This window comes from Chenopodium quinoa, unplaced genomic scaffold, assembly GCF_001683475.1.
Source record: "Chenopodium quinoa cultivar QQ74 unplaced genomic scaffold, ASM168347v1, whole genome shotgun sequence".
Classification (NCBI taxonomy): domain Eukaryota; kingdom Viridiplantae; phylum Streptophyta; class Magnoliopsida; order Caryophyllales; family Amaranthaceae; genus Chenopodium; species Chenopodium quinoa.
In genome coordinates this window covers 919,381-991,469 of record NW_018743623.1, presented here as the reverse complement: position 1 = coordinate 991,469, position 72,089 = coordinate 919,381, and the positions used below count along the sequence as shown (strand labels likewise).

At 34.8% G+C, this 72,089-nt stretch overlaps 5 protein-coding genes and 1 pseudogene across 7 annotated transcripts in view; 5 read left to right on the top strand and 1 right to left on the bottom strand.

The window, feature by feature from the left end:
• Positions 1–17,378: 17,378 nt before the first annotated feature.
• On the top strand, positions 17,379–24,037 carry LOC110683199 (protein CHUP1, chloroplastic-like). 2 transcript variants are annotated; one of them, XM_021859546.1, is made up of 10 exons: positions 17,379–17,603; positions 18,384–18,671; positions 18,871–18,935; positions 19,054–19,794; positions 20,302–21,660; positions 21,769–21,900; positions 22,378–22,559; positions 22,727–22,838; positions 22,997–23,140; positions 23,276–24,037. In XM_021859546.1, exons 2-10 carry the CDS (start codon positions 18,563–18,565, stop codon positions 23,372–23,374), a joined length of 2,943 nt encoding a protein of 980 aa, XP_021715238.1. In that variant the 5' UTR covers positions 17,379–17,603; positions 18,384–18,562; the 3' UTR covers positions 23,375–24,037. The 2 variants fall into 2 exon arrangements, with proteins under 2 accessions (XP_021715238.1, XP_021715237.1); XM_021859545.1 differs by having other exon boundaries at positions 17,379–17,609.
• A 1,608-nt stretch (positions 24,038–25,645) lies between these two features.
• LOC110683197 (syntaxin-132-like) lies at positions 25,646–33,289 on the top strand. Of its 2 annotated transcripts, none has more exons than XM_021859543.1 (14): positions 25,646–25,972; positions 26,211–26,307; positions 27,860–27,967; positions 28,170–28,226; positions 28,355–28,403; positions 29,427–29,515; positions 29,588–29,661; positions 30,375–30,417; positions 30,489–30,549; positions 30,649–30,674; positions 30,801–30,878; positions 31,371–31,451; positions 32,483–32,548; positions 32,698–33,289. In XM_021859543.1, exons 2-14 carry the CDS (start codon positions 26,290–26,292, stop codon positions 32,869–32,871), a joined length of 924 nt encoding a protein of 307 aa, XP_021715235.1. In that variant the 5' UTR covers positions 25,646–25,972; positions 26,211–26,289; the 3' UTR covers positions 32,872–33,289. The 2 variants fall into 2 exon arrangements, with proteins under 2 accessions (XP_021715235.1, XP_021715236.1); XM_021859544.1 differs by lacking the exon at positions 25,646–25,972 and adding an exon at positions 25,986–26,078.
• Positions 33,290–33,517: 228 nt separating this feature from the next.
• On the bottom strand, positions 33,518–40,459 carry LOC110683196 (annotated as a pseudogene).
• A 14,911-nt stretch (positions 40,460–55,370) lies between these two features.
• Positions 55,371–60,406, top strand: LOC110683195 (pentatricopeptide repeat-containing protein At2g20710, mitochondrial-like). The gene is made up of 2 exons (XM_021859542.1): positions 55,371–55,652; positions 58,896–60,406. Exons 1-2 carry the CDS (start codon positions 55,401–55,403, stop codon positions 60,111–60,113), a joined length of 1,470 nt encoding a protein of 489 aa, XP_021715234.1. The 5' UTR covers positions 55,371–55,400; the 3' UTR covers positions 60,114–60,406.
• Positions 60,407–62,683: 2,277 nt separating this feature from the next.
• On the top strand, positions 62,684–68,253 carry LOC110683193 (EEF1A lysine methyltransferase 1-like). Its single transcript, XM_021859541.1, has 4 exons — positions 62,684–63,181; positions 64,832–64,990; positions 66,004–66,085; positions 67,821–68,253. Exons 1-4 carry the CDS (start codon positions 62,816–62,818, stop codon positions 67,970–67,972), a joined length of 759 nt encoding a protein of 252 aa, XP_021715233.1. The 5' UTR covers positions 62,684–62,815; the 3' UTR covers positions 67,973–68,253.
• A 2,869-nt stretch (positions 68,254–71,122) lies between these two features.
• The window catches only part of LOC110683192 (cylicin-2-like), a 3,288-nt gene continuing 2,321 nt past the window's right edge, over positions 71,123–72,089 (top strand). The window contains exon 1 of the mRNA XM_021859540.1: positions 71,123–71,271. Coding sequence (XP_021715232.1) covers positions 71,248–71,271 — 24 coding nt within the window. The 5' untranslated portion in view covers positions 71,123–71,247. The remainder of the gene's footprint in view (positions 71,272–72,089) is intronic.

The window sequence follows — 72,089 nt, the reverse complement described above, 5'->3', positions numbered from 1 at the left end:
GCAGAAAGTTATGCAAAGCGACGAGCACTAAGTTAAGCGAAGAGCTTTGATTACTCCCGCTGAAAGTTATGCAAAGCGACAAGCACTAAGTTGAGCGAGGAGCTTTGATTACTCCCGCTGAAAGTTATGCAAAGCAACGAGCACTGAGCGAGGAGCTTTGATTACTCCCGCTGAAAGTTATATAAAGTGACGAGCACTACAAGGAGCTTGGTTTACTCTTGCTGAAAGTTATGCAAAGCGACAAGCACTAAGTTGAGCGAGGAGCTTTGATTACTCCCACTGAAAGTTATGCAAAGCAACGAGCACTGAGCGAGGAGCTTTGATTACTTCTGCTGAAAGTTATGTAAAGTGACGAGCACTGCGAGGAGCTTTGATTACTCCCACTGAAAGTTATGTAAAGCGATGAGCACTGAGTTGAGCGAGGAGCTTTGATTACTCCCGCTGGAAGTTATGCAAAGCGACGAGCACTAAGCGAAGAGCTTTGATTAATCCCACTAAAAATATGCAAAGCGACGAGCAAAGCTGAGCGAGGAGCTTTGTATACTCTAGCTGATTTTTTTTTTCTAGGTTGAGCTCGATTAAGGAAGTTTCACTGCTTCCTGCTGAATGCTGAAAATTATAGGCTAAGCTTGAGCAAGGAAGTTTTCATGGCTTCCTTCTGAGTGCTGAAGATTATGAGCTGAGCTTGTGTGAAGAATTTTTAGTATTCCCCCTGCATGCTGAAAATTACGAGTTTGAGCTCGAATGAGGAATTTTTATTATTCCTTGCTGCATGTTGAAAAAAATGAGTCTGGTCTCGAGTCGTTATTGCTCACTATCTGGGCTGACCGTTTCTTGAGATGCGAGAGGTGAGGATGTTTCTAATTATACAGTTTAGAAGTATCCCCATCTTGGCTAGCTCTGAAGAAGCGCTGGGATGCCAATGGCAGGGGTGCTCCCATAATGAGGCTAGGTATAGCCCCCACATTGACAGGCTACAGGTGTGATGATGTTTGACTATTTTTTCTACCACCTCACCCTCTACCTTAGGTGTGATATGGTGAGAAGATGCCTCAGGTGTCCTTGGGACATTAGCTCCCTGCCAAGGTAGAAGGGGGTGGCAGCGCATAATGGTTGCCCCCATTTGCCCTTCCATCGTCTCAAGGACGTTAGCTCGGGGCTGCCTTTCCACCGTCTCTGAGACATGGTTTGAGGCTTGTAGATTCTGCCCTTCCATCGTCTCAAGGACATTGGCTCGGGGCTGCCTTTCCACCGTCTCAAGGACGTGGCTAAAGGCTTACTGATTCTGCCCTTCCATTGTCTCAAGGACATTGGCTCGGGGCTGCCTTTCTACTGTCTCAAGGACGTGGCTTGAGTCTTGTTGATTCTGCCCTTCCATTGTCTCAAGGACATTGGCTCGGGGTTGCCTTTCCACTGTCTCAAGGACATGGCTCGAGGCTTGTTGATTATGCCCTTCCATTATCTCAAGGACATTGGCTCGAGGCTGCATTTCCCCTGTCTCAAGGACGTGGCTTGAGGCTTGTTGATTTTACCCTTCCATTGTCTCAAGGACATTCGCTCGGGGTTGGCTGATTTCTGCAGGCTGATCTGATGTCAGCATGTTGAGGCCATTTTCTCTTATTTAGCTTTTCGTGTTTAAATTGTCAGAAATATGCAGTTTTGCGAATATATATAGAAACAATAAATAAAGCAATAGCTTGGAAATGCGCTGTTTAGCTACCCTATTGTGTTGAACTGAATTTTTAATAGCTGGTCAACATATGATCCCTTACTCGGAATTGTCGGGGATGTCCTTTGCTAACCAACCTCGTACTCTTTAATTTGTATGATTTGGTGTTCTAATTTTGTGAATTTTATGATGTTTGTGTCATATGTTATATGCTTGATTAACATATGAGCTATTTTGGGTAGCCTGGTTTTGAGAAATAGGAGATATTAGGATGATTATCCACCTTCTGGGGAAAATTTAAGAGCAAGTGAGCGATTCGCTTATCCTGAATTGACTATTAAATTGTTGGGTTGTGGGGTTGTTTCTTGTGCTTCATCCTATTGGGTTTTGCGGATTCGGACACAGTACGGAAACAAAACTTGCAAAGGATCGCATGCATAATTAATACAACTAAACAACCTAACATGCAACTATTAAAAGCGCTCCTTACCCTTGAAGCGTGCTTCTCACGAACCCCGAGCATGAACACGGAAAGCTTTAGACCCGCAAGTGCAAATCCTCCTTCTTTGCACACCTACGCGCCCAAACAGGTCCCTACCTCGTAGCTTAGACAAGGCTAGACCAAAAGAAACTAGAGTATTACGAACTTAAAGGCTTTCTCACGCTCTTGGGAGATACCTTATTGAGTTCAAATCAAGTGAATAATCCCAACTTCTAAGGTTGGTATTTATAGGCAAAGGCTACCAAAAACCTCAATCATCTTTCCATGTGGGAGAAATGATAAGTGAGAACAATAAGTAATTAATTTAATTCTAAATTAAATTAAATTAAACAAATCAATTAGCAAACAACAAGTGGCAAGAGGAGAAGGAGGGTAGGTGAGGACCACAAGAGGGGGACCACACTTCCCTTGCTCCTCAAGGAAAACCCTCTACCCAACCGGCCCCAATGAACACGCACCAACTGGCGGGCTGCCTCGCTGGCGCCTGGTGCCTTGGATGGGCCTGCCAGCCGGCCTACGTAGCAGCAGGCCCGCATTAGCAAGCCTCGCATCAATGCAGGCTGCTAGTGTGCTGCCTATGCTATTTCGCACAAGGCCCAGCGAACCTTGCTAGCTGCAAGCCTTGCTTACGAGGTTGGCTAGCACTTGCTTGCTGATGCTAGCCTTGCTTGCATGCCAGAACGCATGCTTGCAGCAAGGCTAGGCACCCTAGCAACGCATAATGTGAGCTGGTGCTTGGCGTGCGAGCGGCTGGGCGCACCTGCCCGCAAGCATGCTCGGCCAGCAAGGATATCTCGCATATGCCTGCTGGACTTGCGGCTGGTGGCCATGGCTAGCCTAGCCCTCGCATGACTAGGCCAATGCGAGGCTACGGCTTAGCGTTGACTTGTTGTTTGACTAATTTCTTATCTCGTCGATTGCATAAATTGTTTCGACGTTCGACGCTCGGCTTCGACACTTTAAGCTCGGAATCCGATGTCTAAGTTCGTAAAATTTCTATCGACTTATTTAATCCTTCAAATTAATTCGCCGTTGTTCGGGTACACGATTGGGTGTGACCCAAAGGGTTCAGTCAAGAGCAAGCTGTAATATTAATTATACATTAATATTACTGATCTAAAACAGCCTCTAGCTAGGCATTCCGATCACTTGACCTCACTGAAAAATTAGCTTTCCTAATTAATTTCGAACCCTCTCAGAACAATACACTTGTTCGAAGGACACCATTCCTTTCAATCTCCCACTTAACCTTCTGAACAAGTGTGATGCAAGTGTATAGCCTTCTTCCTATGTCATTTAATGCCTCTTCGTGAACTATAAGGTAAGATTCATCGTCATCCTTATTATGTCCAGAAGTGTTCCTCGATTTCCAAGTTCAACTATTAATAAACAGATGATTTCTAAAATCCATCTGAGCACGGCCATGCATTTTCACAGTCTCGCTCTTCAAGAGGCCTTGTAAACAACAAAGACATGTTCCCTACTGTTAATAGGGGGACATTCCCAGTCTTGTATTGTTAGCTTCCCTTACTAAGAGGCCCTAGCCGCCTCAGTGTTGCCTTTATAATCCCCTTGTATGGCAAACGTTTGACAACATCAAAACGAACTAGTACTCAAACAAGAGAACTTACAATACTCATGGTTTAAGGAAAAAGGTTCTGATACCCATAATGAGATATATACTTATGACGATTGTTAAATCTCTTAAAGTATTCTCATAGGTTGATCCGGTATAGTTTCAAATTAATACCTGTGCAAATAATTTACGACAATCTTGTCCTTGTAGCACAAGAAACGGTGCTATAAATCATACTACACACTAATCTCGCGCGGTCATTAGTCGTCCAACTTTCAAATGACCTTGATTAGGAATATTTACGATATGACATTCAATGTTCACTTAATAGGTGTTTCTTTATCCAAGTCATTGTCTTGATACTCGATTTTGAATATTCTCCAATCGAACGGACTTATTATTTAATTCTAAACCATAATTAAATAGAAATGGATAATAATTTGCGAAAAATTAAAATTACTCCATGTATGAATGGTTAACTTAGTGTTTTACATTAAGATTTCCAAAACTTAATTAAAACACACACACAGGGAAATTAAAGCCAATCTCCGACATGCCTAATTCCCATTGTCTCAATGTGCTTGATGTGTTTCACTTGAGGCAAAGGTTTAATGAGTGGATCTGCTATATTGTCGTCTGTTCCAATCTTGAAAATTCTGATTTCACCTTTGGTCTTCCATTCCCATATCATGTGAAATCGCCTCATGACATGTTTGACTTTCTGATGTTCCCTTAGCTCTCTAGCCTAAGAAATAGCCCCGTTGTTATCACAATAGAGGTCTATTAGTCCCTTGATTGAGGGCACAACACCAAGTTCACCAACGAACTTACGAATCAAAATTGTCTCCTTAGCTACTTCTAAAGCTACCATTTGGGTATTCGGCTTTAGTTGTAGAATCTGCAATCATGCTTTGCTTAGCGCTCTTCCAACTGAACTCTCCTCCATTTAGACAGAACACATATCCTGATTGCGAATTGAAGTCATCTATGTCAGTCTGGACGCTTGCATCGGTATAACCTTCAACAACCAAGTCCTTACTTCCACCATAGACTAGAAATTTATCCTTGTTCCTTTTTAGGTACTTTAGGATATCTTGGTCGTAGTCCAACGCGCCTATCCTGGGTTGGATTGGTATCGTCTCGTAGCACTTAAGGCATACGATACATCCAGCCTTGTACATATCATGGCGTACATGATCGATCCAATAAGCGAAGCATATGGAATTTGATTCATTCTCTCTCTCTCTCTCTCTCGTTAGGTGTCTTCGGAAACTATTTCTTGCTGAGAGTTATGCCATGATATATGGGTAGGTGGCCTTTCTTGGCTTCCATCATATTGGATCGAGCCAGTACCTTATCAATATAAGTACTTTGGCTCAATCCAATCATCCTCTTAGATCTATCCCTATAGATCTTGATGCCCAAAATGTACTGTGCCTCTCCCAGTTTTGCCAAGTTCATTTTGTTGCTCATCTACTCAAACTTCATCAAGTTCGATTTTCCTCCCACTTGTCATTTTAGAAAGGTGCTCCTTCTCCAAAAAGACACCATCTCGAGCAACAAACACTTTGTTCTCAAATTGGTTGTAGAAGTAATATGCCTTTGTAACTTTTAGATACCCCACAAAGAAATATTTGTTAGATTTTGGTGCAAGCTTGTCAGACATAAGTCTTTTGACATATGCTTCGCAACCCCAAATCTTAATAAATGACAACCGTGGAGGTTTCTTCGTCCATAAGTCATATGGAGTCTTTTCGAAAGCTTTTGACGGAGCGTGGTTCAGTGTTAATGCCGCGGTTTGAAGTGCGTGTCCCCAAAAAAAGATAGAAAGATCGGTAAGACCTATCATGGATATAACCATGTCTAACAGAGTTTGATTTCTCCTCTCGGATACTCCGTTACATTGTGGAGTTCTGGGAGGTGTTAATTCTGAGAGAATATCATGTTCTTTTAAATGGTCGTCAAATTTGTAGCTCAAATACTCGCCACCTCGATCCAATCGAAGGGCTTTAATTTTCTTGTCAAGTTGATTTTCCACTTCACTCTGAAATTCTTTGAACTTTTCAAAGGATTCATATTTGTGTAACATTAGGTAGACATAGCCATATCTACTATGGTCGTCCATGAATGTGATAAATAGTGATAATTGTTCCTTGAGATTGTGCTCATTGGTCCACATACATCCGTGTGTATTAGCCCCAATAAGTCACTACCCCTTTCTCCTAACTTGGAGAATGGTTGTTTTATCATCTTACCAAGTAGACACCCTTCGTAGTTTTCAAACGACTCTAAGTCGAATGAATCAAGAATCCCTTCATGTAGAAGTTTCTTTATGCGTTTGATGTTTATATGGCCTAGACGACAATGCCACAAATAGGCTTGATTCGACCTATTGTCTTAACCCTTTTGGCGGTATTGTTAACATTATAAACATGTTTGTCTAATGAAAGCACATAAAGACCATTTTATGAATATGTTGTACCATATAAAACATTATCAAGATAAAAGGAACAACTATTGTCCCTTATCCGAAATTTAAAACCTTTGGCGTCCAACGCCGAAATTGAAATAATGTTTTTAGTAATGTTTGGAACGTGATAACATTCATCTAGTTCTAAAACAAGCCCCGAGGGCAAAGAAAAACTGAGTGTTCCTACGGATACGGCCGCAATCCTTGCTCCATTGCCTACCCGCAGTTCCACTTCTCCCTTCACTAGCGTTCTACTTTTCCTTAGACCCTAAGCATTGGAACAAAGGTGTGAGCCACATTCGGTATTTAATACCCATGAAGCTTTGCTAGTAAAGTTAAGGTTTATAACATATATACCTGATCCAGAAGCAACTTTGTCGTTCTTCTTATCCTCCTTGAACTTGAGGCAATCCCGCTTCCAATGTCCCTTCTTCTTGCAGTAGAAGCATTCAGAGTCGGATTGAGAAGATACTACCTTCTTTTTCTTGTCGCCCTTGGTAGCTTTTGGCTTAAGTGAAAAGATCTTCTTACCCTTCCCATTATATAGCCCTTCTTCTTGCCCGATCGCGTAAATGGCTTGCCCTTCTTAACCATAAGCATGTCATGCTTCCCCTCATCTTTGAGCGTTTGCTCGGCTTGTTTCAACATCCCGTGAAGCTCCGTGAGGGTTTACTCCATGTTGTGGATGTCATAGTTCATTTTGAACTGATCATAACCTTTGTGCAGCAAGTGGAAAATGATGTCAATTGCCATCTCGTTCAAGTATCCCGCATCAAGCCTCTCCATGTTCTCGAACAATCCAATCATATTGAGCACATGAGGGCTAACTGGCTCTCCTTTCTTGAGCTTGCTCTCAAGGATTTGCCTATGGGTCTCGAACCTCTTAGTTCGGGCCTGCTCTTGAAACATATTCTGAAGTTCAGATATGATCTCAAAAGTCGTCTCCTTCTCAAAGAAAGTCTTTTAGAGATCTAGAGACATTGTGGCCAACATGATGCATTTGACATCCCGATTGGCAGCGTGCCATCGGTTTAGGGCAGCCTGTGTGACCTCCTCATTAGGAGCGTTGGGCATTTCCTCGTTAAGGACGTATTCCTTTAGCTATTTCATGAGAACTATTCACAAGTACCTTTGCAATTCAAGGAAGTTTGTCCCACTCAATTTCTCCTTATCGAGAATCGAGCGGAGTGAAAACTGGTTGTTGGTGTTAGTTGCAGACATTTTGTTACAAATGAAAGAATTTACAATGAAAAACCATTCATAAAACCAATAAGAAAGAAATTTAAGGCATACATGCAAATTTTAATCTTATTTAGCGTTTTATCCACACATTTAAAATTTGTCCTTTTTAGGCGAGAATAAAATGATTCCAAGACCCCAAAAATCAATAAGTGATTAAGCATGCTTTGGCTTGTCTTAACAGTTACTCCCTTTGTTTTAAATACTTGCTCCATTTCTATTTTTTGCACTATTCATTTGTCCTACTTTGACAATGTTTGTGATTTATACATAAGAAAAAATAGTCTTGTGGGTACTTGTTGGAATCGTCCAAATGAATAGATTATTAATTTTTAATTGTTAGAATTTATACTTATTGATAAATAAAGATTTTATTGATCAAAGATTAGCATCGACATACGTGCTCAAGAGAAATGGAGGAAGTATTTAAAAACGGAGGGAGTAATATTTTAAGGTAAGAAATCTAATTGATTGCTAATAGCTCTAAGCTATTATTTGTTAGATATATCTTTGCATCTAATGCTTTCTTGACGTTTATCTTCGTTGCCACGACATCTAAAGACTCCTTACCGATATCGTTGAGTTTGACCAAAACTAACGCGTATACCTAGTATACCTTACTTCCCTAGGAAAGTAGTAATGATTTGCTTTGGCATAGCCCATTACTATTCTCATTAGTTCGATAAGTGTCATTTTGGAATGGTAAATTTTAACTCAATATTATAGGGACTTAGGGTTTCTATGTTGGTTGATTTAATTGAACTAAATTAATCATTCAATATTCGAAATCCTAAACATGCATCCAATATCGCAATTATATATATATATATATATATATATATATATATATATATATATAAGATAATTAAAGACGCATGGCAAACTAGCATGACCCCTTGAAGCTCGAATCATCCAATCTTCAAGGTCACCATCGTATCTTTTGGCTTCGTCTTCTTAGAAACGCTGTCTTTAGACTTCACCATCAAGCATGCAACTTACAAATAATTAAGACTAATCTAAATAATCTAATTACAAAAATACTTAACGGCACGCAGTCCATATTTATATTTACAAAAATACGTAACGGAACGCAGTCCGTATTTACTATCCTAGTCGGGCCATACTAGTTGCCTTTTTGTAAAAACCTTCATAAGAACATTTATAATATTCCATTCACCCATTCACTTCTAAAGTGAATGGCCCATGCATTTTTATAAATAATACAAGCAACAATACAAAACATTGTATCAAACGAGCGCAAACTAGTTACTAACTTAAGTGGTTAATCCGATTAACAGGCCTAATTTAAACTAGTCAAGTGTTTATCCAATTATGTGTACTAATGCAATAACGAAAAGCACAATTAAGACTTAATCAAGCTCAAAACCGATTAATGAAACTCCAACTAAATTCCACATCCAACTTAATTAAATTAATCCTTAAATATTAATTAAGCCGATCAAGTCAAAGTTTGTCAAAATTTTGCAAATACGTGAAAAACCGAGGCCTAGCCTCGTTTTAAACAAAATCGCAAAATTAAAACGAGGTAAAACAATGGCTAGAATAAAAAAGGGCCCTTAGCTCCATGTTAAGGCCACGGGCTGACGTTGCCTAGAGCCCCAGCTGCTCGCATGCACGCACGTGCTGGGTGCTGCCTAGCAGCCCCGGCCTTATGTGCCAAGCTCCTACTGGGCACTGCCTGACAGTCAGCACGCACATGGCGTGCACGAGTTGCTGCTGCTGACTTGCCGCGCCATGTTGCCATCCTCACACCAAGCAGCCACACATACCCGCACACACATGCACACACCTGACTCGGCAGCAACATGCGGGCTGCGCAAGCAGTCTTACTGGCCAAGCCTTGGTGCTCGAAGCATGAAGCTTCGATTTTGCATTTTGTGCTTCGGAATTTTACTCCAATTTTGTGTGACTCTAAGTTAATTCCAAATTGAATTTTAGAACTAACATTTAAGCAACTTTGAAATTAAAACAAGTCTAACTTAATTAATTCAATTTTAGTGCATAAACTAAAATTAATTCAAGAACTATTCATTGAATAATTATGGCTCAACTTGATGCAATAAAAAAATAAGGACTTGTCTCATAATTAATTTGACCAAAATAAAATTAAAAATGAGATTTGACAACATTAGTTGAATAAATAATCAATCATCTTATGAAATAATTTATCCAACAGTTACTCATGCATATTTAAACGTTAACATTCTTTCAATATGAAGAATAATATTTCAAGCACAAGTATGAACATTCATGATTTTAATCAACTTCCAAAATGACTAAAACTCAAAATTTGTTCACATTGGATTTTAGCAAGTCAAGATTCAACCATTTAAACCATTAAAGATTGAATCTTTAACTATTTTAAGGGTTCAAAAATCAATTTCAACATAAACGTACACATTACAAGCAATCTAATTGCAAGAATGAATAATTCTAAAGTGAACAAATTAATTTTTAGTTGTAAAAATTAAATGCAAGAGGCTCTTATACCGCTGTTGGGTTTTGCGATGTTCGACACCGCGCGGAAACAAAACCCGCAAAGGATCGCATGCATAATTAATACAACTAAACAACCTAACATGCAATTATTAAAAGCAATAAACACATAAAAAGGGAGATAAAGAAAGTAAGGAAAAGACTTCCTTACCCTTGAAGTGTGCTTCTCACGAACCTCGAGCACGAACACAGAAAGCTCTAGACCCGCAAGTGCAAATCCTCCTTCTTTGCACACCCAAGCTCCCAAACGGGTCTTTTCCTTGTAGCTTAGACGAGGCTAAACCAAAAGAAACTAGAGTATTACGAACTTAAAGGCTTTCTCACGCTTTTGGGAGATACCTTATTGAGTTCAACTCAAGTGAATAATCCCAACTCCCAAGGTTGGTATATATAGGCAAAGGCTCCCAAAAACCTCAATTATCTTTCCATGTGAGAGAAATGATAAGTGAGAAAAAAAAAGTAATTAATTTAATTCTAAATTAAACTAAATTACACTAATCAATTAGAAAACAACAAGTGGCAAGAGGAGAGGGAGGATAGGAGAGGACCACAAGAGGAGGACCACACCTCCCTTGCTCCCCAAGGCAAACCATCCCACCAACCCGCCCCAATGAACACGCGCCAGCTAGCAAGCTGCCTTGGCAACCAAGGCTACCTCAATGGCGCCTGGTGCCTTGGCTAGGCCTGCTAGCCGGCCTACGTAGCATCAGGCCCGCATCAGCAAGCCTCGCATCAATGCGGGCTACTAGTATGCTGCCGCTGCTATCCCGTGCAAGGCCCGGAGAGCCTTGCTGGCTGCTGGCCTTGCTTACGGGTTTGGCTGGCACTTGCTGGCTGATGTTAGCCTTGCTTGCAGGCCAGCACGTATGCTTACGACAAGGATAGGCACCCCAGCAGCGCATGATGCGTGCTGATGCTTGGCGTGCGAGCGGCTGAGCGCACCAGCCCGCAAGCATGCTTGGCCAGCAGGCCTAGCTCGCATATGCTTATTGGGCTTGCAGCACAGCCATGCCTTGCGGCTGGTGGCCTTGGCTAGCCTAGCCCTCGCATGCTAGGCCAATGCAAGGCTAGTGTTTAGTGTTGACTTGTTGTTTGACTAATTTCTTGTCTCGTCGATTACATAAAGTTTCTCGATGTTCGACACTCGGCTTCGACACTCTAAGCTCGGAATCCAATGTCTGAGTTCGTAAAATCTCTACTGACTTATTTAATCCTTCAGATTAATTCATTGCCTTTGTTCAGTTACACGATTGGGTGTAACCCGAAGGGTCAGTCAAGAGCAAGCTGTAATATTAATTATACATTAATATTACTGATCGGAAGCAGCCTCCAGCTAGGCATTCCGATCACTAGACCTCACTGAATAATTAGCTTTTCTAATTAATTTCGAACCCTCTGTTGGAATAATACACTTGTTCGAAGGACGCCGTTTCTTTCACATCATTTGTCTTTGACATGATCTAGTCGTATCACCAAATCAAAAGTAATTCCTAAGTCCTCTAACTAAAGTAGATAGGGAAGTAGGGTCGAATCCACTAGGAAACAATGTCTTTCTATTCCTAAATAATTAATATAATCTAAATTATTAAGTAACCAAATTATTTTTATGAGAATTTAAACTAAGAAGAATAAAATAACTAACGCGAATAAAAATATGGGGAATAACAATAATAAATCAAAAAGGGTATAGGTTCACCAATAAATAATATTCCGAGGTAAAGCACAATAATCAATTATCAATGCATCAATTAATCAGATCATAAAGGGCTTTCGCTACGTATTACAATCACATAATTAATCTAGCGGTATTAAATCGCATCTCTCGAATCTTGACTTAACCATTTATAAATTTAGCTGCCTATTGAAACTAAGCCTAAACATTAATTCTCATCTGTCGAATCTCGCATCAGTATTGCATAACTCATACAATTAAACCAGGCCTAATCTAATTGCATAGCATTAAATCAATCAATAGGAAATTAATCAACGCATTGACAATCAACAATAATAAATCACCCCTTCATATTATTTACGAATCCCCACGAACCCTAGAAATAAACTACTCACACATAATGAAATCTAAACTAAGCAAAGCAATTAAACAAGACATATTTAATCAAAGCAATTAAATTACTAGAAATAAAAGGGAAAGAAATCGTTACTAAAATAAACGGAAATAATGAATTGCATAAGCCAAAGAGTGTTGAGAGAACAAAATACTAATGTAAGCTTAAAACTAAAATCTGGAATTTTAACTAATGAATGACGTAAGTATCTCGCTTAACAAAAGCGTATTTAAATTAAAGCTAGAAAATCCTAAACTAAAACGAGATTAATCATCGCAAATCTTCTTCAATAACACGCGCCCGGCAGGGCGCCTGACCGCCCGGCCGGGCGTGCCTTCGGGAACATAGCTCCCCCTCTCTCGCCCGGCAGGGCGCGCCTCCGGGAGAGATGTGTTCTTGTTTCTTCTTCCTCGCCCAGCCGGGCGCGCCTCAGGGCGAGGGCACTCCCGGTCGGGTGAGCTCCCGGGCAAGTTGGACTTCTTCGATTGGGCTAATTCATGGTCCAATTCGAACTTTTCCTCCTTGGGTCTTTATAACTCGGTCCATTGCCTCGGTTTCTTTTTCTTCGTCGAGCCCTTAATCACCGGTTTGATTACTCTAACGCGGTCTTGGGCTACAGAGTATGGTCATATGAATGCGATCCTAATCCAATGCTCGTAATGGCTCAAATAAGTATGGGAAATGCTCCAAATCTACAATTTCCTGTAAAATAATACCAAAACTACGAAAACACTAGAAAACCCATATTAGTAATAAAAATAGCTCCGTAGAGCCTTAATACTCCTAAATATGACCAAGGGACGGGGGTAAATCACTATATAAAATGGACATATCAGTCTTGTTTCGGGGTTTTTTTATGTGTCCTGCAGGAGAGTTACAGCACTGAGACTGACCTCCGGCTGCTTGTACCTGCAAAACAACGGAGACTCCCAAAGGTGGGAGTTCCGCCTCCGACGATCAAGTTAGAACGTGTATGAGGAGTATATTGCGGAATGTAAATACTTCTATCTGATTTAGAGAGAATTCTGCAATGAATATTGCTCGGTTTTTGTGTGGATTGAATGTGTATTCAATACTTCCTTTATAAATGAGGATGACTCCTCTATTTATAGGGAAGGGGATCAGTTCCCCTTCTAGGATTTTGGTGACACGTGTCAGTAGAGGATGACTCCTCTATTTTGTGTGGATTGCGATTGCTCTATAACTGTCAAAGGTTCTCTTTGAGTTTTGATCTGATGAAAAGCTGCTATTAGTGGGTAGATACTGGGGAAAACACTAACCAGCTTTATCATTTTCCATGCTTACCTTTCGTTGCCATTGGTCATTACAATCTGAAGCTTTATTAAATTAATTTATAATCTGTTTTCTCGGAGAATGAAGATAATGATTATGTGCTTGCTTGTAAATCAGTTGGGGACGGTGGGTAAAAAACGCTTCGACAATTACAAGCTGAAGAAGATGAGGAGGAAAAGTTTCAGGCAGACTTGAAGAAAGCTGTACACAGTTCTTTTCATTTACCATTTGATAACTTACTTTAATGCTATTTTAAAATTGATTTGTTGACTTTTTTTTTGCTGGTTTTGTTTTATTTGCTCACAGGAATAATGAATTAAAGTGCGATGAATGCAGCAATGGAGGCGGCATTGATGAGAAGAAGAAGAGTTGTAGTTGAGAAGGATGGCAATCCAGCCGAAAGCTATGATGATTTTTTGGCTGCCTTACCGGAAAATGGCTATTGATATGGGGTCTTTGGTTATGATTTTGTGACATTTGACCATTACTAATCTAATGTGATTGTGTTCTATGATGTATCAAAAAACTTATGAGAAATAATTAGGGTTGTTTTAACCATTGTTGTTTTAATCTTTGGATAATCTAATGTGATTGTGTTCTATGTATCCCTCAGTTATTAATTATCCCTCAATTTACGTGTTCGAAAATCATTTTGATTACATGTCAAATAAGTTTCACTAAAGATTTTGGGAATCATATTGCCTGTCAAGAGTTTACTTTTTAGTCAAAATTGGCATAAAATTAACAAAAAACATTAATTTGCGTGTTAAGAAATACCTCATACCTTGAATTGTTCTATCCATTAAGAGTTAGAGGGAAGGTAAGGGTGATAAATATAAGTTCAAAATTGGCCGTATAAAACTAGGAAATTTTTTTAAAAATGAGAGAAATTGTAATTAAAAAAAGATAACACTTTAAGACCATATTTAAAGTTAAGTTGAGGAATATCGAACATTTGAGTGTTTAGAGAGATAGAGAGAGGGAGATGGTCATTCAATAATTGCCAAATTTATGTGCAAACTCAATATTGATATGATACATTGCATAGAAAGTCTAATTGATTAATAACACATTTAGAACAATAAATTCAACCTTAAGTCCTCAAAAAATAAATTCAATCTTAAGGTATAAGTGTGCTACATTCATAAGCAAATACTTCTTTTTGGTTTGAATATATAGCCATACTAGAGAGAGACCTATAAGTATGAAGCCATTAAAAAGAGGGAGATAGAAACCAAGAAAGAGAAAGAGTTTTGAGAAGTAAAGGAAGGAGGAAAAATACGTTTTAGAGTAAGGACATAACAACACTTATTTAGAAATTGTCTAAAATGCTGAAAATAAAAGACGACTGAAAGAAAAATAAAGTTGAACGGAAGCGGAAACAGAGTAAGCAAGAAAGGGGGAGAAGATTTCGACAATTAGATTTCAACAAACTCCTTTCATTAAAAAAAATGTTGTGATTAAACCTACATGAATCTGTGACAATTATGAGGAAGTCAACTCATTAGCAGCACCTTTTAGAATGAAAATTTCAACATTATGGTAGAATCGTGCTAGTTTAATATACAAGTGCTGTTTTTTTTTTATGTTTATACAACCATAGTAACGTAATAGATAACTTTAGAGAAAGAGAGGGTAGAAGAGAAGCATGGGGACATGGAGTGGATGAGAGAGAAAGAGAATGAGAAAGAGAGAGAGGGAGAAGGAGATAGAGAGAGTGAAAGAGAAGGAGTTAGAGAGAAAGAAAGAAAGAAAGAAAGCAAAAGGGGATGGGTGAAAGAAAGATGCGTCGAGGGAGGGAGGGAGAGAGAAGTAGAGAGAGAAAGAGGGGGAATGGGTGAAAGGGAGATGCGTCGAGAGTTGGAGAGTTCAGGAGAAAGAAAAGGGCCAAGAGAGAGAGAGGGGGCAGGCTAAGAGAGGATAGGGGCCGGGAAAGAGAAAGAGCATGAGAGAAAAAAACAGAAAGAGCATGAGATAGGAGCCAAGAGAAGAGAGAGAGAATGAAGAGTTAGAAGAGCATTGAAATAGAGAGAGAGAGAGAAGAAGAAGAAGAAGGGCCAGGAAGGAAAAAAAATAAAGACAGGGGTAAGAAAAGAGAAAAATATAGTGATAAAGAGAGAAAGTGATAGAGTGATAATGAACGAGAGGGGCCGAGAAAGAGATAGCTAAACCGATAAAGAGAGAAAGGGGGAGGTTGAAAGAATGAGGGGGATAAAGAGAAGTCAGGTGAGATAGAAAGGCTAGGGAAAGAGTAGGGCAGGGGAGAGGGAGCAAGTGCAATCTAATAATTTTCATAGTCTTTTAGAGGATGGAACAAGGACAAGAAAGATTAGGAAAGAAAGGGAGTGAGAGAAAGAGGTTAGGCCAATAAAGGACTATATGAGTGAGAGAGGAGCAAGTCGACCAATAACTTTCAAATCTATAGAAAACGAACAATTAAGACAAGGTAGGGGGAAAAGAAAAGGAAAAAGAGAGAAGAACGATTTAGGGCAATAAAGAAATGAAAAGGTGGGGCTTGTTCCTCTATCACTTGCTTCTTACCGCCTTTTCCAAATTATCCTTTTTTTTTCCACTCATTTCCATTTTACTCTATAGTTCAAAACTAATAAGATACTTTGTAGAAGATGAGTGTGTAGTTGTACTCTACTTAATACTTTTAGAGATACATTTTAATTACTAATGAGGTTAAAATTCAACTTACTCTACTTCTTAGAACCCTAGATTCTCTTTCGTAAAACAATACAATAACAAATTGTTTATGTTAATTAAAAACAACCTTGAAGATAATGATTAAGTGAATATAACTCATAGTTATCATAAACTTATAAATTAAATTGTAATAAACATGTATCAAAAGCGTTTTTATTGCTTAATTCATATACAATTGCAACGATTAATCCCCTAAACAGGGCAAAACAAAACTGTTTGAAAATCCGAAGATCCGATTCGCATCCGATCCAAAAATTATGGATTCTCGATCCAAAAAAATCGGATATCAGATATTCAAGATAATCACACACAATTAACATTAACAATACAACAACCTATTTTTACAAAACATTAAATTAAGCTCCCCTAATCATCATGTTAATAACACCGTAAATTACAAAACACAATCACAGCCACGAATCTTACATATCTTACCGTTGGGGGAAAAGTAGAAGTGAAAGTTATTTGGAGGTCTTTTTTTTTTTTAAATTAAAAAAAAAAAGATGGAAGTTATTTGAAGGATATTGCAAAAAAAAAAAAAAAGGAAAAAAGGAATTGCATGAGAATTGAGGATTGAGATTTTGGAGAAACTTCATTGATGACTCTTAAATTATATACTTCCTCTGCTCCACAAATATTGCAACAAGGATGAAATTACGCATCCCGAAACACATTTTATATGCTAAATATCTATAATTATATAAGAGTAAAAATTATAAAAAGTTGATATTGTGAAAGTATTTTACGAGACAAATCTAACAAGACCCCACATGACTATATTTTACTTTACGTATAAATCATAATATGTGATCAACACAAGCGTGATAAATAGTGTAAAAGTTCAATTGTTGCAATATTACTAGAACAGAGAAGGACTTCGTAAATGATATTTTCATATTAGTTTGAGTTAATGAGTTATAAGCCTTCCATACTAGTTAGTAGTTATATAACTTATATATGAGAGCTACATACTATTGTTAGGACTATACTCTTTTATGCTTTTCAACTTTTATTTTAGTTCACCTCAAAGAAAGACAAATTAATATGATCCTTTACCTTTAGATAACAATCCAATTAAAAAAAAATAAAAAAAAAAAATAAGTCAATTGTTGAGTTCAACTTGTGGTTCATAAATATTTTAGTCAATATCAAAACTTTAATTATTGGCTCCACACATTAAAACTCTACTCATATAATTCTTCTTGTTGAGTAGATGACCAAAATTACTAGAAAGAAAAGGAAAAATATAAGATATGGTTTGCTAATTGCCACAAATTAATGGTGTGTATGAACCTCACAAAGATGTCTTATCTCATCTTGTTACACTTCAATAAGACAAACTTTACTTTTTTTTCATGCTTTTTTATTTTTTATGTTCTTAGTTCATATTTCATACACTTGGTTCACGACTTTCAAGACTTTCAGACACATTTCAAACTTGAAAACCGCAACCCTTTTGTGCGACGGCGCCGCCGTGACAACCGCCGTCACTCTAGGCACTTGCAACCTCTCCTTTTTTCCACTAGTTCTTATTCATTCTTGGGTTCTTCCTCTGTTTAAAGGTTAAGGTATATATATATTTTTTTTTTTTAATTTTTTTTTTCTTATTTCAATAAATATAATATGATGTTAAGCATTACTTTAGTTGTTTGTGTCAATATTTTTGATGGGTTTTTGAATTTTGAAATACCCTTTTGTTTTTTATCTTCTGTTTGTATTTTGTTTGTTTTTAATTTTGTTTATATGCAAGTGGGTATATGTAGATATAGGTGAAATGTTGGTTGTATGTTATTGTGTTAATTCTAAATGTTATATTTGCTGAAATGATATGAATTAATTTTAGTAGGCAATTTTTTTTTTGTGGAAGGTGGTATTAGAGCAAATGAGCAATGTCATATACTTTTATACAACTTTAACTGTATGTGTATTGTATTAGTTTTGTATTTTGGAATGAGGATATTAAGGAGCTAATGTAACTGAGGGGGGTAAAATGTTCAATTGTATGTTCAACTACATTTGATTGTCTGGTGATGAGCTGAATTGTTATTTGTGACGGATTTAAGGAGGTTTAATAAAATTGCTATAAAATTAGCTTAGAAGATGAAGTTTGCCACATAATTTTGTTTGTAAAGATTTGTGTAGGGAAGTAGAGTCGTCTTCATCTATTTGATGCTATAAAATCTGCTTCATATATTTCTTATGTATACAGTTGGTATGTCATTAATCAATTTGAACAGTATTGGTACTCGTACGTTTCCATATTCCTAAATCTGCTACTGTCTGAATCTGCAATTACAACAAAGTTAATTCTGATAGCATATTGTTGCATTTTTTTGTTGCAGATTTGGCATTTGAGGCCCATTGTTTGCTTTACATATGGGTTAGCTTTTGGTTATGGGATTAAGGGAAGATGTATGATGGGTTTTACTGTGACTGGCTCTTTGCTTTACCAGTTCATTGGAAGACTATTAGTTTCCTTCCAATTATATCTACATGATTCCTGCAAAAAAATTATATCTACATGATAGTCAGGTTAGGCCTGTTGGTTGGTGCTTCCATCGCAGCCTACACTGTTAGGCAGGTTAATGTCAGAGGTCCAAAGTCATCAAAGTCCTCAGTTAAACATAAAGGTATATGTTGATATAAGAATTTATTTGCTCAAGTTAATTTTGTATGTCTTTGTCAATCTTTGTCTTATGAGACGAAGCTAACTTTAAATTAAATTTCATTAGCTAATGATACAAACTGTATCCAACTTGAGGTGACTTTTACTGAAGTTTCTATCAGATCTGACTCGTGTCATTATTCATTTGCAAATTTTTAATACAGTAAATGATCAAGAGGCGCAAGAAAAGGAAAATCTTGACTACACAAATATCAGCAGCAATGAGAAGGTAATTTTGCAATCTCGATTAGATTCTTTACTATCAAGGTTGCTCTGGTGTATCAGTGTATGTATTAATGATGAATCATTGCTAGATGAATTACTGAGTTCTCAAATTTATTGTGCAGGAGCAAGAAGAGGAAAAAGAAGAGGTTAAACTAATAAGCGGGGAGATAAACCCTCCCATTGTTGATACATTTGACATTGGAGAGGATGAATTCGAAGAGCTTTTATCAGGGCAGATGGACTTTCCTGTACCAGATGCTGAGAAAGGTGCAAAGGCTGATCGTCAGCGAGTTTATGAAGAAGAGATGGCAAACAATGTAAGTGAACTAGAACGGTTGCGCACTCTTGTTCAGGAACTAGAGGAGAGAGAAGTACGACTAGAAGGGGAACTGCTGGAATATTATGGTTTAAAAGAGCAAGAGTCTGATATAATGGAGCTCCAACGGCAACTCAAGATCAAGACCGTCGAGATTGATATGCTGAAGGTTAACATTAACTCGCTGCAAGCAGAAAGGAAAAAACTTCAAGAAGAAGTTGAGCTAGGAGCTTCTGCTAGGAAGGATCTGGACTTAGCAAGGAAGAAAATTAAGGAGCTACAGAGGCAAATTCAGCTAGAAGCAAATCAGACGAAGGGCCAACTTTTGCTGCTTAAACAGCAAGTCAGTGGATTGCAGTCTAAGGAAGAAGAGGCCTACAAAAGGGATTCTGAAGTTGAAAAGAAATCTAAGGCTGTTAAACAATTGGAGGCCGATGTAGCAGAGCTTAAGAGAAAAACCATTGAGCTTCAGCATGAAAAGAGGGACTTGTTGATTAAATTAGATGCTGCCGTAGCCAAAGCAGCTGTACTTTCTGACATGACAGAGGTCAGGGGTTTGAAATCTTTTAAAATTTGCTCAGCACCCTAAAAAGAATGCTATTAATTTTCATTTAAACATATCATTATCTACTGTATCATTGTAGCTGATAATTTTACTTAGGTTACATTGAGACTTTTGGGATGATAGTTTTACTTAGGTTACATTGAGACTTTTTGTATACATAAAATTAGGCTCTGCCTTTTTATCGCTCTTTGATTGGCAAGAGAGCACTTGGTATCTTCCAGTAAAAATAAGTGTATTGTGCATGAGACTAACTGGGGTTTGTGACTTTGTGGTGGTGGAAGAACTATAGGGCAGAGAGTTATTGTTTCTTATTTTGTTTCGTGCTCATTTGTTGTGAATATGAACTGGATTTGGTCACTGGATATAGGTAACTTCAGTATACATAATGTTCTACAGTTAAGTTTACGTAAATGAAAAATGCAGTTCCCTGTGTTATTGCTATCAATAATCAAATTTTCTTGTACTTACACTGGTTCTGTGCTTCTGCAGACTGAAATGGTTGCAAAGGTTAGAGAGGAGGTCAATGACTTAAAGCATGCAAATGAAGATTTGCAAAAGCAGGTTGAAGGACTTCAGATGAACCGGTTCAGTGAAGTTGAAGAGTTGGTCTACCTACGTTGGGTGAATGCGTGCTTGAGACATGAACTTCGAAACTACCAGACACCAGCTGGAAAAATGTCTGCTCGTGAGCTTAGCAAGAACTTAAGCCCTAAATCTCAAGAGAAGGCCAAACAGCTCTTGTTAGAATATGCTGGCTCAGAACGTGGCCAAGGGGACACTGATCTTGAAAGCAACTTCTCTCAACCATCTTCTCCTGGAAGTGAAGATTTTGATAATGCTTCAATCGACAGTTCCACTAGTAAATACAGTAGTCTAAGTAGGAGACCAAGCATTATACAAAAGCTAAAGAGATGGGGTAAAAGCAAAGATGATTCAAGTGCACTTTCATCACCAGCTAGATCTTTCTCAGGAGGCTCACCTAGGAGCAGGGCTAGCATGAGTCAGAAGCATAGGGGGCCACTGGAATCCTTAATGCTAAGAAATGCAAGTGACAGTGTTGCAATAACCTCATTTGGGAAGGCAGAACAGGACATGGATGGATCTGAAACTCCAGATTTCCCCCGCATTAAAACCCGGGTTCCTTCCAATGATTCATTGAATTCTGTTGCAGCTTCATTTCAGTTGATGTCAAAATCAGTCGACGGAGGCATTGATGAAAAGTATCCTGTATACAAAGACAGGCATAAACTGGCATTGGAGAGAGAAAAACAGCTCAAGGAAAAAGCAGAGCTAGCAAGAGCTGAAAAGTTTGGTGACAAGTCAGGTTTGAAGCCTGAGTTTAAGGTGATGAACAAATCTGCAGCTTTGCCTCCAAAACTTACTCAGATAAAGGAAAAGGTACAGGTTCCTAGCAATACAGGTGATCAATCTGGTGATAGTAAAATGGCTGATTCTTCAGTGGTGAGCAAAATGAAACTTGCAGAGATTGAGAAAAGGCCTCCGAGGGTACCACGCCCCCCACCAAAATCATCTGGAAGCAATGCTTCAGGTGGAAATGTTAATGTTTCCAGTGGAGTACCATCAGGAGGCCCACCACCACCCCCACCGCCACCCCGTGCTCCTGGTGCTCCTCCGCCTCCCCCTCCACCTCCAGGAGGCTTAGCAAGAGGGACTGGAAATGATGACAAGGTTCACCGTGCTCCTGAAGTTGTTGAATTTTATCAGAGCCTGATGAAACGGGAGGCAAAGAGAGATACAACAAGTCTGATATCAACTACTTCTACTACAGCTGATGCAAGGAGCAATATGATTGGTGAAATTGCGAACAAATCCACCTTCCTCTTAGCAGTACGTCTTATTGTTTTTCTAATAGTTGGTCAATTCTTTGTTTTGTGTTTGGATGTAGTCATCATTGTTTCTTGACTGATAAAATTGTGTTTCATTTTGATGAACCAGGTGAAAGCTGATGTTGAAACTCAAGGTGATTTTGTTCAGTCATTAGCATCTGAAGTCCGAGCTGCTTCTTTTGTTGACATTGAAGATCTGGTTGCATTTGTGAATTGGCTAGATGAAGAACTTTCCTTCTTGGTATGTCCATGGTTAATTTCTTTTATTTTATACGCATGAACTTCTAGTTTCACTGTTTTACTACTAGCACAAGTTCTGTATGACTATGTATGTTCTAAATAAATAATGCATAGTATATTGCTGCTCCCACAGTGGCTGATTGGTCTTCCCTAGAAATGTACTGTGATTCAGAAAATAAGGCCAATGTTTATGTGATATCGAGGAAAAAAAAAAACTAATCTACAATACCTACTTTAAAGAGAGAGGAAAACCAACTCATCTATGGATAATGAGTTTCATGTAATCTCTTAGCATAATTCCTATCCAACCTAACTTGACTTAGTCCCTGTGTTCTGAAGTCATATAAGCTGTTCTGCACTTGACTATACAAGACGAAAGCATATTGCAATTTGTTTAATCACAACCAGTTAACCTTTTTAAATTTCTAAAATGCCTATAAATGTTTGTAATTCTTATTTTTACTTATGCTGGGTTTAGGTTGATGAGAGGGCGGTTCTCAAGCACTTTGATTGGCCTGAGGGTAAAGCAGATGCTTTAAGAGAGGCTGCATTTGAATACCAAGATCTGGCAAAGTTGGAGAAGCGTGTTTCATCGTATGAAGATGACCCCACCATTCCATGTGACAAAGCTCTCAAAAAAATGTACTCGTTACTTGAAAAGTAAGTATCAGCACTATAACCTTTTTCTGGTGAAATTGCAAATAAAGCAGAGCATAATGTTGCCGAGTTAATCTAAATATGTTCTGTAAATCCTATACAGTGATATGAATTTTGCACTTAGCTTTAGTAGCTTCCTTGGACCTCATTCATGAAATTTCTTCATCCAGGGTTGAACAAAGCGTGTATGCATTGTTGCGCACACGTGACATGGCTATTTCAAGATATAAGGAGTTCGGGATTCCTGTGAATTGGTTGATGGACTCAGGAATTGTTGGCAAGGTAACAATATCATGACTCGAAACAGAACTTTCACATCTGTTACTGTTAATATTATATTAAGAAAATTATTTGGTTGGTTTTCATATTTTTCAAGTTAATTTTGAAAAAATCTACATGATTGCGGATTTCTATTATTAAATATCGGTACCTGCATTCAGATCAAGCTATCATCAGTACAATTAGCAAAGAAGTACATGAAGCGTGTGGCAACAGAACTTGATACACTCAGCGGTCCGGAAAAGGAACCAAACAGAGAATTCATACTCTTACAAGGCATTCGGTTTGCTTTCCGTGTTCACCAGGTATGTTCCTGTTCTGCATTAACCTACTGATGTGTGATCCGATTATCATCGAGATAGTTCTAGCTGAAGGTCCCATTACAATAATACTCAAGAAATGGCTTTCAACCAATCTTACTTTGATTTTGCTTGCTGTAGTTTGCTGGAGGTTTTGATGCTGAAAGCATGAAAGCATTTGAAGATTTAAGAAATCGCGCTAACACACAAGCAAACGAAGATAGTAAGCTGGAAATCTGAGTGGTGCACTAATGTTACTCCTTGAACAGAATATTTATATACAGTTATCTTGTACATCTTACCATTATTTATAAACTTCAGGAATATATTAGCAATTTTATACAAGTTAAGTTTTTTGAGGTCAAAAGGAATAAATGTACTTGTGCAAGCAAGAGGTTCATAAGTTCATTCCTAATAATCTTGATCCTTGTCTTGCTCCTACTCCTGCTTCTGCTACCAATATGCTCTGGCGTGAATGAATTGAGACGAGGTGAACTGTCACTGGCTCTCAGCTGCTTTCAAAACCTAATGGAAACTTTATAGTGTGGATGTCAACCGTTGTACCAAAACAGTCCTCCTTTTAAATTCTCTTTTAGATTCTATTGGGATAGCTTTGACGAAACTCAGCTGCCATCTCAAACATGAAGCCAGCCTGATTGCACTGTGCTACCTGAATATCCTGGACTTATTTCAGGTTCGAGAAGCTTGAAGTCCTTGAACCAACTTACCTTTCTCTTCTCTTGTCTTTTGCTGGGAGGAAGTGCAGCTAAGTTTTAAACTCTAGTCACCAACAATGAAAACTATGAAATGAAAGATGTAAGAACATGATGTATTGAGGTTGAACATTGTTAGGCTTATTCTCGACTTGATTATCTTAGCTACTTGACTTCATGGCTTGCTTGATGAACATGACTAGAGCTCCACTCAAAAAAAGTTTTAGTGTTCTTATTTACGTGATTAACCAACTTTTTTGTAAAAAAATATATTTCTAGCAATTTAAGGATTTATTTTATGAGGCCGCCCTAGTTAATCTCCACTTGAAAAGATGCAAAGACATCGGGAATGACACTCTTTGTGTCAAGCTTAAAGTAGTGGAGATGGAGTTGTGCTCGAATATGCTTATAATTAATTGTTCAGATTATGAAAAATGTGTTAATTATGTGTATTATGAAAGTGTGTTAATTGTGTGTTTTATGGATTTTAATAATTGTTGTAGATGTCGTATGACTTATTATTAATTATATTTCTCTTCCTCTTAAAAAAAATAATAAAATAAAATAATCAATAGTTACAATTACTATAATAATTATGATTATAGTTAATAAATCAATAGTTACGATTAGGATTTTTCTACGTTATACTTCCCCCTTTAGTTCTTCCATTTTCACATTGTGCCCACACTTTTAGAACTGTCTAACATGTACCCATGTAGTTATATTTCATTATTACTAGGGTGGTTAACATGTGCGATGCGCGCGCCATAGGTAGCAACATTCAGGAAACTTTTTAGGTTTGGCCCTACATCACAAATTTAGTTACTAGTAGCATAAATGAGGGAGAATATGTAAACAAATATTGTTATGGATATAAATGTCCACACACTATTCTTGAGAGTTTTAAAAAAGTGCTAATTAACATTAATCACGACAATTAAGTAAATAAACGTTTTAGAGGGTATAATTGTCCAAACACTATTGATAAGAGCTATCTCATACTTTTTAAAAGGTATGGAAACGCATCAAAGGATTGTGCCATTAATGACAGTAGTTGTCGAACTATATAAGCATTAAATATTTCTTAAATGAAATAAGGGCTTAAGGCTATATATATAAGCATTAATTAAACTTTCTAAAATGAAATTAAGTTGAGAATTCATGCGCAAATCGGTGTAATTAATGTTAATCTATGTTCAATATTTTCTTTTTTAGTTTCTTATACATAACCCTAAGAGTTATGTTTATCATTTTCCTGGTGAATTTTTAGACATTCCTTTTTAATCGGTTTAGAACAAACAGATTTACAATTCAGGTGACCCCAGTATATATTTTTTTTTTTTTTTTAGGAAAGGTGACTCTAGTACATAGTAATGACTATTTAGTATGATATTTTTCAATAAAAATTCTCAAAACAAACAAATGGTTAGACCATTGAATTGAACAACCAACATATGAACATACTCATTTCTTTCCTTTTTAAACTTTTTTTTCTTTACCACAAATCGACAAAGGCAGATTAGCAAGTAATTTATTTTTTTTTTTAATTATTTTTTTTTAAAACAAGCAACTGAGATTATATTAAGTGAGGTCTAAATCCGCCAAAATTTGTAGACTTTGAGGGATAGGACCCAAACAAATAAATTCGTTACAACCTCTTAAATCCCATCTAGCAATAACAAATAAATTCGTTACAACCTCTTAAATCCCATCTAGCAATGAGATGTGCAAGAATATTTCCGGCTCTTTTAATACGAGAGATAGAAAAGGAATTAAAAGAACTAGACAAAGACATTATATCCTCAATTAGCAAACTAAAAGTATCAAAGCCCAACTCCATCTTCTGAACTCTTGAGACCACCTTCAATGCGTCACTTTCTATCACCACATTGTAGTAACCCAACCTGAGAGCCAAGTGAATCCCAAAGATACAGGCAGCCGCTTCAGCAAGTTCACAAGACCATCCTGCAGGCTCACGACGCACGGCAGCAGCACACAAATTGCCCAGCTCGTCTCTGATTACCACCCCTAACCCGTTCATGCTTCCCACATGAGCATCGCAGTTCACCTTCACAAAACCTGGACTCGGTTTTAACCACGAACTCACCAAAACCTGAACTCGCAGGTAATATTATTACTTAATTCACCCCTTAATTATCATTAGAAGAACAAATGAACAATGTAATTTATTTACGTGCGTTTCTCTCTCCACTTTCCCCCCTTTTGGCCAGGTTGTCTCTCAATTTCTTCATTTTCTCTTTCTTGCTCTTGTTCATTCAAAACCCAAGTCAATTAATTTCTGAAAAACACCTCTATTTATTTTTTGTTTTATTCCAAATTTAAAAAGGGGCAATTTTTTATAGATCTCCCACTTCAATTTGAGGTTCCACTTTGCTGAGGAAGAAGAGGGTTGAATCTGTTTTCAACCCATCTACTGATACAATGAACAATCTACTTTCGGTAATTTCAATTTAATCTCTTTTTGAGTTTTGACAATACCCTTTGGAATTTCAATGTGGGATGCAAAGTTATGTTATTTTTTGATCTGGGGTTTGTTAATTTTTGATGTTTTGATTTGATCATGCTGTTATATAGATTAATTGTTATTTGGGTCATTGGTTTAATTGATTGTATAATTATGCATTGTATGAATTCTTCTAATTTTTTTGTTGATTTTTTGTTTGATTTTTACGGCGTAGTGTTTGATTAAGCTTGTCATTTTTAAGGGGCTTTTGATTTGGTTCTTATTATTTTTGAATTTTTAGGTTTTAGTGTTTGCAGTTAGTGATTTAAGATTTAATCTTGGTTTAAGGAGATGTAAGATTTTGCAGACTTGATTGTTTCTTAAGCAGCAAATTTCTAATATTGTATCATTGTATGCGAATTCCCAAATATTAACTTTTTATTCAGGCTTCTATTTGGTATAATTCGCATCATGAACTTATATATCGTCATACACACGCTAGTCATAATAACTGTGAGTCTGTGAATATGCACTAGCCGAATTTACCGTGAATACTCACAACAGAAAATTGGTAGCTATACAGCTAGTAGCCACACTTCTAAAAGCTTGTAGAGCCCATAGTTGATGGATTTTTGATCAAGGTGTAAAAATGTAGTTTTGTGGTTCCTGAGGCAGTGTAATGTATTTAGGATGGTGTACTGTTCATCAGTATGCCTTTACTATTGTCCTCTAACAACAATCAAATAAACAATATTATTTGATTATGATTGTGGGTTGTTTATCTTGTTCAGTTTTGTCCTAGATTAGCCATAGAGGATATGTGAGCTTATGTATTGTTCTATCTGACACAGTTGGATTAACTTTTTTAGTCAGAGATTTATCAGGAATTTACTTTATGTCTTGTTTAATCTGACATAACTAGAATGGGATTTTGAAAGGCCTAATATTTCAGGTTTTTAAGATAGGCTACGTATTTTCCATCATTTATGGGGAACAAAAAATTCAAGCTGCACAACACTGTTTTGTCCTAGTATTTGCAAATATATCTAGTGTCATGCCGGATTGCCCATCCTGAAATTGGGTACTTACACATGAATATAATAGCATTTTTTTCTTTGAGAGAGTTAATAGACTTCTTCAATCAGATTTATGTCATTTGTCATATCACTTGTTTTTCACATTTTCCTTCTTGTAGCTCTAGACTTAGGTGCAATCTTATCCCCACTTGTTAGGGTTTCTTTTGAACTTAGTTAGAGGTCTTTAGTTATTATATCTTCTTGCTCATAGAGTCATAGTGATAATTCATTTTTCCTTCTCATAAGTGCTTTTATTGATCATAAATTAGCAATATTTTTATTTTAGCACACACTCATACAGTTTGCCTGCTAATCTATTGCTCTTTTGACACCGAAATTGTCTTAGACTCTAAGGTCTTACAAAGATTTTTTAAGTGGATACAGTTCATCTTTCCCATTTATGTTGATGTGTGTGTAAAGTTGTGCCTTTTGCCTTCTTTCCTATTTTTATTAACATGGTTGTAACCTGTAGGATTCATTTGAGATTCCACGCGGGGAATCATCACGAGGTGGTGATCTTGAGATGGGGGAAAATCTTCAGAATTCAGGAGAATTGGGTTTGCAAATTTTCTCTAAGAAGGTACATATTTCTGTTCCTTAAGACTTTTCAATTGCCTTATGTAAAACTTCCTTTGTGCGCTCATATTTATTTTTCTGTGGAGAAGATCAAAGATTTTCTGCCAATCAAGTAATACAACTTCATCTCAAGCTATAGATGGGAAATATTAAGTTACTCTTTTTCTTCATCACTTTAATAACTGAACTGCTTATCTTTTTTACAGGTTCAAGAGATAGACAAACAATATGAGAAACTCAATGAGCTTCTTAGAAAGCTCCAGGTAAGCATACAACTTCTTAGCTGTACTTTCAACACTGCTTGGCAAAATTTTAGTAGAATACGTTATTGTGCAAGGAACAGAAATCACTGGTGCCTTTCTTCTGATTGTTTTATAAATCTTGCATGCAGAGTGCTCATGAGGAGTCAAAAGCTGTAACAAAGGCTGCTGCTATGAAAGGTAAGCTCTAATTCCCTGTAATTGTATATGCATGCTCTTACCTTTTGGAGTCCGCTCAAGTCCTAGTGATTAGTTTTAATTAAGGAAGGAAACTAATTAGTTGCTACACACATATGCGACTTGAAATTAAGTTTCTGGTTAGATACTTTATTATCCTGGAATTCTCTTTCAGGGGGCGTTTGGTTCACAAAGTGGTATGGTTTTGGAATTAGGAATGAAATTAGGGTGGTATGGGGTTGGAACTTGATTCTTAATACAATGTGTTTGGTTGTTGTTCAGGAATGGGGTTTTTTTTTATTTTTATTTGATACCTAAAGGTGTGGTATGAGCCATACCCACCTCCCCCCTTGGGTTTCTAAACCCCATACCTTGTGGGTTTGAGGTATGAGTTTAAAAATTAGATTTTTCTTAAACAAACATTAGGTATGGGTTTTACTCATTCCAACTTCATACCTCATACCTAAAACTTACGAACCAAACGCCCAATCAGCTCTTGTATCCTCCTTTAATAGAGTTCAGAATTAATGCATGAGCCCTTCTCCAAAATGAAGATCTTTGAATTCCATGTTTAGATACTTAATTAATGCAGACATTTTATGGTAATATAAGTTTTTGGTACTTTAAACCCCTATAGGGAGGGGAAAATCCTTTCTTTGAGCTTTCTACATCAAGGCTTTTATGGTATGTGTTTGTATAATTTACAGCAAGGCTTGAAGTGTTTTTTTTACCCTTATTTATTCTATTTGTGTCAACTGTTTGTCCTCCTATCATTTATTTTCCTCTTCTTGAATTTTAATTTTCTTTCTTTTAAAAAGAAATAGAAAACCCATTATGTAGATTGCATTTTGAATGGGTAAGGACTTTCTGGATGGCATTTGTACTTTTACTTATGAATAAGGGCAATAAGGCTGTAATTTATCCTTCTGTTGTATGCTAGAAGTAGTTCATAATCATGCTTTTTAATTCTGCTTTCTGAAACTATTTGTACACAGAACCTGATTTTTTACAATCTTTTATCTGAAGCTATCAAGAAGCGCATGGAGAAAGATGTAGATGAAGTCCAAAAGATTGCCCGGCTTATTAAGTCAAAAATAGAAGAACTTGATAAAGATGTAAGATGCTTTAGTTTATTTGGTTGACTATGTGTCTTTGAATATCTGAGATGACCTTTCTTTCTCTTCCAGAATTTTTCAAGCCTGCAGAAGCCTGGATGTGGAAAAGGAACAGCTATAGAGCGCACCAGGTCAACACAGACAGTGTAAGTCTTGTGTCCAACGATGCTCATTTTTGTCGGGGGTTTAATGTATACATGATTTATGGTTTTGTGTGGCCTCTTTCCCACCCCCATACCTATTCTTTTCTCCTCAAATTTCCTTTGAACTCTATTGGTTTGCATAATTGCATGTTAGTGCATTTACTTAGTAGAAATTAGAGTAGCTGCATGGGAAACTTCTTATCCACCAAAACAAACCTCGAAGCTCATTCAAATGTCTTCTTGTGGACTATAAACTTCTGTGAAGCATGGGTTGTATGCCATTGGCTGAACCACGTAGAGTAATTACAGATTTCAATTATGGTTTGAACTTCCAGTATGCAGGGTTGTAATAGATATCAGATTGAGCCTTGGTTGACCCTTTGAAACAAAAATGTTTGAATGCCTGATCCTAAGAAGGATCTTCCTGTAGTATATATGTGCCTTAAGTGGTGCTAGGGTTCTGCTGAAAGAAATTAATCTGTGAATTAAAGCTTAGGAATTTGAATGATTTTAGAGATGCATAGAACTGTACTATCCTTTTGTAATTTTCTCTGACTACTTCTGTGTAAACTGATTCTTTGGTAGCAGTAAGTTCTGGTCATTATCATTTCCCATGAAATAGAATTTATAGTATTTAAATTTTAGCAAAATTTTCATTTTGAAATTCCAATGAAGTTTGTTGTGCTCAATTTTAATGATTGCTATCTTTTTTGCAGTGCATTAAAAAAGAAATTGAGAGATAAGATGGCAGAGTTTCAGGTAATGTCAAGTTTTCAGACAAGAGTCAATTTTTTATTTGTTGGTTTCTTACTTACTTTTATACTCTGCAGACATTGCGTGAAAATATTCATCAAGAGTACCGGGAAGTTGTTGAGCGTCGTGTTTATACAGGTTCACTTTTTGGCTTGCTGATAAGGAATTTGTTTATCTTTATGCTTGAAGCTTTGATGATGATTTGATGATATGTCTTTGGTTTTCTATGTTTCACAGTAACGGGTCAAAGAGCTGATGAAGAGGTGAATTGTTATTTTCTTGCGACAAAATATCTATGAACTGCTAAGCTGCAAGTTTTTTTTTTTTTTTTTTTTTTTTTTTTTTTTTTTTTTTTGGCTTAATTGTGCGATACTCATGTTTACTTGCAGACAATAGATCAATTAATTGAGACTGGTGATAGTGAACAAATCTTTCAGAAAGCAATACAAGAGCAAGGTCGTGGTCAGGTGTGTCTTTTATCCCTGTTTTATTTCTTTGGATGCAGCAGTTAGATTGCAGAATCACCCTCTTAAACTCTTAGCTCTGTAAGAAAAACTATTACAGCAAAATACCCTGTGCAGTGTTGCATAGCTTGTCATGCTGCCATTTGTCCAATACTTGTAATCAATCAATCAAAGCTTTAATCCCATAAGTGGGGTCGGCTACATGAACCAAAAGTGATTATTCCATATTGTCCAATACTTGTAAGGTTTTGAGAAATTTCAGGTTGCTGTCTGGGTATAGTTATGATGTACCATGCTGGTATTCTAAAATATTATTCTAAATTTCTAATACGCTCTTTTATAGGTGTTGTAAATGGCTTTTAAGCAAACGGTTGTAAACTACTAGAAGCTTTGGAAAGTTAATTTTTTTTTTTTTTGGGTCTTAAGTATTTTTTAGTCAATTTTTAACATTAATATCAGTTGGATAATTGTATATCTACTTATCCATGCCTGCAGATAATGGATACACTTGCAGAAATACAAGAGCGCCATGATGCTGTACGAGATGTAGAGAGAAAGCTGCTCGAGCTGCAACAGGTATATCCATTAGATCTTAGCATAATGTTGTTGGTGCTTGTTTGGTTCCCTTGGGAATTAAAGTCCTGTGAGAAGTGTAATTTGATGGGAAATTGCCTCCCATGTGAACTTTCTAGGAAATGGTACTCTTGTTTGCTTGACATTAGACAATGAAAGTAGAACTTCCCAAGGAAGTCCAACTTTTACCATTTCATGCCAACCAAATTCATGTCAAATATGCAATACCACCCGTCTTTTGGAAGCGCCTTGCAGCTTCCCCACATGCCCACAGATTGGGGTCACTTGATAATTGCATGATTGTCAGATTTTACTCCTTGTCTGCACCCAGTTAATCCACAATATATAGCTTGTAGGATTTTATTTCATATGAGTTTTGTGGGTAGGGTACCTGCACTATAAATTTCTGAACTTGAAAGGATGTTTTTGTGTGTGTTTGTGGGTGTTGGGGGGGGGGGGGGGAGGGGTATTTTTTGAAAGTTTGATGCGAGTGCTATTGGATTACCATACTTGCACCAAAGAACCTGTCCATCGCACAAAGTTATACCTGAGTATTCATTTTTTGAATTTCGCCAAACCAATCTATACTTGAGTTCACTGTTAATGTGATATGTAGTTGAATATTAAGGATCTCATCAGCTTCAAAGCTAAGGTGGTCATGAACCTCACTTTCCAACCAACCTTGCAAATCTTTGTCTAGCCCTCCACAGTTGAAGCATTTCAGCCTTTTTTTATGGTGAAATCACTTGAAAATTTGGCGCTCTCAAAGTCTCAATTTCCCCTTATCTCTCCAAACACTCAATTGCTAATCAACCATCTGCTCCCCTCATTATAAGCAGCTACTGTCTACCAATATGGCTTCATGCTCTTGAAATAAAAGGCTAAACCTTGATTAATATAATAGAACACCTCAAAATTTCTTCTACTTTTTTGGGAAATATATATTACAAATTTGATGCTGTATATCAGTAGACAATATGGCATCCCTATAATAAGCAGCGAGTAGTTCTTATGTTTTAATTTCCTGTATGCAGATTTTTATGGACATGGCTGTTCTGGTCAATGCCCAGGGAGATTTGCTTGACAATATCGAGACACAGGTAAAGTGAAACGAGAGAAAGCATTTGCTTTCCAAAATTACAAAAAGAAAGCTATTATTTCCTTGAGAATTCTGAGTTGTATCTATTACTAGGATACTTGATTATTATACTAATTTCAATCCATTTTGGCATTCATCCCCCTTTTTTAGGTTTCAAATGCTGTAGATCATGTAAACACAGGAAACACAGCACTGCAAAAGGCAAAGAGCTTGCAGAAGAACTCACGTAAATGGATGTGCATTGCAATTATAATCCTTCTTATCATTGTTGCTATTGTCGTACTGGGTGTACTCAAGCCTTGGCAAAGCAAGAACGGTGCTTGACCTCTTCCTTTCGTACATTCTATACATATAACAAGATCATGTGAAATCCTCGTCTCCCCAAAAAACAAAATAGGAAAAAGAAAAGTTGATTTTGTGAGTTTATTCTCCTTGTAACTTCATCAGCTTTTGTGTGAATCAGTAGTTCCAATATCTACAAACCCAGATTTTGCCCTTTGTTTCATGTTGCTCAGACCTATTATGATGCCTACATTCCTTTTATTTTCTCTTCTGAACGCCGTGTGTATGTAATCTTATTCTTTCTGGCATCATCATTTTCATTTATCTTCTGAATGCCTTGGACTAAAGTAATATCAATTTTCTTCTCATCTTAATTTATTTTATGATTTGGACTATGTAATCATTGATCTGAAAGACAGTGACAACTTTGCTTGGGCAAATACAAACCTGAATGGCTGAATATGCTGCTTTTGCAAACAAAACAGCAGTCCAGTCGAGTTATGTTTATATTTTACATGATTTCTTATTGTTCAAATTTTACATTATTCACACTCGGTTAATTTCGTTATGTGGGATTTTGTTAATTTCGTCTTGGTATATACAGAGTAGACAACACTGACCACTTCTTCATAGGAAGTGATCTTTAATTCTATCCTTCAATTCTACAAATACAACTGCTATTTCAAAATGCTACAAGTTCAATTCACCTCTTTTACTTAATTTTAGTTATTATTACAAAGATTATTAACCACAATTTACATCAACTAATTGAAATGACCTTATAGAATATTAAGACATAACTCTTATGGTGCTTCTTCTAAGCCAAAGTTCATACATAACCATATAAAAAGCATCAAAATCAATAGGAGAATTATTCCACTGAAAATGCTTCCTAACTTTCAAAACATTAGCTTGCAAAACTGAGTATCTCTTAGGGCTTATACTTAGTAAAATTTTCTTCAAGTTAGGGATGTCTGAAGATGTAATGACAACGGAAAAACTGTGCCAATTTATAATGTCCATGAAAGGGAGATCATAGTAGTCCGCTAGTATACACATCCATAGTAAAATGCATCCCCTACTCGAGCTGTGTTTACCTCAAATCCCTTAACGTGTAGACAGTATTTGCTTCCTAGGAGTTGTTCTGAGTATGGTGTCTTTAACCTCCCACCACGAACAAAGATGGATGAGTCATTTTCCCATGTTTGCACCACTGCTTTTCGTAGAGGCGAGTTTGCTGTTCCGGCAAAGAAGGCCAGTTTCTTTCTGATGAGTATCAAGAAATGTAAGAAAACTATGTTAGATTTTTTGTAAGGTGTAAACGCAACAACGAACATATGCTATGTTGCAAAATGACTTCAATTTTACATGGTGGTGTAACAAGTTAGTTTACCTTATATTTGTTGGATTATACAAGGCAATGTTGCACCAATGATGTGTGCGTTATGCATACTGATATTTTAAAACGTAACAATTGTAATACGTGTTATTTTATTAGTTGACACGTGTTGACTTTATTATTGTTCACACACTTCCCTTTGATCGTGTTTTGTGATTTATACGTAATAAAAAAATACAGTCATGTGTGATCTTGTTAGATTCGTTAAGATAAATATTTTCAAAAAATCAACTTTTTATAATTTTTGCTTATTGGTAATTAAAGATATTAATGGTTACGTAACTAAAAAAACCTATCAACTTACAAAAACGGAGGAAGTAATTAGTAAGTCTTACCTTTTCGATAGTGAAGCAAGATTTAGAGACTCTTCATGCCTTGGCCAAATTTGTGGGAGGGAAACATCTTTATGAGCAAAATAATTGGTAAGAAAATAACTAGATGAGCAAACAACTTGGATAGCATTACTTTTCACTTGATCAACCTTCTCCATAGCAACCCTACCAATAGAATGGCAAGCAGCATAAAAATGATCAGCACCCCCGGTTCGATTCCAATAAGGGTAATTTTGAATAATGTTGGTCATATAGTTAAGGATAAAATCCGAAAGGCCACCAACTCCGATCTTTCGATCAAGCCTCAAGCTAGCTATGGAAAAGGGTAAGAAGAAGAGGTCTGCTTCCGAGGGATCTTTGGTGACGAAATGGCTCTTGAAGAGTACATTCTTGAAGTATGCTTCACTTGCATAGTTACCACCTGGTTTATAGTGATCATCTGTTGGAAGTAGGGCATGAGCAAAAGGTTCATCTTTTTTGTGAGGATAAATGTAGATTTTTAGGCTTTTTTTCATTTCATTGTAGTTTTGAAAGAAGATTTCTTTGTCATGGTAAACTTCTTCTTCATACTTTGTCTTGTGTGGTTTATTCATAGAGGGTCCTAAAATGAAAACGTAAAAAGGATCAACTTTTAAAAGATGGTTTAAACTAGCAAGAGGCAAAAATACTTAACAAAAGAAACATCAACTAATTAGAATTACAAATACGAGCAATAAATTCTAAATTGTTACTGTATTAAGAATTTGGTCCATAACATGGGCAGTTTCGTCGATTGTCCTTGCAAAAGGACCTACTTCATATCTTAGTGCGTTTGTATATATATATGATATCTCATTACGGCAACTTATTGTGCCTTGCATTGTTAATTTTGTTATATTATCACACAATTCCGAGAGTAAGGGATAGCTCAATCGGTTAAAGCTCTGCTCCCAATTTCAGGTGATTTTGGGATTGATTCTCATCACCCGCCCTTTAGCTCTAATATATATAATTCCTTCTTTTTGCTAATGTTGCACTGTCTACGTATTAGTTTCAAAATATATATAGATATTCATTTTTTTTTTTTGAGGAAAAATATATATATTCATTAAGTTATACTATTTGTGATAAATTTGTACTCGTATAATTGTTGGTTTATACCGTTAAATTCTAACTACTACATATTCTTCATTACATTTATAGAAGATATCATCGTATTGGATACACAAAAATAGAAATTGAAATGGAAACGTACACAAGCATACCACAATCAAATGCTAATTACATCAATAAGTCAATTGAGTAAATCATGTTCTCCAATTCCTTACGTAATATAATAATGATGTTTAATTCGTCTTCTTGTCTATAAATATATTTCAAAATTAAAAACAACCTTTCAAGTCACTTTCATGCATCAACTCAATAAAATGCAATTCTTCAAAGATGACATGTTCAATAATTTTGGAAAATAATTATTTTTCTGTTTTGAGAGTAACATATTTTGATAATTTCTTAAAGGTTTACTTTCCTTTTTTTGCTAGCAATTAATTTCAATTATTCTATCTTGTAGAACTTCGTAGAAAATCCAACAATAACTTGTCAAAACTTTGAGATTGACATAATTGTACTTTTGAAGGAAATTAATTGTAAGATCCATATTTCAATATACCAAATTTATCAATATATGTAGTACTTGTATGTAACAAATCTTGGATTATTATGCCGACAATTAACTTATTGCTAGACATGAAATATTATACTCTCTCCGTTTGAAATATTATACTCTCTCCGTTTCTATTTAATTGTCCTATTCGGAATCTTAATTTAGAGATTCAAATGCTTTTGAAATCTAATCTTTTAATAATAAATATATACTTTAAAATAAGTATGTGGAATCTTGTTTTATTTATCTTGAAATTTGTTTTTCAAATATTGCTTATAATACATGGCTTGATATATTTTTATAATAACAATTTTGCATTAAAAACTATGCAAGAAGTCAATCGGATGAACAAAAATTAGCAGATAGAGTAATAAAAGTAAGCAATCATCTTAAATTAATAATTTAAATTAATAAAATAATTTAATATAAGTTCGTAAAATATCATAACTTTTGACAATATAACCAAAAGTGCTTTATGCTTATGATGGCCCTTGATCAAGATTGACTAAGGTAAAATATCAAGATTATGGGCTAAGTTTTGTGTAAAAGCCACGAAGTCACTCCATTATGAGAGGAAAATATAGTATCTTTTAAGTTAGTTTATCTATTTATTAAACTATATGGTAAAAACAATATTATGTTTGGATTTAGAAGTTATTCTAATACAAGTAACAACTAAAATGTCCTCTAAACAAAGTAACAACTAACAAGTAACATGATATACGTACGAAGTGTATATCTAGAGGCCAAACATTTCAATGGTTGGTGGAAAACGACCTTCCAAATTATATTCTTGTTGTATTATAATATTACTCTTACATAAAACAATTTAGCATCAAATATAAAAAAATTCAATTGGTCCAATAGTAAATTCACTCTAATATGATTCCTTATAGGCCGCCAAGAGATCAAACTATTGATCCCTTCTATATTAATGCCAAATGTCCTTTGATTTATAAAAACAAATCTATTTTATAGGCCATATTATTGCCAAATTGCTAACTATAGTATTTAATTGTTAATTAGTAATGTAAGGCCCGGGGTTCGCCGGGTTATTGCTTTGAATATTAGTATATTACATTGGACAAGTGATGTAGATAAAGTTTGATATATATTACTAGGACTTAACCAACTAAACAAAACTCAAAAAGTAAAATCTAATCTAATATATATATATATATATGTATATGTATATGTATGTATATTACTAGGACTTAACCAACTAAACAAAACTCAAAAAGTAAAATCTAATCTAATATATATATATATATATATATATATATATATATATATATATATATATATATGTATGTATATGTATGTATGTATATTACTAGGACTTAACCAACTAAACACAACTCAAAAAGTAAAATCTAATCTAATTTAATATATATATATATATATATATATATATATATATATATATATATATATATATATATATATATATATATATATATATATAAAGGGGAGTTTTTTCCAAAGATTTCAGAGAGCCACCTAGGATTTTAATTTTTTTTAAAAATTATTAGAGCGCCAAGTAGGATTAGTATTTTTAGAGCGTTACAGTAGGATTATGCCACGTAGGATTATTATTTTAAAGTGTCACATAAGATTAAAATTAAAGGTTTTAATCTATTATAAAAAAATGAAATAATATCTTTTAAAATTGAAAATTTTATAAACAATTTTTTTATTTCGTATAAAAAACTACTATTAAACTTAAAAATGAAATTCACATTTGATTGATATTTACAAAAAAATTGGATTTGATAAAAAAATAATGAAAATATGACAAATGATTATAATAAAATATTTTATAAAAAATACTAATAAAAAAAATAAAATCACATATAATTTTAAAAAAAAAATCAGCTTTCTTTCACAAAAAAATATATCAGTTTTTGATTAGATAAAAAATAAGAAAAAAAAATCATTTAAATTAAAAATATATCCTTTTTCTTTTTCTGGAAAAAAAAAATGTTCATCATTTATCATTTATTCATCGAAAAGATTAAGTTATACGTAAACAAAATTTATCATATCTAACAATAAACTTTATCACCACTTTAAATCTAGTATTTTTTAAAACCTATATAAACTCGTCTATTGTTGCGATCTATTGTCCCACGCGATGAACGATGATCATAATTAATAAGCCAGTTCAGTCATAAGTGTTAATTTTGCAAGAATGTGAATTTTGCAAGAGGGCGGGTTTAATTATGCTACTTATCAACTGGCACAATCAACGATTGATTTACAAAAAATAACGCAAGCCCGGAAGATTATATTTTCACCGTGTTCACAATTTGAAAAAAAGTTGGTTAAACAAATACATATAGTTTCACATATTTTATTTTCTTTCTATTTTTCTTCAAGAAATGGTTTGTATTGTTGTTAAAACAAACAATTTACAAAATATACCGTGTTTATATATGCGTTAAACTTAATTGTATAAGATTAAAAAAAATAGTAATATTATGTATTAATATTTTGTTATTACAATTGAATATTATAAAATGTTTAATTTAACTATTAATAGAAAACCCCGTGCATCGCACGGGCTTAAATCTAGGTTTATATAAAGAAAACAAATCTCTTGCATGGACAGTACAATTTAGTAAATCATAACAATATCCAATAGTTAGGGTTCGTTTGGCATCGCTGTGGTTTTCTGTTTTTTGTTTTTCAAAATTATATGATATATGTAATATAATGAATCAAAAATTAGTCAAACTTATTAAGATCATAATAATTTTAAAAACTGACAACAAAAAAGTGGAAACACCTTTTTCTTGTTTCCTGTTTTTGGTTTTTGTTTTCAAAAAAAACTGAAAACTGAAAATTGAAAACAAAGAACAATGTCAAACAAGCCCTAATTTATTTGTTTATACCTTAACTCTTTTTTTTTACTAGGTTAGAATCAACCCCCAATTTGAATTATTTCTATCACACAAGTGTGGATGCAACATGGGCTCTCCTGATACCCAATGAGAAATATACTACTTGAAAGCGGGGAGTAGATGAGATTTGAACCCGTGACCTTTGTGGCTTTGTGTCACACGGGCTCTAATACCATGTTAAAGGATCATCTCAACCAAAAGCTTAAACTGATGGTTAAAGTCCACGAATATGTTTTATACTATATCAAGCTTTATACGTAGTACTCCCTCTGTCCCTTATCTACATGTCTACTTTCCTTTTTGAGGGTTTCAAAACTACATGTCTACTATTTAAAAAGTGTACTTTATAACAATATTCCCTCTTTTTGATGAGTTGTCATCAATTTTCTTTTTCTTTTTTTTTAATATTTTTGACATCATTTTCCAACACTTTCTCTCTCTATCTCTTCAATACTCCGTAATTACCAACAACCTTTTCTTTCTCTCTATTTCTCTGTAACCAACATGCACATTTGTACTTGTCTATCATGGGTTTTAAGAAATCTCTAAATTCTTTAATTCCTGTGAAAAATTGAAAATAGACATGTAGATAAGAGACGGAGGGAGTACTATATTCATTGTTTAGGGACTTACTACAGTATACTATATATTTTAAATGCATAAATTTACCTCAAATCATAGGGAAATTAAATGGTAATAGTAACTATTAACAAGATATAGAGTTGTTTACTTGTGTAAGTTCATAACTTTTGCTAATAAGCTCATAGAAAAAATAAAAATAAAATCAATAATACTAGAAAATGTAATATATACTAGCAAATAATAGAAAATAAATTAATAAATTAAATAATACTCCATAGAAAATTAAATATATACTTACGTTTTGGTGGTGAGGTCAACTTCAATATCTTTGAATTTTCTTGAGTATTATTAACAATCAAGTGATCTTCATTAACATTAACACTATTCGAATCCCGAGTCTCATCGAGAATTCGAGTAATCGGAGGACCATTTTGATCCGAAAATGTAACTAAATCATCAGTAATACTATCATTTTGGTTTGGTAGTTCTACAAGTGTTGGAGTGTCAGCAGGAAAAATTTTTGTAAGGTGAAAGAAGTTGTCAAAAGTGTAAGACATGTACAAAAGGATGAGAAAGCTAGTTACACAAGCTAAACATATCGGTAGCATGGACAACGGAGGCGGTTTTCGACGTCGTAGGTTGATGCACCATTGTGTCAACGACAATGGTGCCATGTTTGATTGAAATGAGGGAGATAGAGAGGAAAAGAAAAGGGGTTTAAGGTCAAGTAATGAGATGAAATAAGAAGAGACGTGCAAATTTAAAGCATAAGATAAAAATATATATATATAGGTCTATATTTTGTATGAGGGTATCATGAAAAGCACATGTATGATTTTTGACTAGTATTAGTACTTAATAGTTAGTGTATATTTTAAGTTCGGTTTTGTAGTTTTTTTTCCCTAATTTCTCCTTAATATTGGTAAGGTGGCCTAAGTGGGCTTAGCTTAGTTTTGGACTAATTACCCTTATTTAGTTATTTAAGTCTAAATTATGGAATTAATTAAGAGGTGTATGTGGAGTTTACCACTAGTTAATTCGATTTTTGTTGTTGTTTATTCATACAAGTATAATCTACTACTTCGACCTTAAAATACCCACTATTCTAGAGTCTAGACTATTAGAGCAACATATTTCAGTTGATTACTATTCACAAACATAGAAATTTTTAATATACCCGCAATTGGTATTGCCTTACTATTTCAATCAATATTTGAAACTATGTTCTCAAATTGATGTTGAATTTTATTGATAAAACTATACTATGTGTCGATTAAATACAATTTTAAAAAAATATAATTAATGTTTTATTTTATTTATATATGTTTAGTTTGTTTTATATTATGAGCGCATAAATAGTAAATACAATTTTTTTTTTCCTTCTCATGTACATATACATTATCAAATAAAACTCAATAAATTTGTTTTACATTTTGAGCGTATAAATAGTAAATGAACATAATTTTTGTGAAATATAGGGTGCATTTATAATAATGATTTTTTTAATAACCATATACGAAGAAGTACTACACATTAGTAAACGTCGGCCAAAATGGACGAATTAAGCAATTAAAGTCGTGGTTTAATACTTGAATTGGTATGAATCAACCTTCTATAATATCAACAATAGACCAATATCTATGACATGGGGACGAAGAAGAATATTTATGCAAGAAAATTCTAAATTAAAGGACTATATATTTGTGCATATGTTTTATTGTATTCTTGGACTAACTATTAGCCGTTTGTATTGATTAAATAAATGTATAAATATGCGGTCAATAGCAAATATTGAATATTGAGCAAGGAATTGAAAATCATTTCACCAAATCAAAATAAAAAGAATCAAAGACTTTCGTTTTATGGTGAAATTATTAAACAATAAAATGAGACTTGTTAAGTTGGATAAAAATTAGTCACTTGTATTTTTTATTTAAATATTTGCTCTCTTTACAATTAATTAACCTCTTAAAATTCACTCATAATATATATAGTAATCTGTATTACAATGAGATATGTTTATAGAGAGCCCAATCACGCAATTTATAAAACATAAATAATGTTTAACAATATTGATCAATCATCGATGTATTAATTTTATTTGACGAAATCAATGTATTAATATTTGAAGGGTGATCAATTGAATAAAAATGCATAGCTTTCTTATAACTATTTTAAGAAAAATGTTATACATAATCCTTAAGGTTACGTTAGGGGCTAAAAGTGAAAAAAATAAATAAAAATATAATATTATTTATAATGTTTTGCGCGTGATTTTGTCATGCATGCATTCTTAAATTAATACCAAATAAGAAAATATATTAAATGTTTATTCTAAACCCTAACGGCTATACTACATATAACATTGCCCTTATTTTAATTTACATACGTACAATAAAAAAATAAAAAAAATAAAAACTATTAATTGAATTTACATCCAAGTCAACCTCATTAATCTACTAACACTTGACAATTGACATACCATTATTGTAGGCTTGAGACGAACAGTGACGCACCAAAATATGTAAGTCTATTGTTTATGGTACATTTTTTTTTTTTTTGAAATGATACTTTGTAAAAGGTGAAACTTTACTCATATAAAGATGATAGATGGATGAGTTATGCTCCAAATTAATGAAAAATTGGTGCAAACTAAATCGGCTATTGAACAATCTTAACTTTTGTGGTGTTGAATACTTTTGGATTACAGGTACTGCAGAGTGTGTAAATGCTACATTTGACGTTATATATATATATATATATATATATATATATATATATATATATATATATATATATATATATATATATATATATATATATATATATATATATTGGTGAAATTGTATTTGAGAATTTAAATTATGTTAGTGTGTTTGCCTATTTTAATGTACTAAAAATTTTAGATATAAAAGAAGCTTTAATAAAACCAGCAGTACAAACTAAAATTAAATGGTTATTATTTATTAAGCAAAATATTCTTATGTCGAATTTGATTGCTTTTAAAACAAGACATTTTTACATGTATGCTTAGTAATTCATGTCATAATTTTGTCAACTTGAACTATAATGAACCAATTTTGAAAACTTGATATCAATCAATAATCAATCAATTAATAGACACCGGGAGTGACATGTGTCACATCCTGGTGCTGTTTTTTCCCTCCAAAACTCCCCCTCCCCTTTTAGCAAATAATATTTTATTTTTGGAATATTTTTATAATAAAACTATAATAATATTATTCCAAACTTATATATTATCTCTATATAATATGTATTCCTTTTTATTGTGTTCTAAAATTTTCCATGCACATTTACCTAAAATAGTTTTCTAACTCCTTTTTTAATTATCTTTTAAACGAGTATTATTGAGTTTTACCGAAAAAGTAATAATAAAATTGATTCATATCAAAGTAATTGATTTTAAAACATCACTTTAAATTATTTTTTTTCAAATTCCTTTTTATTTTGTTTACAAGACTAATGGAGTATTAGATATGACCATAAAATAAATGTTGTGTTCGACAACTATATTATATGTCTAATTCGAAAATGTAAAATATCGATCAATTTTTTGTTATTACATTATTTAAAAAAAAAAAGTTAATATCTTAGTAAATACAAAAGAGTTTTTATCTTTTGCTGAAACACTACATTGAGATAATAATTTTATCACATTTGACATTCATAAATAATTAAGCTACATTTTAAAAAACGCGTCGGACATAGTGACAAGTGACATATTCTTGTGTTTTTTTTTTATTCTTTTTTGGATAAATAGCTATCATCGACAAATAAAATTTTAAGGCAATAAACAAACAATGACCAAACTAGAATTGTTGGATAGCTTTCAAACACATTTTTATATAATAACAAGAGCGACGATATCATGTAGAGCATTAATCCATAAACTGAAAATGTACTACTAATAATATAGGTTAGTGTTGCCTAATTATTGACTGTTATTGCCTTTAATGATCTAAGTAGTATTTATTTCAATTGAAATTATTTTATTGGATATAAAGATGATATGTTATTTAATTTGTAATTTATATATTTACATGTATGTTGTGCCAATAGTTTTACTGTAGATTTTAGTTTGTTGTTTGATTAATGTTTTGATGTTTATTAAAAGACATTTATAAATAAGTCTTTAGTCATATAATCACTAGATTGTATAGTTTTATTGGGAATAATATGCATTATTAATGTAATATAATATATACTACTTTTAAATATTTTTCAACTCAACTAATCAACAATAATTTTTTTTTCTTTCTCAATTGTAGTTTTAATGAATTTTGCCTTATTATTTTATTTTCTATATGCATTGCATTTGTTTATTCCACATGAATTGTCTCATTTTTATATTATATCAAAATTCATTATGGGAAAAAGATTATTACTGATGCACGGCCACTAATCTAGTTTGTATTAGAATTGATGTCTATGCATGCATTGCGTACACATAGGACTTGTATTTATAAAGTAGTCTGCCTATTCGCTTTAGTTTTTTTGGTGATGATATGAATTTTAAGACTTACTGACTACCTAAATCTCAATATATAACGTCCCTCATAAAAAAATCTCAAGAATTATTAGAAAATTAGGCTGGCAAAGACATCATAGGTCAATTCATTGATAATAATCTCATGGTATATCAAGAACGTAACAACCAATATTGTAATTTGGGCACCCAAAAGAAAAAATTATGTTGATTGGATAACTAGGTCAACTTAAGAGATGGTGAGAGTTGGCAAATTTTTAAAAGTGAAAGATACATATCAACATCTATCATTATTTGTAGTTAAACAATTTGGAATAAATTATGCCAAGATTATAAGAAACGTATTACAGGTTTGTCTGTATTCAGCTATTCATCCAACTCACAACTCTTAATCATGGAGACATGGAGTAATTAATAACAACATAGTACAATTAATTATTTTTGAATTAATATTCTAATGTGGGTTGAATTGAAATGGTTTTGAGATCTGTCTAAAACTAATTACTTAAAAAGATGAATAAATCACATTCTTGACTATTAATTAAACAATTAAACTAACCAAATTCTTACCTAGGCTAATTTATTACAAGGTTTGTTAGACCAGGTTAACGTGCAAAGTACGAGTGACTGATTTACAAAAATAATTATGAAGATTCAATTCCAAGCAATTCGTTTTTTTATATTAATCTAGTTTAGATAAGATAAAATAAGGGTTGATATATTCAAAAATAAGATAATACTCCATAAGAGTTGATAATTTTCAATAAATTATAATAAAGCCTTATATTACATGGCTTAATAAGGTTCAATAAAATCAGACAAGATAAGATAAGATATAATAAGTTCAGGTGATATAAATAAAAAATAAAAAAAGGGTTAGATTTGAGAATTCTCTTATACTCCTATTATTAATTATTTGAACATGTTAATAGTGTTTATGCCATTTGATTTACTTCTATTGGCATACTTTTAAGTCATTAAGTCTTAATTTCACTTATCTTATTAATTGATATTATTTATTAAGTGAAATTTTCATGCCTAATACTAAGCTACTTAGATTATGCCAACAGAAGTAAAATTGCATAAATGCTACAGGATAGATTATATATTTATTGATTAGCATATGATTGTTAGACCAAGTTATCGTGCAAAGTGCTGAGTTCATAAAATATTTTATGAAGATTCCAAGCAATATTTATACGAGGATACTAAGTTAGCTTGAAAAGGAGTACGTCTCGTCAAAAAAAAAAAAAAAAAAAAAGGAGTACGTAAAATTTAAAATTAGATTTGCTTTGTATAAACGCCGTATATTAGGTGTGTTTTGTTGGTGGGACTGAATGGAACAGCTCAAATTCATACATATTAGGCTATATTCACTTCACCTTAAAAAAATAATATTCAGTAAAAATAATTTCAATTTAGTAAAAATGTGTTTAGTTCCATAAAAATAAGTTCAGTTCAGTAAAAATCAGTAACCTTAAAGAAGAAATATAACTGAAAATCAGTAAAAAAAAATAATTTCAGTTTAGTAAAAATAATTTCAATTCAGTAAAAATAATTTTAGTTTAGCAAAAATAATTCTAGTTCAGTAAAAATAATTTCAGTTGAGCAAAAATAAGACGAAGTGAACGGGCTTAAGGCAAAAACAATAATATTACGGAGTACTCCTTTTATCCCTATTTTTTACTCAATTGTCAAAAGTTGGGTCAAACTTTGACCATGAGTTCTTGTTATTCTACTCCGTACAAGATATAGTTTTTTTTTTATTATTATTATTTTTTTATTCAAATGAGGCAAAGCCAAGAAAAACAAGAAAGCAAAAAACAAACAAGCAAAAGACAAAAAACAGAAAAAACTACGGAGGTACTAGGTGTGGGAAAGCCACTCCCCTAACATCCTCCGCTAAAATACTACTAAGGCCTAAAGGAATAAAATTAAGAATATCAAAATCCGTGTCTTGAGAGACTCCGTGGTTGGCCAACCAATCCGCCACGCGATTTCCCATAATAAATATGAGCAACTTTGACTTCCCAACTGTCATTATGTAGCATCCCCAAGCATTGATTTAATTCATGCTCGTTCTCACCATTTGGAGCTTTTCCCTGCCTTAGGATTTGAATGCAAGCAAGATTGTCTAATTGCACTTCCAGCCGCTCAATCTCCAAGTTTTTAGCTAGTTCAAGGCCTCGGGTTAGAGCTAAGATTTCAACAACAACCAAAGTTAGCAGAGAACCCAGAAATAAGATTGCCTTCATGGTCTCTAATGATACCTCCACCCCCTGCTAGCCCTAGGCACCCTTTAGCAGCACCATCACAATTAAGCACATACCATCCGCAATTAGGAGCCTGCCACGAGATATGCTGCTGCTGCTTTGCTTGCCTAGAATGATGAGCATCTTCTTGATTATTTAAGCTGCAAAAAACCTCATCTATTCTTATACGAAGAAATGCTCCCATATCAATAGGAATTTCATCTCTTCTATTAAACACATAACAATTTCTCAACCTCCACACCCACAAACAACAGTACCAAAGAGTGTAGGCCACCCTTAATCATCAATTTGACCAGAATCTTTGAGATTATGAGAAATCCAATCTTTCAAAGACCCTTGAAAGAAACCACGAGACAGAGTTGGAGTGAGAACTAGACGCCAGACTTGCTTAGCTGCGGGGCAGTCACACAAGATGTGAAGGGTGCTCTCCTCCCTGTGACCACAAATAAAGCATTAAGGATCATCGGTGAGTTGCCTTTTGAACTTTTTTTGGTTCTCAAGGATCCTGTCATGGCAAGCCAGCCATAAAAACGCATGCACACGCTGCTGAACAGGGGCCTTCCACACAAGATTCCAGCATTCTTCATCAAGAACATCCGTTTCATGGCGCATGATGCTAAGAACAGATTTAATGGTAAATTTGCCCTTCGAATCATTCTTCCAATAAACTAAACCACCTACATTTGGGTCAGCTCTAACCTCATGATTTTGAATTAGCTTCAATGTATCTGAATCCAAAAAAGGCGCAAACATATTCCATCTCCACCCATGATCAACTTCCCACATTTCTTCCATAGTTGCCCTTGCTAATTCCATGGGGATAGGAGCAGTAGCCAAATCACTTAAAGGCTTGTCAGTAGCCCAAAGATGATCCCAAAAAAGAGTGTGAATGCCATTACCATTTGCTGTGCGCATACCCTTACTCAAAAGCTTAGCGTTCTCCGTTATGCCGCTCCACACATTTGACATTCCTTGTTTCGATTCGAACATGTCAATCACATCGACCCTTGCAATAATTAGCTCAAAGAACATGCGACCACAGAGAGTTAGGTTCGGCTAAAATCCTCCAACCCAACTTAGTAAGAAAAGCTGCATTGGCTTGGTTTGCAGATGTAATTCCCACACCACCTAATTCTTTCGGTTTTTGTAACACTTCCCACGAGAGAGGATGGATTTTCCTTCGATCCTCGCTTCCACCCCAAATAAATCTCCGAGTTTTCTTATCAACGTCCTCACATATGGTTTGTGGAATTTTGGCTAACTGCATAGAATAGAAGGACATGGTAGATAATGTAGATTTAGCAAGCGTAATTCGGTTAGCCAAGGATAAATATTTTGACTTCCAGCCACTAAGCGTTCTGTCAATTCTTTCGCACAGATGACTGTAAGTCTCCGTAGTGACCCTACTAGTAAGCGTAGGCATCCCTAAATATAACCCCAAGTCAGCAGTAGCTTCATCCCCAACTTGCTCTAATGGGTTTCCAATGACCGTGAGCAATAACGTCTTCAATGATTTGATAAAATCGCTCCATGCACATTACAAAAAGATACGGGGAGAGAGGATCTCCTTGCTGAATCCTCCTACTTGGATTGAAACTTTGAGATGGTTCACCATTCCAAAGAACTCAAAGAGATGCAGTAGTGATGCAATAATCCATGATAATGCCAATCATAGTGATAGGCAAGTTCATTTGCACAAGAGTGTCACGAATAAAGGACCAACGGAGACGGTCATAGGCTTTCTCGAAATCGATCTTAATAGCCATGTAACCCTTAGCCCCTTGCTTCCTCCTCATTGTGTGTAAAACCTCTTGCATAATGACAATGTTGTCAGTTATTTGACGACCCGGCACGAAACTTGCTTGAGTATTTGAGATAAGAAAAGGCAAGACTGGTTTCAAGCGATTAATAATCACTTTGGTGACGATTTTATATGCTACATTGCATAAACCAATTGGCCTAAACTGCGAAGCCTATTCGGGTTGGTCGACCTTGGGAAGAAAAGCAATGAATATTTCATTAAATTCAGGAGGATTACCTTCGAGAATAGGGATGAGAGTATCATACACAGTTTGTGCTACTATATCCCAATTTTTCTGATAAAAGAGAGCTTGAAAACCATCGGGGCCAGGATCCTTTAACGCCCCCATCTCCTTAATAACCTCATCAATTTCTATTTTTGTGTAGGTTCGAGTGAGATGATTCCAGTCACTGCTTTGAAGCTCCAGAAATGTGTCTTGAGGGACATAAAAAAATTGCGGATCACTTTCCTCTATGAATAAGGTTGTGAAATAATTCACAATATGATTTTAAATTTCGCATTTGCCTTGAATCTAATTGCCATCCGCATTTTCAATTGCTAGGATTTTATTCTTCCATCTCCTAACTATTGTGCTTAAGTGAAAGAAAGCGGTATTTCTATCACCAATTTTAAGCCAATCAATACAAGATATAGTATAGTCATGTGGAATTTTATTTGATTCATCTTATTTTACGGAGTATGTTTTATTAGTATCAACTTTTTATAATTTTTATATGTACGGAAATAGAGATATAACGTTTTAATACGTATCTTGAAAACCGTACAAAGTTAAATGGAGAAAAAAAAAAAATGGGGATAAAGGGAGTACATGCATGGTACGGAGTAATAATTACTTCGTGTAACATACTATTAGTAGTGTAAATGCAAAATGCTCATGCACATGCATGGAGGTTCCCACCTCAATACCTAATAAGTCATCCTTTGTCAAAAAAAAAAAATAGAAAAAACATAAAAAAAAAAAAAAAAAAAAAAATAAATAAATAAATAAAATAAAATAAAAATCCTCTTAAGTCACACCTAGAGGCGTTAAAAGCTACCCATTCAAACAATCCGATCTAATTCGAAAATAAATAAATAAATAAATAAATTCAATTCAAATTTCAACTCATACAAACACCATAATTTAACATAATTCAACATTGAAATAGACTTGATGATCTGACCGATCCTCATCAAACTTGGTCCAACTACCCGAATTGACACATACAGCTAGTCACAAGTAAGACTTGACAAATGGGTCGTTCGGGTCAAGCATGGGTTGGGTCATTTCGGATCGGGTTAAATTAGGGGATTTGTTAAACATCGCCCACAAATGTCTACATAAAGCCCACAAATTTTAGGTGAAGTGACAATTTTGCCCTTATATGTTAAAATTTAAAAAAAAAAAAAAAAAAAAAAAACTCTCACACACTCTCTTCTCTCTATTATCACCACCTCTCTCTAAAAAAAATAAAAATTCAAACTACAATGTCAAGGCGGCAAAGCAAGGAATTGGCGGCAGCAGAGGCGGAAGGAAAGCGGTCACACGGTGGTAAGGTTAAAAAAATAAAAAAAAATCTCGAAAAGGTGGGGCGGCTGGGCAGGACGTTGTGGCCACAGTGGCGACGCCCAAGCCAGACACCAGCCCCACAACAGCGGCGGCTGGGTGGGACGCTAGGGCCACAGTGGTGGCGTCTTGTGTGGGCGCCGCCGCGGCCTTGGCGTCTGGCTGGGACCGCCTACCTTTTTTTTATTATTATTTTTTAGTTTTTTTTTTATTTTGCGTTTATTTTTTGTTTCAGTTTTCTGTAATTTTTTTTTTTCAGAATTTTTTTTGTTTATATTTATATATTTTTTTCAATTTCTTGTTTAGTTTTATATTTATTTTTCAAATTTGTTGTATTTTTTTTTTATGTTTATATTTATTTTTCAATTATTTATATATTTTTTTTGTTTAATTTTATATATATTTTTTTCGATTCTGTTGTATTTTATTTATATTTAATTTATTATGTTTATATATATTTAGTATGTTTTGGTATTATTTTTCTTTTTGTGTGTATTTTTTTTGTTTATATTTTTTTTTCAATGTTTTGTAATTTTTTTTTATGTCACTTTGTTAGTATTTTTTTTGTTTATTTGATATTTTTTCTGGTGTTATTTCTAATATTTGTTGTTGGTACTTAAAAAAATAGATTATTAATATAATAATAATAACAAATGCAATTATATATTTTTCGTTATTTAAATGGAGTTAGGTATCGCATTTTCGACCTGGTGCGGGAAAGAGTATGGACGTTATTAGAAGTAGAAACTACTCAATGGAGAGCTCGGGGCCCAGACACGTTAGATCCTGTGGTATTTCGGCCTCGGCTCGTAGAGAACGGGTTCACTATCCTGAGGAGGATGAAGATGGTGATGAGGAAGAGGAGGAGGAGGAGGACGCGGATGAGGATGTGGTGCTTGGGATGGACGATCAGAGTGGATCATATGATGATTACGGTCCATTCAGTCAGAGGCTTGATGATATGTATGAGACGCATAGGGTAGATGTGCGTAAGGGTAGAGATGGTAGATTTGTTAGTAGATCTGGCACATCATTTGCGTCCACTGTGTCTGTGGTAAGCAAAAAATGGTCGAGGGCCGTTAATGATTCTTGGGTGGTGAGGGGTGAGGTGGCTGGGGGACTTGTAGATGGGAGTGTAATTCCTAGATTTCTAGGACACATAACTACCCATATCTAGGAGGACCAGGAGAGGGCTTTGGATACGGGCATTTTGAAATGCCAAACTCGGGAAAAGACTTGTAACTTTTTGTGTAGATGAGCTAAGGCTTTGTTTGACTCAACGCTAATCACGGATTTTGTTGAGCAATGGTAGCCGGATACAAACTCTTTCCACCTTCCGTTCGGTGAGATGACGATCATGTTGCATGACGTCGAGGCCATCCTTGGGATTCGCACAGAGGGAAAACGACTTTCTGTTGTGACTGATGCGGATCAAACAGTTTTACTAGCGGAGTTGTTGGCGGTGGATAGGACTGCTCTGTACAGCGGGGCACTTGGTGTTTGGGATCACGGCGGTGTGAAGATCGCATCCAATTTGCTGAGTTGTTTGCATCCCACTACACGTAGGACGCATGACACACAACTGGCTGCATATGTTTTTCTTCTCCTCGGGTGTACCTTGTTTTCGGATAAGAGCGAAAACAAGCTCAGGCCACGCGACATAGTTGACGCGTATGAGCCCGACAGAGTGGGCCAGTTTTCTTGGGGGTCGGTTACGTTGGCGTATCTGTATCGCCAATTAGGATTCTCGAGTCGGGCTGACGCGGCAGGTATCACTGGATGTCTGACTTTATTACAGACCTGGATATACGAGTATTTTCCTACATTTCGACCACACCGCGACCCGGTTCCTATTGGGGATGGGATGCCTCGTGCCCATGCGTGGAGTCCGCGGTTCGAGAAGAAGTCCGTTGACCGCTTCCGATTGATACAGTTATTGCTTGACAGGATGTCCCCCTTAGAGGTAAAGTGTATAAATTATTTCTAATTTTATATTGTGATGCATTTATTATATGAATCTTACTAATTTGAAAAAATGTGCAGGTGAACTTGATGCCTTTCAGCCAGAACCCTAGTAATAGGGTACCCAGACCCTCTACACGGGACTGATTTAGTATCGTGAGATCGTAGAGGCGTACATGCCCTAGCGCTATCTTCGCCATCTTGGATTTGTCCAAGTTGTCCCTCCTCCACCAGTAAGGCGGTCCGATCTGCGTCGTTGAAGGAGTACGTCGTCCAATGGCCGGAAAGCATGATTGCCACGTGGGAGTAGTTTCCAATGGTTGCCCGCCTATGGACTGCGGAGCTGCAGAGGCCGCCAACTAGGGTGCCTCCCATGTGTGACCACCACTACATGGAATGGTACAGCCGGTATTTGCAACCGAGGTTGATCAGAGACCTCCACCATGGTGACGACGCCGATGATGATGATGTGCCACCGCCCACTGTCGTGGATGCGGTATGTCTCATAAAACATTTATTGTAGTGTGGTTTATTTTTTATTATTATTATATATCGTTATTGAATTTCATGTTTTTTTGTTGTGTGTAGTGGATAGGATAGATGATGTAGGTGGGACAAAGACTCTTTCAGGAGAGGGACAACATGAAACTGCATCCGGCAAAGCTGCTATTTATGATATGGAACGGGCCCTTGCGCAGTGGCAGTGAGCGTCAAAGAGGGATTACTGATCTGTTGTCAGTTTATTAATAGAACATTTTGTACATTATCATACTAGTTTGTAAAATTTGACATTATCGTTTAAGTTTGTAACATTTGACATTATCATTTTAAGTTTTTAAAATTTGACATTATCTTTTTAGTTTGTAACGTGCAAATACTAATAAGTATGCATGCAAGATATAAATGTAGTCAAAATTAGAATATAGAAAATAAATAAATGGAATAAAAATAGCAATACAAATGCAAGGTTACATTGAAAAGGTATACGCATGAAAAACTAAAAGGCAGCTAGGTTACTCCAATGGTGGATGCGGTCATGATACATCACAACCCAACCCTCTACGCTTGGTGTGCGAATGGTGTACCACCGAGGTATGATCGGTGGCACCGAAAAATCGGATGACTAGTCCAATCGGATGAAATGTCTGTATGACGACCCTAGAAATGCAATAGCTAACTCTCTTACCGGTCTGGTGACGGTCGCATGCGAACACCAAGGGAGAACCGTGGTACATGGAAAATAAGCTCGACTATGCAAACCAAGCCCGAAATGCATGACTGCACACTTGTAGATGTTTGCAACGACAAAGAGATCAAGTGCGCGCGTCGAACCAATGATTTTGACCGCAAGGTCCTCCTCCCCACCAGATACACCACAAAGAACTATTCAAGTATTGGTCGTACACATGACGATAAACATCTCGGTTTGAGGCAATTTCATTGTACATCAACTGAGCGTAGTTGTCTTCACCCATCTGAAACACATCAGCCACGACCCGGAATCCGCAGTTACCATCTGCAACCACATCATTCCACCCGTCCAAGTATTCCATGATGATGTTAAGGATCCTGTCCTTATATGGAAACTGATCAATATCCACTCTTCTTGTTACACATATCAATAAACACAATTAACAAGTTAGCAGTAAGCTAAACAAACATTCTAAAAAGTAAATTAAAGTAAAGTACTGTACCAGTTCCGGGCATATTCACCGACGAAGAAGATTGGCTACGACTGGATGACGATGAGCGCCCATGGCCACGACCACGACCACGAATGTACTCAAACGCACTTTTGTTCCGCCGTGCTTGTCGACCTCTAGGTCGCTCGACCCCTTCAGGTTCCTCGTGATCCAAGAATGACGTGTTGAACTTGTCATGAAGTACGTGGGTAGCATCACGAATGATTGAAGGGTGACTGAAGGACACTCGGTCAAACATCAAACGAAACTGCTCTAAGTCCTCCTGTTCACGGTCGACCGTCTGTGGAGCAACATGCTCTCCAATAACGAGCGTCCACCAGAATGGTGCATGGTGCATGCACAAGGTAGTCCATGAGTCACTGATATAGCACATCTGCACCGAATAGCCACTTCATCGCCCAATTCCTTCATCCTGTTGTGCTTGCTCAGAATCAACCCCAGGCAGTAGTGTGACACACAACCATGGAGAATCTTAAATATGAAATGGAAATACATCATACCATGTCGCCGTTTAGAGTCCTCGAGAGAGTTCTTGATGTTGTTCTTCTAAGTATCAATAGCCTTGTTTATTCTCTCGAACAGTGTATCTAGAGCAGAGGTGGAAGAATCAATCCAGTCCTTCAAAGCTCTATGAGCGCTCTCAACTCTACATGTTGTAGTGTTTCCAAAAGAAGAACTTAATTTGTCCAATATTTGACAAACTTTTCCCTGTGAGGTATCCACTGCTGCATCACATAGTTTACCATTACCGGACACCATTGGTACGCATCCTTGAAGTTATCCAAGGCTCAATTGTACTCTGCCTCTGGGATAGCTTGCATGATCTTCCGCCAGTTACCATTTACCAATCTCTCTGCTGAATCTAAATTCTTGTTGAAAAAGTTGTAGGCTTTGACTTTCACACATTTGTTGATGTGCCATGTGCACAGTAAATGCTTCGATTCTTGAAACAGCTCTGCTATAGGGGCAAAGAGACCTCCCTCACAATCACTGACGATGGCTGATGACTGAACATTAGGGCCGATGTAGTTTCTCAACTTCTCCAACACTCAATAATAACTCGCAACCGTCTCATGATCCTACTTGTTAAATGTGTAAAAAATCATAACCTTAAGTAAAAGGAGAATACATTGGACTCTTATAAATATTATGTGTGTAATATGAGATAACTATGCCTATCTACAAGTCATACCTTACCATTTCAAAATTCACAAAATAGTGCCCCATACACGAGCTAGGTCCACATGCCACCGTATTGTATCATGCTTGCTTGTCTAACATAAATTAAACATTTTTAGAATAACTACTACTGAATTATACATACTTTTTTTAAAAATATAACTTATAAGCTTTTTTTAATGTCGGGTTATGCCGTGTCATGTTGTGCCGTCGGGTTGTGCTTGCCGTGCCATGGTCCGGTCGATGTCCATCCCAATTCGGCAATTCCCATTACCATCTTTACCTATACACCCATGAGGCCATGACCCACCATCCGCGTTTCCCAACGGCCAACACTGAAAAGTCAACAAAACCCCATTTAGCTATTCAATAGATATTAAAGTACAAACATTCTTCTCCAAATTGAGAGTGCATATAGGCGCATAGGGCCTATGTATTTTGCATGCATATAGGAGAGCAATTGGGAATTCGGTGGTACATTTTCTCTCTTTTAATGGTACAGTGGTACATTTTTGTGTACTATTATATATGTATAATGTATCATTAAAATATAAATTATCTGAATAGTACTTTTGTGTAATATTATACATGTAGTGGTACTCTTTGTCATCATATTTTCTACCACCTATTTTTTTTTTTAAATTCCTATTATTTACAAAAATGTCATCCTATTTGCAAGTGAAATATATAGGGCGTGCCAATAGTTATTCCCAAATTGAAGATGAAGCTGTGCTGTTTGATGAGTAGAACATCAAGCTTCTCATTGAGAAAAGTATGTTCTGGGTTAAATTGGTACTCAACTCAGGGAAACAAAGGACTTTACAGAAGAATATTTCCAGTAGGCAAACCCGGTGAATCACCTCAACCAATTCTTGATCAATGGATTCAAGAGGGTCTTCCTGTTACTCAGAATGAACTTCGTGTCATTATTAAACAGCTTCGCCATTTTCGCCATTACCAACATGCTCTTCAGGTCCATTTCTCTCACTCTTTCTCTTAGTTTGTTTCATTTGTTGGGTTTTGGTAAATAAATAATTTTTAATTTTATTTTGTTGTGCTTTGTTTTTAATGTACCGCACATTAATTAAGCTTTAATTGGGGTTTTTGTTTTTTTAGATACGAAGTAGTTTGTTTACCATGGTATGGTTTACAATTGGTTATGTAATGAGTTTCTGAATTTTTTTTAGAAAATAATTGCCCAAGTGACTGAATCCATGACTTTGATTAGGGTGTCCACTATTGAGATGTGTGACTATGGTGAAATGAAGAATCTAGGTAATATAAGTCTGTGTTTATGTTAATCATGACTCATCATTATACCTCGAGTACCCGAGACGTGGTTATGACATTTACACATTTCATTTTGAACAAAAATAATGTTGAATCTTTTATAAGTGGCTGTGTTTGATACTTGAATGTGTGCCTGTATCAGATACTTCAAGCCGAGTCAAAGTAACATAGGTCATGGGTTTTGGTTGATGAATAAGCTCTACAACTCTACAAGTGCATTGTCTAGTTGCTTGTAGACGAGTAGCTGATTATGGGTCTTCGGCTAGTATTAAGCCAATAAGTAGGCATCATCTAAAAAAGAGGCTAGCATATTGTGCCTGGTTCTTGTCTTGTGAAGCATTTGAGAGCAAATGATTCGATGCATTGTCATTGGGTTCTTGCTCTTTTTTCAATGACCTGGGTATAATGTATACAACCATTGCTTTCTCTCTTTACTCAAATAAAGCAAGTACAAATGGGTTTCTGCTTCAGATTGTCTAGAATGCAATTGATAAATGCTAAAAGTGGTTGTATGAAATAGTTTCAAATGACTGCATATTAGTTATTTTTTTAAATAAGACTGCATATGATATGCCTGAAATTCCAGCATTTAATGTTCTTAATCCATCTTGGAGCTTCTGATATAACAAATAATCCAAGAATGATTCAAATCATTAACTAGTGGATATTGTGAATAGCATCTAACTAACAATAGTTAAAATTTGGATGGCCACCTTTGCTGCCTATTAACCTCTGCCTGCCCACCGTCCTGGAAAAGTTGGTAGGCTGGTAGCGAACTTTTCATATATTTAACATTTTTTCAGACAACTCAGTACTAACAATGTCCTAGCAAAATGGTATAACAAGGCTACTAACCACTAATCAAGGCTATTTATCAAAATCTTGTGGCAGGTCAGCAGCCCTATCTGATTGATCAAGAGCTAAGGCAGAGTTTATGAGCCATACCCATCTGCAGACTCTGAATGCACTGTTGAAACTATGGCAACTCAATTAGAAAATGGAAAAGGGCAAAAAAATACATAAATAAATTAATAAATATAAATAAATAAAATTTTAAATACCATCACAGTGTCGCACTGTTTTATTCAGTATACATCATCCTGTTTGCACAAAACAGTATTGTTCATTAAGGAGAACTTGATGTTTCTGATTTTCGATTGTCAGAACTATAAATTTAATCGATTGTTCTATTGAATATTTCTTATACAGCATGTAGATATCAAGTCATCTCAAACTCTCACTGTAATGCCATTAACCCTAATGGTATCTGACTAAAGCCATGTTTAGTTCACCTTAAAAAAATAATATTAAGTAAAAATTATTTCAATTCAGTAAAAATAATTTCACTTCAGTAAAAATAAGTTCAGTTCAGTAAAAATAATTTCAGTTCAGTAAAATTCAGTAACTTTAAAGAAGAAATATAATAGAAAATTAGTAAAAATAATTTCATTTCAGCAAAAATAATTTCAGTTCAATAAAAATAATTTAAAGTTCAGCAAAAATAATTTCAGTTCAGTAAAAATAATTTCAGTTCAGCAAAAATAAGGTGAAGTGAACGAGGCCTTAACCTTTTCTTATATTCTTTATTATCTTTTTTAATCAAAGTAATGCCTAAATCAAAAGGTTTGTTACTTGGTGGGTCATTAAATTCCATTATAGCATGTAAAAGCCATGCTAAGATGCTCTTAACAGGTTTTAGAAAGGCTATAGACCACTTAGAGGAGCGATCTTTACCTTGATAGGTGGATAATGTGTCAACTGTCAAGAGAGGTAAGCACTAGAGAAAGAGGAAGGAGATACAAATTTAATGAGGTAGTATATCAAGAGGGTAGTGCTAAGTGATTGCTGTGTTACTTAGCATCACGGATCATCCAATCTCAAACCTCATTCTGAAAGTGTAACCTGGGTAGAACTGCTCTCCAGTTTTCTGTACTTAATTAAAAAAGATATTGCATTCTTGCAAGTTGCAACTGTTATAAGTAGTAACTTACCTCATTGCTTGTAATTTTATATCTTCTAGATAATTTGTCCATAACTGTACATAATTTTAAGTAGGGTTGTTTCTTGTTTGATTCCTAATCTGAATGCCCTTTTTTTTTTTTTTTTTTTTTTTTTTTTTTGGGGGTGGGGGGGTGGGTGGGGGCAAAGCAAGCATTCTGCACTGTATGAATTTAGTGATACATAATTTTTTATTGTCAGATTTTAGTTCACCCACATAACTGGAGCAAATAAGCCTGACAAGTGTTTTTTGTTTTTTTTTTTTTTAAATAAATCTACATTTGAAATGTCACATTAAACATAAATATAAAACCATATATGGTGTAGGTGTATTGGGGAAAAATATAAACGAAGATGGATTGCCTTCTCAAACTCATTTCACCGAGCTCTAAGGAAACAAAGATGGATTGCCTTCTTTTTTTATGCAAGCCCATTGATTTTTAATCAGATCATTAGACTTGATTAATTAATATTAGACTTATTTTCTGCTGTTGCCGAAATAGGCAGTGTATTTCTGCTAAATGGTATAAACACCTTTATGAAGGTCTTTAGATCATAAAGCACTTTGGATTAGAACATTTTCATCTAATTCAGGTAACATTTGGATCTAGACAGTTTTAACTTTTAAGTATATTGTTTTTATAAGTCTGATACAAGTCAGAGCTCGAATCAATGGAAATGTATATGTAAAGCGATGGTAACATACATGTTAATGTGGACATGCTTCTGTACTTGTACAAAGAATTTGTGATAATAATAGCTTTTTCAGTTCTGATGTGCAGATGTGGTTATTGTGTAAGATTTAAATAGTGAGATTCAGGACCTCTTATAAATTGACATTCAATAAAACATTAGCTCTTTTGTGTTTCTTATTATGCAAAACAGCGGCCTTGCTTATTTCTTCAATGTTATTTCTTCTATTTAATAGGTATCCAAATGGATGAGTGACAAAAGATACATGGATCTCTTAGTTGGTGATGTTGCTATTCGTCTAGATTTGATTGCAAAGGTCCATGGAATTGAAGCAGCAGAGTATTACTTTAATAATACTCCAAAGCAGATGAGGACAGTTGAAGTTTATGGTGCACTTCTCAACTGCTATGCACATTTAAAATGTGTGGATAAAGCAGATGCTATCATGCATAAGATGAGGGAATTTGGATCTGCTGTAAGTATTGTGAATTACAATGTTATGTTGAGCCTTTACTACCAAACAGGAAACCACAAGAAAGCAGATGCCTTGATTTTTGAAATGGAGTCCAAACATATAAAATTTGATAAAGTCACTTATCGCATCCTACTGAATAATTCTGGAGCTAATTCCGATGTTGAAGAAATTGAGAAAGTTCTGACAAGAATAGAATCTGATACAGAGTCCAATATTTGTTGGCAAACATATGCTGATGCTGCAAATCAATTTCTTAGAGCAGGATATGCAGACAAGGCTTTGGAGTCACTTAGAAAATCAGAAAAGTTGATACTTCTAGAAAAGAACAAGAATAAGGCTTTTTCATATCTCCTTACTCTTTATGCAACAGCTGGAAATAAGGAAGACGTGCTAAGAACGTGGAATGAATGCGAAAAATTGATGGTTTACAACAGAGACTATATCTGCATCCTGAGCTCAATATTGAAGTTTGATGACATTGAAGCCGCTGAAAATATTTTCAAGGAATGGAAAGCCAGTGATCTTAACAAAGATATTCGTATTCCAAATCTCTTGATCAGCTTTTACTGCAGAAACGGTCTAGTTGAGAAGGCTGAAGCCTTAATAGAAAATGTGAATTTGGAAAATTGGGAAAAACCTAATGCAGCAACATTGTTTTGGATGTCATTAGGTTATTTCCAGAGGAATCAGATGCAAAAGGCAGTGGAAACAATGCAGTATGCTCTCCTGAAATTTAAGGCTGGATCAAATTGGAAGCTTAACAAGGAAAACACAGTGACCTGCCTAAAGTACTTGAAAGATGAAGGAGATGTGGACCGATCACGTGAATTTGTATCCTTACTCAAGGACAAGGGTATTATATCAGAGGAAGGAAGCCACCAGTTGCTTGCTTATTTTTCTGATAAATATGCTTTTGATGATGAATCGCTCGCCAATGTTTTAGATGGGAATGAAGACTGTATCAAGGCGCTGAACTGATCAAAATATGTGTTTTATCATCAGAACACGAAATAGGAAATCGTTAGCACCCTCCAATGAAAAACAAGATGTGGTTTTTTGTATCGCAGGTGCATTGTGTACAACTGTGTAGTCTTGCCAAAAAAAACCATTGGAAGAAAAATTTGTGGGGTTTTTCTTTGGTTTTCTTGGGGTCATTAGCTAGATGCATAACATTTACTCGATTGTATAAACCTCTAAGTATACGTGCCTTGACAAATTGTAATTGATAACAGTTATCTTGATGTTCTAGTTATTGGACATAAAATTGCTAACATTGCATATTCCCATGGACACACATTAGACAAACTATAACTTTGTGCTCGTATTTGTTTGATTCGTGGGTTCGTTTGGCATCGCTTTGGTTTTCTGTTTTTGTTTTTGTTTTTCAAACTCATATGATTTATGTCATGTAATGAAACAAAAATTAGACAAACTTATTAAAATCATGATAATTTTGAAAACTGACAACAGAAAAGCGAAAACATTTTTTTCTTGTTTCGTGTTTTTGTTTTTTTATCTTAAAAAAAATAGAAAACTGAAAACAAAAACAATGCCAAACAAATTGGGGTTATTTTGTGATATTGGATTAATTTTAAAATATAATACATACAATGCATGCAAATCGAACTAGTAAAAATAAGGCAAATAGCATAAACCTAACTTTTCATTCAATAAAAAACAATTTCAATTCAGTAAAAAAAAAAATTTAAAGTTCAGCAAAAAAAATTTAGTTCATTAAAAATAATTTTAATTTAGCAAATATAAGGTGAAAAGAACACATCCTCACTTCTTTCGTTTTGGATTAACCACACCATAAAACATTGCACAAAACTAGGAAAAATATATGGATAAAGACCAAAGTGTGAATTATATATATATATATAATCATTAGCCTTGTTCTCTTCACCTTTAATTAATACAATATTATCCAGTTAAAATAAGTCCAGCTCAACAAAAATAAGTTAATTTCAGTAAAAAAAAAAGATAATTAATACATCAAAAATAAGTTTTAATCCATATAATTCAATAACTTTAAAGAACATGTTTATAAAATATGAAATCAATAAAAATATTTTAAGTTTATTAAAAACAATTTAAGTTAAACAAAAATAGGTTTTAATTAGTCAAAGTTAGTTCTTTTAAACAACAAATATAGTATAAATCAAGAAATATAATTTCAATTCATGAAAAATAGGAAAATTTTCATTTAACCACATTTTTAATCCTGTTTTTTGCAAATAACCACTTTATTAAAAATAAAAAATTGTTGTAAAAAAGACCACCATTATTTAAAAATATGTTGTAACTTACCACCTATTGCCGGAAAGTGGAAAATTGACCAACTACTCCTGCATTGACCCAGTCACGTGCGTGACACATGAAATTTAATGAGCCCCCCCTCCCCCCCTTTTTTTTCTTTTTCTTTTTCTCCTTCGATTTCCCACTTTCTCCCCTGTTCCTCTTTCCTCTTTCTTTCTCTTCTCTGTTCCTCTTTCTTCCTCGCATCTCTGTTCCTCCTCCATTGTAGATTGTTGCCGCTTCTTAACAATTCAAGTAAGTTTGTTTGTTTTTTTTTTCCTCTTTCTCTTTATTCTCTGTTCATCTTCTTCTTCGTCTCTTCTCTGGTAATTAAATTCGTTTAATTGAATTCAATTTGTTTTTGCAAATTATAGAAATTAGGGTTTGTTAATTTCTTTCTTAAATTTGTACTCCTAGGTCGAATGTCTCAATCTCCCATCTGGTCCCCCCTCAAATTGAGCCTTGGTTTGCCTCTTGTACCTTTAACCATTGATGACAACACAATTGTTCAGAGAAAAATTCAGAGAAGATGATATAATTGGGCGAAAATTGGAGACCTAGTGAAAATAGTAGATGAAAAATCAATTTTTTTTTTACCTTATTTGAATTACCGAGAAACTATTTCAACCTAATGCAATAAATCGCTTGTTAAGTCTACTCTGCAACATGCTCAGCCATTGTCGAGAAGATTAAATGCGAGGAAGAAAGAAAAAGAAAGAGGAACCAGGGGAGGAGAAGAGGGAAATCGAGAGAGAAAAGGAAAGAAAAAAGAAAAGGGGGGGGGGTTAGGGATTAATTAATGTCACATGCCCGGGTAAATGCCGGAGCAGCTGGTCAAATAGTCACTTTCTGGCATTAGGTGTTAAGTTGCAACATTTTTTTTTAAAAAAGTGGTGGCCTTTTTGCAATATTTTTTTTTATAAGGTAGTTAATTGCAAAAAAACAAGATTAAAAAGGTGGTTTTATGCAAAATTTCCTAAAAAATAATGTGAAGAGAATATAACTTTAATGCGAATTTATTTTATTTTATTTTTTTGTGTTCCCACCCATTTCACCATTTAGGTTAATTCGAATTCGAGACTCAATTATTTGTGATTAATTTCCAGTCACCTCTCAATTGTTGTTACGGGGGTAATAAATGCGATGTTTATTAACAAATGCAGCCCCAATGACCGCTGCACCAACACCTAATTGGTACTCTAATGGGAAATAGAGTGATTAATTCATAGACTCACTAGAATCATGTTGAAAGTGACCCAAACTCAAACTAAACCCACAGATCCGAATAGCCAGCCGCCACAATCTGTTCTCCAAAATAAACGTTGCCCAAAATTTCATTCATATCTCTGCTTTCCTCACTCTTCTACTTCCCACAAATAAACATGGATTCAACTCAAACCCATGAAATTCTCCCCAAAATTCAATCTGAAACCCACAAAAATCAACAAGAAGAAGATGACGATTCACCAACCCTTAGTCCCTTCGCTTTGGATGCACTCAAAGAGTTTTTAGCTTCACAATCGATTTCTAAAACATTTGAAGAAAACCCAGAAGAAAATAATGGTGAAATTGAATTGCCATTGTTGTCGGAAGATTGGCGGTTGAGTCAATTTTGGTACTCCCCTCAAACCGCCATTACTGTTGCTTCTGAAGTTTTCACTCTCTTCTCACAATTGAGTAGTGAGGAGCCTGATGTTCTTCCTTCTGTTGCTTGCATTTCTTGCCCCACTTTATTTATTTATCTTAAGGTACTCAATTTGTATACCCCCATTATTTTTCTATTTATTATTACTGTTTGATTTCTGTTTTTTTTTTTTTTTTTTTTTTTTGTTTTTTTATTTGTTTGAAATGTCTTGATTATGATGCATTTTGTGTAATTTTGTATGAATTGTTTGTGTTTTGTGCTGTAATAATAAAATATGAGATTGGGAATTTCATACTCTTACGGTTACGGCCCGTTTGGTAGGTGATAATAAATAGTGGTAATGCTCGTGTTGATGCTAGTTCACCCCTAATGAGTAATGACAAGGGTTTGATGAATTTTGTGTGCGAATGGATTAGTTAGGGGTATGAAGAATTATGGGAGGATTATCTAAACATTTTGTTTGAAGTGCTATTTAGCTGCCCTTAAGGCTTATGCTGAGGTTGGACTTTCGTGTTTTGAATTCAGAAATGTGAATCAATCCAAAATGTTGGTTGATACAATTCATAAGTGGATCATATGCCTTAGGTATGGGGTGAAATTGGTTGACGTGGAGCCGAGAGGTAGGCAGTTAACATGCTAGTGTAACAGGAGATGATAGTTTGGTGATTAGGGATTGTTGGTCATGAATTTGTTTTTTGGACCAGGAAAGGTTTAAAGATGAATCCAGCTATCCTAGATTTCAGAAGTTTTCTAGAGGTCCTGATTCAGTGTTTCTTACGGAGTATTTATTTTCGCTAATTATTTGTTTGTTTTTTAAGCATGATTTCTACAGTACCCTGTATCAGAACTCTTCTGCTAGTATTGCTTTCTTGCCTTGTTATTTGCTAATCATGGTTTTCTTTTACTCAAATCAGACCTTTGTTACTTTCCATGTCGTTCTTTAGTCTTTTCACTCATGTTCATATTCAGTGGTTGAAAGCTCCTCTCCATGGAAGTTTTCATTTTTGTATAAAATTAGAGAAATTGATGCAGCAAAGTGTGACATAGGATTTTCTCATAACAACCAGAAAGGTATTGTATCTTATATGTTGTAAACTGTAGTAACTAGGACTCTATATAAAAGGGCTTAGTATACCGAAGTTTCTGAGTGCTTTATCTCCCTCATTGACTGGGAGCAAGAGCAATAGAGGTTTAATGCAACTCTTTCTATGGATTTTGAATGCAGATTTATGAATTACGATGTCTTCCACTTCCTGCCTCCTGAATTTGAAGCCATAGAAACCAAGACTATTTGCTGTTTCAGGTTTTATATTAGTTGGTTGTCAACTTGTCATGTTAATAGTTTCCCTTCTGTGCTTAATGTCTACTTGAATTACAAGCAATAAGAAAATAGACTAAGTGAAAGTTTTTTTTCTCAAACATGATTTTGCTATTGTTTTGCTCTGGAAATTATTTTTTTGGCTGCTGCCTTTACAGTCTACATTATAAAATCCCTCTTGAGTGTCTCACATATGGATTTTCTTAGTAGTTGTCTTTGAGATGTATCCAAGGAACTTAAATCCTTCACTAATACATTGTTTGAGGGTTTTTTTTTTTTTTTTTTTTTTTTTTTTTTTTTTTTTTTCATTTTTTTTTATTACATGTCCTTGTTTGTTGTATGGTGGTGCTAAGATGATTTATTGCCGTGTGTTCCACTTATTTTTGCCTCTTCATCTAGTTGTAATTTCTCAATGTATTACTGTTTAAATTTCAGAGATTGTATCCAACTATGTCTGTGCAACTTCTGGAATATGACACTCGTTTTGAGCAATATGGAAATGATTTTACATTCTACGATTACAACCTACCAGAAGATTTGCCACAAAAAATGAAGCACACTTACCAGATTATAGTTGCAGATCCTCCTTATTTGGTAAGGATTAAGTTGCTAAAACTTCGACTAAATTATACTTCCTTTGTTCCTTTGATATGGCAACCTGGAGGGGAATTGCACTTCCTAAGCACAATTCAACCTTAAATATTTTTTTATTTAACGATAAAATTATAAAAAGTTGATATTGTGAAAGCATACATCTAAATAAATCTAACAAGACCCACATGACTATATCTTTCATTCTTTCCTTACACATGAATTATGTAATTAAAGAGTTTTATCTGAATAGTGTTAAAAGTGTAAACGTTACCATATTTAAAAACAAGATGAAGTATGTTTTTCTCTCACATTGCATTTTTCTTCAATCAGCTAATTTAACTCAATTCCTGTGTGGGTTTAAGATACATTGCTGGCACTAGTCTAGGGTATGAAAGCTGTTATGCAATTTGGAATTTTTATTATTCTGCTAATTTATGGATAACCACCAGTCCACCACTACCTATTATTTATCCTCTACAGCATTCTCATCTGTTAATAGCTTAATACTCCTAAGAAATGAGGCTATATTATCCTCACCATATTGAAACTTATTTTAGGTCTAATAAGTTTAAATGAGATAAGTGCTAATAAGATAAAAATAAGGTAAGGGTTGATAACTGCAGTAAAGTTAAGATGAGGGTTGATAAGTGCAAACAAACAAACAAAATAATAAATAAATAAATAAAATAAAAAAATTGTTTGGGTTAATAAGTTCCTATAAGGTCTAATAAGGTCCACTAATAATTTAAAGTAATATATATAAGATAATATAAGGGATTTTAAGTTCAATTAAGTTGAGTTCAAGGCTAATAAAATAAGTGTAATTTAGGAGAAGAGAACACTATATCAATAATCAAACATCACAGATTTTGGGTTGCCATTATTTAATAGAAAGTAAAGTAGGGCATATTTTCGTGTCAAGGTGGAAAAATGTTCCATATGCTATAAAGTTGATGTCTTAGTGCATTCACATTCTGCTTACATCTGCTTTATTTTCTCTTTCTTCGAGGAAGAGTGAGGAATGCTTGAAGAAAGTTGCTCAAACAATACCATTTCTTGCTAAACCTGAGAAAAATTTCTTGCTCCTGCTCACTGGTAAGCTTCTCCACATGTTACTTATTATGTGACCACAATTTGCATATTAGTAATCTATTTTACTTGGTCTATTCTGTTATTCTGATTGTTTGGTTTATGTTGCATACCCTTATTGTGAAAGTACTGAATCTCCTTCGCAAATAATTCTGTTGGGGATCAACAACTAATCTTATAGCTTTTATTTGAAGATTTTCTGTTTGTACTAAATTATTTGATTCCTTAGGCCTCACCACTGTATACTTTCAATTGTTGAACTGAAGATATCATGAATGTGCTTTGATGCTAAAACAAGAAAAGTATCATATAACTTTTCCATAATAAACATAGCAAGTTAGAATTCTGCATGCTAAATTATTTTCTTGTTTGATTGTATCAATAGGTTGTCATATCTTTAGCTACTATGATATACTCAGGGCTTATAATAACCCTAGCTGGCCTAAATAAGCTGGACTTACTTTGACTTGGGATAGCTTGGCTAGTTGGCTAACCAAACAACTTAGACCAGAGATTAAAGGCTATTGACTATGTCCAACTTGTCGAGCTTGGAAATTTCAGGTTTGGCTTGGATCGCAACCTTACTCAAGCTCAAGTAAAGCTTCAACCAAACACGTGCTCTTGCAATTTTAAATTTTACTATTAATCTTATGCGAGTAGAGATAAAGATAGGTCCCCCAACCTTTGCCCAAAGTGGCAACTTAGTCCCTTTAGTTTCAAAGGTGGCACTTTGGTCCCTCATTCTGGATGGAAACTTCTATAGCTAACAAAAGTGCTAATAGTTATTAACTTGTACACCCATATTCATTTGTTGATATAATTTTTTTAAATAATTATCAAAAAATTAATAAGAAAAAGTGATTTAATAATAAAAACACAAAAATATTCAATAACAAAAGATTACAAGATATTGATATGATATTAGTTATATCTTTATTGTTACTGTGAAGTTGTAACTCGTGTTTTATCTAATTTATACACCTTTGTTTTAATGCCTAGTTGGGAAATTTTTAATGGTAGCCTTTTGCTTTCGACTTTTATCATTGGTTGCCAAACTTACTTCGAATTATCATTGGTAGGCTTGTATTTTTTATCTTGACATAATATAGCATTAATGAATGAGATTGGTTAAATATTCCTTTAAATCACTAACTAGAGTTAAATCATTTACCTTCTTTGTAATCCCTCACCTCCCTCTCACAGTCTCACCCCAAATCTCAGTTTTTCCACCATTAATAATCTTGACTTTCCCTTTCCACCATTAAACCCCCACCTCTCTCCTGCACTGAACTCACTACCGTCACGCCCATCATACCCCCACCCTCTTTTCTTCCTCCGCCCATCACTACCTTGGTTTATGATAGTTAGATATAACTGATAATTTAACCACAAACCATCTCTAATGTCACATGTGACAAATTGTAAAAGTTTAAGGTTATCAATGACAATCCGGAAAATGATTGGCTACCAATAATACTAGTCAAAAGTAGAGGGTTGATGGCTACCAACGTGAATCTCCTTGTCTAATTTAAGTGCTTTATTTTTTTTAGGCATCTAATTCTTGAGTCTAATTTAATTGCTTGTAAATTTTTATGCCAAATTTAGATGTGTTCAGCTTGCTTGTGAAGCTCTTGAACCGAGTTTGACTGAGTTGAGCCTTAAGTAGCTTGGCAGCACGTGCATGTGGCTCCCCTTTTTTTATTCAATAAGAAACACAATTGAGTATTCATTTTGTGTGCAGGAGAGGTTCAGAGAGATAGGGCGGCCAAGTTCTTGGGACTGCATCCCTGTGGTTTCCGTCCGGAGCACTCCAGCAAACTCGGGAATGAGTTCAGAGTCTACACCAATTACAACCCTGGTGAAAGGTTAGGAGGCTGGGATTTGGAAGAGTAAAATATGTGATAGGTTCACAACTCAAACTTATCGCCATTGCATTGTACTGCAGTTTAGAAGAAATTTTGTAGCATTATATTAATCGCTGTTATGCATTAAACTGTACACCCTCTCCCCAATGAATAGGTAGTAATGCTAAGGGATTTTGTTTTACGGTTTGAATTTCAGTAACTAAGAATTCAAACTAAATTATGCAGAAAATTGTTTGCGAATTGTAAAGTAAGTTTGCCGATGCAACCATGAGGTACATTTTTATTATCCAATGCTGTTTTTTTTCCTGTGATTTGTTTTTCGAAGAAGCTGAAAAAATCTACGTCGTAGATAAAATGCGACAGACGGATCTCTGATGATCAGCACATAACACAAATGGGCACTAATGATCCAACCACATCTGATCTCGTATAGCTCATTCGTTGTCTCTACACTCTAGGTAGAACTTAAAGAGGGAAGTTAGATGATTTGATGATTTGTTTGTGCATTTAAATAGTGTTTGTGTATAGCTAAGCAATGGGTTTGCCTAATGAAAATGCTAAAAGACACAGAAAATGACTAATATGGTTTAGAGATATAGGTAATGGGATTGAACAAAAGGATTGTACAAATAAATTTCAGGTTCATTATGCAACCAAGACCAAATTAGATGGTGTCGTAAGTTTCATCATTGGACTTTATTGTGGGGAAACACATTTTGTTGTTTGCAATAAGTCGCTTAAAGTCGGGACCAAAGCACTTAAAAAGTCATTTTTCATAAGTGGAGTACTAAAAAAAGCGACCACTTATAGTAACCGGATCATTTTTTAAAAAGTGAGTATTAAATTGTATAAAATTAAAATGTTGTTTTACTTTAATCTTCAGGATCATTACACAAACAAGACCAAATTACTTGTAACAAAAGTGAGTACTTCCTTCGTTTTTTAATGTTAGTCCCATTTAAAATCTTTTGACTATTAAAAATTAGAGGAAATCTTCTAAATTTCTCTCTATATATAAGAACAAATATAGTCATGTGATATCTAGTTTCATTCGTCTCAATGCGTACTTTATTAATATGTAATTTTTGTTAGTGTGAGATTAAAGATATTTACGATAAAAAAATTGTATAGATATATGTAAATAGGACTAACATTATAAAACTATTTATATATTTTATTTCGTTTTGCATTAATTGACGTGTTTTGACTGATACTAGTCACATATTTTATTTTGACATCCTTTAATGATTTGTAATTAGACATTTTTTAATTAATAATTGAAGATATTAATATTTCAAATCATTGATTTGCAAAAGTGTTTGAGAAAACATATCTACGAAAATGAAATCAAGAAAAAATTCGAAATCTTATACTCTTTCCGTCCCATAATACTCGGGATGTTGGGGGTGAACACGTAATTTAGGAAAACTACAAGTGAGCTCATTTAACACATTTGTTTATTGTATAAAAGATTCTCTTTTGTATTTTTTTTATTGCAAAGAAAAGAACAAATGGGGTGGGATTGGAGTAGGTGAGGAGAGAGAAAATGTGGAAAAATAAATTTTTATTAGTGGTCCCATTCCATATTTAGATTTATTCTGGTCAATTTCAAATCAAGTCGGTTGGTTCTTGTTCTCTACAATAATACTTATCCTCGAAGTATACTAATAAGGGGAGTAAAGTAAAATACAAGGTACTTATGTTTGAGAAAAGTTGCAATTAGAGTATTCATGTTTGGAAAGTTGCAATTAAGGTACTGAAACCTTGGCCGGAGGTAAAAAATTCGGCAGTGTGTGATCTTCATCAAACGGTTAACTCAATTTTTAATTATAAAAAAAAGTTGCTGAGTTGTTTGCCTCGAAAAAGAAAAACCCATCATTTCTACTTACAATGGCGCAATTAATAATAATTAAAAATTCTAAACCACCATCAGCCCCAGCCCCAGCCCCAGCCACCTCTCCACCCCACCATCGGCCCAAGCTGGCCGCTAGCACCCCTACGCCCAAACCACAGCTCCCTTGTGCCTGTCGCCGCCCTTCCCCTACCCTCTTGAATCACCTCTAAATCACCACAACCCTTATCGAAATCAAGGCATAGGAAGGGGAAAGGGGTCGGATCGAGGCGTGGGAAGGGAAGGAAGGGCCGAAATCGGACCGAGGGGAAGGGGAAAGGACCGAAAAAGGGAAAAGGGAAGAGGAGAGGGCCGAAAACGTGGCGGGAGAAGGAGGAGGGAGGTCGGGATCGTAATGGTTAAAGCTTGAAATTGAATTAATCATGTAAACCTCTGAAACTTCTATCAATCAAAGACTGAAGAGCATACCCTAGCTTAGTTGTTGAAATGGAAAGCGATTTCAATGATTTATTGATTATCGCATAAAAAAGGCCTCCGAAACTTCATAAAGCAATTTAGAAGCGAAAAACAATTTCAACCTCCGAAACTTCATAAATCAATTTAGAAGCGAAAAGCAATTTTAACCTTCGAAACTTCAATCAACCAAAAATATCATGAAAACCCTAATTAATCAATTAATCACAATAAAAAAACAATCAAACATTTTTTTTTTTTTATCAATTAAATATTCTTTTTTTTTTTCCTATAATTTTTGAAATGCTTCCTGTAAATTTTTTTTTTTCCCAATTTAATGCAGAGTCTCCTTCTTGAAGATGATTATGGAGCATTATATATATTGGAAGTAGCTAATTGTTTGATTTCCAACGGCTATTTTGTAACAGAAAAATGTTGAAGCTCTCCAAACATTAATACTTTCTGATAAATGTGTCAGCAATTTATTTTTTTAATTAATTTATTTATTTACAAATGGTAACCGGTTATAGTGGGTGAATACTTATTTGAGTACTCTTTTGGCAACTTCTCAAACACAAGTACTCTATCTATTACTTTTGTCAAACATCAGTACTCTCCTTTTTTAGTTTTCTCCTAATAAGGGTCTTGGAAAGATGACTTAACCTCCAAGTTGAGGCTTCAACCGCGTCTTTTTATTTCCTACGCAATACACTCGGCAAAGCTTAAAAAATTTCAACATTCTACAACACGTCATATTCCAGTAACCCAGTATGTACGCAATTTAGGTGACAGCATCGTCTTTGACGTGCCACGAAAGTGTCTATCCCTAATATGACCAATCCCATGAAGCTGTGAGATTGTAATAGGTGCAACCCCTGTAACAATGCTACTCACCCAAAATATATAAATAAACCATTCTTACAATACTATTTTTAGAAATCTTTCTATCTCCTCTCTAAATTTTCATCTTTATTAATCACAAGTCAAAAACGAAAGCAATGAACACACTAGAAGCTCAAAAGGTTTGATTACTTTTTTTTTTTTTTTATAAATTTATTCTTTTGATCTTTAATTAATTATAAATCCTTTGTTATAATTACTTTATGCTGATTATTTTTTTGTATGATTATTTTAATTGTTCAATTGTTTATTACATGAGTTTGATTTGATTATGATTGGTAGTTTAAATTCTGGGGAATTCAGCTGGAATCTGTAATCAGGCTACATGTTGTTGATATATTTGTCAGAATTTTTTTCTTTTCATTTTGGGGCTGAATTTTAGTTTTAAGATCATTTTGGATCATTCAACGGCAATTTTTTCTGATTTTTACCTGATTTTATGCTGAATTTCTTGTATTATTCCTCTATTCGCGGTTAATTTTTGTTTTTCATTAGCGAATTGACTTAAATTTATAGACCCGAGGACAATTTTTAAAAAATTTGATTGGTATTGTTTGATCATAATAATGTAGAATTGATTTAAAAAACAATCTGATGTTGTATTATTGTTCCTTAATCTTTGAGTTGCTGCATCTGGGATGACCAAATTAAGGCATCTTATCCTTTTCTTTTTGTTTTGGTGAAAATATGGTAAAACATGCATTTGTTTGTATTAAATTACAGCAATTTTTTCATGAATTTTGATTGAGTAAAATGAAGTATCTAATTGTCATACCAAAGTCCTAGTGTTGAGCACCGGATTCCGATGTTTGACTTGAAATGAAGAGTCGGAATAACATAGTATGGAAGTGTTTGGTAGCAGGTACATTGACGTACATGATATTGGGTTAATGGGTTAGATTGAAGAAGTGTTGATAAGTTAATACCCTTTTAATAAAAA

What these genes read in the sequence shown, in the direction of transcription:
- LOC110683197 (XM_021859543.1), top strand. An exon ending in TGCAAATTTTCTCTAAGAAG is followed by an intron (nt 27,968 to 28,169) that starts GTACATATTTCT and finishes TCTTTTTTACAG; the next exon opens with GTTCAAGAGATAGACAAACA. An exon ending in AAGAGCAAGGTCGTGGTCAG is followed by an intron (nt 30,879 to 31,370) that starts GTGTGTCTTTTA and finishes CCATGCCTGCAG; the next exon opens with ATAATGGATACACTTGCAGA.
- LOC110683193 (XM_021859541.1), top strand. Translation starts at nt 62,816, where the DNA reads ATGGATTCAACTCAAACCCATGAAATTCTCCCCAAAATTCAATCTGAA. An exon ending in CTTTATTTATTTATCTTAAG is followed by an intron (nt 63,182 to 64,831) that starts GTACTCAATTTG and finishes TTTAAATTTCAG; the next exon opens with AGATTGTATCCAACTATGTC. An exon ending in TTTCTTGCTCCTGCTCACTG is followed by an intron (nt 66,086 to 67,820) that starts GTAAGCTTCTCC and finishes TTTTGTGTGCAG; the next exon opens with GAGAGGTTCAGAGAGATAGG.
- LOC110683199 (XM_021859546.1), top strand. Translation starts at nt 18,563, where the DNA reads ATGATAGTCAGGTTAGGCCTGTTGGTTGGTGCTTCCATCGCAGCCTAC. An exon ending in TACTTTCTGACATGACAGAG is followed by an intron (nt 19,795 to 20,301) that starts GTCAGGGGTTTG and finishes GTGCTTCTGCAG; the next exon opens with ACTGAAATGGTTGCAAAGGT. An exon ending in TTGCTTTCCGTGTTCACCAG is followed by an intron (nt 23,141 to 23,275) that starts GTATGTTCCTGT and finishes TGCTTGCTGTAG; the next exon opens with TTTGCTGGAGGTTTTGATGC.
- LOC110683195 (XM_021859542.1), top strand. Translation starts at nt 55,401, where the DNA reads ATGAAGCTGTGCTGTTTGATGAGTAGAACATCAAGCTTCTCATTGAGA. An exon ending in ATTACCAACATGCTCTTCAG is followed by an intron (nt 55,653 to 58,895) that starts GTCCATTTCTCT and finishes TCTATTTAATAG; the next exon opens with GTATCCAAATGGATGAGTGA.